We start from the raw sequence: 71,658 nt of genomic DNA, 5'->3' as shown, positions 1-71,658 counted from the left end.
AGTTAGGCTACAAATCCAGTTGGTTAAAATACTGTGATCTGACACTGCCGGATCGACGAGAAAGAGGTGATTGTACGTTGTCAGAAGGTTTGAGTAAGTGCAAAAGAAAGAAACTGCAATGTTGATACTGGATTTTTGGTGCAAGGTCAGCCATGTTTGAACTTGAAAGCCAGTGAGAAGTACAGAAAGACTGTGTAAGGTAGGGAAATGAGAGGGATAGGGAAAGGTATTCTGCTGATGAGATGGATAGCGGTTACTAAGTGTTAAGGCAGAGGTTGTATTTTGTTTCTCTTTTTCTCTTTTTTTATTTATTGTATTTTATCTTTACCTTTTCTTTTACTGTTTCCCCCTGCTTTTATATTCATTCTATGCTATGTTTTATTATATTCACTTCATGTTCTTAGTCCTGTTGTAAAGCACTTTGAGCTGCATTTCTTGTATGAAAGGTGCTATATAAATAAAGCTTTACTTACTTACTTACTTACCGTAAGGCAAACAACATGGGTCTTGAACTGCCTCCAGACTTGGCTAAGCCTTAAACATATAGACATCAACATTCAGTCCATTGAGAAGGCAGAGCTAAATACAGTCCTGAGGCAGTTTTCTGGGTCCATCCGGACAACTAAAGGGGAGCACTACAGCATCAGCAGCTACCTTGGGCTTCGTGCTGGTCTAGTTGAACAGTCCCGTTGCGGAACAATTTTTTCTTGACGGAGCCAAAATAAATGATTAAATAAACAAACAAATAATAATCTGTTGTCACTTATTACTGTTAATTAATAAATTGCGCTGTAGAACTGTTGTATAAAAGCAATATCACACTCGAGGTCGTGTGTTATACTGAATATCAGCACGGCTGTGATTGTCTTCGGTACTCGGCCTGCGGCCTCGTACCTATGACCGAATCACAGCCGTGCTGATATTCAGTATAACACACTCCCTCTTGTGTGATATTGCTTAAATATTGTTATAACTGTTATAGACTTGATAACACTGATTATGTGTAATCTATCAGTCACCTAAGAACCAGAATCCGAATTATTTTAGCGATGGTCTCCCAGAGTCAGTGAGAGGCAGGGGGTTTGTTTGTGAGCCCCTCTACCATGGGGACGAAACTGTTCAGGTGGCACGAGGTTTTGTTCTTTGATAGGTTAGAACTTTTTTCCGGATGGAAGTCTTTGGAAGAGGTGGTGATTGGGATGTGAAGGATCAGCGATGATCTTTCCTGCTCTCTTATTGGTCCTGGAGCGTAACAGGTCCAGGAGGGACTGCAGGGTGCAGCCGATGACACCTTCTCACCTAAGGTTAAAGTATGTGCTAAATGACCATGTCACACTATGATCATCTGTTCAACAGAGGGCTTGTGATGTAGAAGAGACATTAGACATGGCTCAGACAGATCTTATTTGAGGGGTAGACTTGGTTTCCTGTGACAGATTCTGAAAGCTTGCAATAAGTTCCTCTTCCGAGAAATCATGCTGAAGGGTACAATTGATCACACATTACAATATTGTTTATACAGGGTCACTGTACTCGAAGAAATGTGACTCATCTTTGGGTTGAAGGGATCTTGTGATTGTAAGTGAAATTTTTTTTTTTTTTTCGTAGGTTGTCATAGAATCTCCACCCCCCCAGCCCCTTGCCCACAGTGACCTGATCATTCAAATACCCACAGGAATAGTAAGGGGAACTGAGAGTAATGTTTGTGTATATGTGTGTGTGTGTGTGTGTGTGTGTGTGTGTGTGTGTGTGTGTGTGTTTGCGTGTGTGTATGTATGTGCATTCATCACTTGTAAACATTTGTCATGTTAAAGTCATGGCAGCATGTCAGACACATCAGATCAGGGCAGCTCCAACAGCTGTTAGAGAGGAGCGTAGTGAATGTTCGTGAGAAAAGCGTCTTCTCTTTAGGAGAAGTTGAGAATGCTCCTGTACTGTGTGTGAGACGATGTTATCCCTGAGTGGAAAGAAGAGGGGTAATAATAATAATAATAATAATAATAATAATGCATTTTATTTATAGGCACCTTTCAGAGCACTCAAGGACACCTTACAGAGCATCATTTCAAAACAAGCAACAGATTCAAACAGGTTCAAACCGTGATTCAAACAAACAAAACCAACCAAAACAAGACAAAACAAAAGACTTAAAAACAACCATCAATTAAAAATACGCCAGTTTAAAAAGGTGGGTTTTCAGGCAGGATTTGAAGGTGGAAAGAGAATCAGTGTTGCGGGCGGATATCTTGTGGGAGAGAGTTCCTGAGACAGGGGGCAGAGTGACTGAAGGCTCTTAGACCCCATAGTGGTCAGGCGGGCAGAAGGTATAGTGAGTTGATAGGCAGTGGAGGATCGGAGAGTGCGAGAGGGAGTGTAGGTGTGAAGGAGTTCAGAGAGATATGGGGTTGATGTGACGAGGGCGTGGACGAGAATAGCAGTGCTTTTGGGTGTGAGTGACGGGCGGAGACGGTTAATATTGCGGAGGTGGAAGTAGGCAGACCGAGTAATGTTGTTGATGTGAGCTTCAATAGATAGGGTGCTGTCGAGGATGACACCCAGACTCTTAACTTGGGAGGAGGGGGGGCCCTATTCTCTTTCTCCTTTCTCTTCTTCTTATCGGCCTTGTCTTACTCATAGGGGATATCCCCCCCCCACACACACACACTCTCCTCTTGATATCATTTTTACTATCTTAACAAAGGGTTTATTCTCACTCAAGTCACTCTGTCATTCTGATGCCTTCACCTGTGGGATAAGTTCCTCATCCTCTCATAACGAGTGATACTGCCATCATGGAATAGAGAGGTAGCGGAGGTTGGAGTTCTCTGGAAAACATGTCTACCTGCTTTGTGGCCTCTGTCCTCTGAGTAATTAATGAAACTAACTTTCCAAAATGTGTAATCTAGAAATCACCTCATCTTCTTGATTTGAGTTTTTTTCTGGTTGTGTTGTTTCAACTATGGTGTCAAACTTTCTTGACATTGTGATTACGTGAAACTTTTTTCCAAATTTCAGTTTTTCAGTGAGCAATGTGACATTTTTGTAGATTTTATTCAATGTTGATTAGGATCCCCATTAGCTGATGCAAAAAAACATCCGCTACACTTCCTGGGGTCCACACAAAACATAAAGAAGCAACCATTACAAAACATATAACAAAGAAGAAACCATCAACACACAAAACAATAAAAATCTCAGCAATGTCAGCAATGCGCACTAAGATCTAATGTGAACAAACACTTGTTGCTTCAGTCTTTCTTTGAAACTAGCTTTATTTATTGAGTTTTAGAGATATGACCTGGAAGGGAGTTATATTAAATTAATGCTCTATACAGCACTGCACGTTGTTTTGGTCTTTGGAATCGTGTAGTTACCACTGGTGGCATGTCTGATGGGGTATGTGTGTGCATTAGAGCTAAGTGTCAGCTGCCTATGGTAACAGTCAGGGATTTTCAGCACATTCATATTTTAAAAATGTACAAACGAAAGAAGTGATGTTTTTAACCTCTCCTCATCTGCATACATATTTATTTTTTACTTTTTTACAAGCAAGTGGGAGATCATTAGTAAAAATTGAGAAGAGCGGTGGTCCAAGTGAAGGGCCCTGTGGAATCCCACACTGTGTATGTCTTGTATTTAAGAGGCTTCTGTTAAAGAGAACCTTCTGTGTTCTATTAGTCAGGTAGCTTTCTATCCATGCTAAGGCAGATGGAGTAAAACCATAACACTTAAGTTTTCTCAATAGCAAGTTATGATCAATGACATCAAAGGCAGCACTGAACTAGTAGAACTGCTCCTACAATATTGTGTTGGGCAACATTTTTAGCCAATCATCTGTCATTTGAGTGAGGGCAGTGGAGGTTGAGTGTCATTCCTTATAAGCGTGCTGGTAGTTGCTTGTTAAGTTGTTCATGGAGAAATAGCATTGTATCTGGCCAAATAAAGGCAGCACTTTAAGCATTTGTAGGTAGAAGTAGCCTCTTTCCAGGTTTGGGGCACACATTACTGTCAAGACTAAGATTGAAGATGTAGCATATGGGAGTGGCAAATGTAGACATTACACCCTCTGTGACCTAAGGTCACCAATATTATTCAATGGAAAATGATGGAGTCATTGGATGGAAAGCTAAAATATTTATTTCAAAGTTCCTACAATGACAAGAACAATTCACAAAGAGTAAAACAGCCAGAAGCAATCCCAGATAGTAAAACCTATCTATAGAAAATAATCCAAGCAATCATTTTGGCTTTTCATTTCTTATAAGGATACTATAAGCACAGTATTTACAATACTGCATAGAAAAATAAAACTGTTTACAGCATGTCATATGTATCAAAATGTGATGCTTAACTAATGTAGGCTACATGTTGTAATTAAGTAAATATAGCTATAATTCACAAATATTCTTATTCCTATTACATCTACATTACACAGTTGTTCATAAAGTAAAAAAAGTAAATAATACATCCCAATTAAGATCTCTTTATACCTTCATATGTTTTTGTAACATATTGTGTATGGAATATTGGATTGAATATCAATCCATTGTTTAACATTGAAACATGTATTATAAAGGCAGTACAGTAAATCTCACCAAGAAAAAAAGTTTGATATAACACAAAAACACAATCATCAATAGACATAACATTCAAATTTTGGGTGGTATTCATTAAATGTTAGCAAGTTCACCATCTGTTGTTTGAGAACTACGTCAAATATCTATAGTCATACAATTGGTATGTGCTTTATACTTTATATATAATACAGTATAAAACAGTATAAAGCACATACCAATTGTATGACTATATATTAAGACGATAAAACATAAACCATTTTTTCAGAGAAGAGTGTGTGTTTACTGAGATGCTACATTTAATGAATACCCCCTGTGAAACCTTTAGCATCATTTCTATTACCGCTATAAAACCTGTTCCTCTCCTGGCACACGTCTGTCAACAGGCATGCTGAAGACCACCCTGCTGCATCGCTTTGGTTCCTCTCTGTCTCACACTTTGACATGCTCAAGGAGAAGTTGCCCCTATAGACACAGATCTGGGATCAGTTTTACCCCTACCATGCAATCTCCCTACTGTAACTTTAACCTTAAAACATGAGCCTGACCCTATATCAGTTTACTACGGTCAACTTCTAACCCTGCGATGCTCTTACGTGGCCGGTGCTCAGGCGGTGATGGGCATGTTGTCCCTGTAGCAGGCTGTCCTCTGGGGGGCGCTGTAGCCACACAGGTCCTGGTAGATACGGGCCACCTGATCGCTGGCCAGCTCCTCTGACATCTCCAGGGGGGGGCTGGCGTACGGGGAGCGGCGGGTGTTCACTGCCTCCAGCAGCTGGTGACAGTTCATGGCAGTGATCTGAGAGGGAGAGAGGGACATAGTTAGCTTAGCACGTATGCATCAGTCGAGTGGTTGTGTGGATTCGTTTTTTATGCTGTTTTCTTATGCCCATCATTTATGGTGAATGGTAATGAGGGAATGAACTGGATTGTGGTGTGGGAAAAACACAATTGTCAGTGGTACAGGGATTTAAAAAAGAAAGAAACAAACAAACAAAAAAAACTTGTTCTTACCTGGACAATGATGAGTTTGCTCTTGGCAGTACTGAGGTCAGTGAGCTCCTCTCCGAAACACAAGGTCACGGTGGGGTCAGGGGCGGGGAACTGGCCCTCCTGGTACAGCTGGAGAGCTGGGACAAACAGAGCAAACAAACAGGGGTTTACGTTACAGACCTAGGACACTTCACGATCACTTTGATGAAGAGAGTACTCGTTTAACACGACAGGTCTGTACTCCATTTGTTGGTTGGTTTTAGTGTTGTTAGTCTGCCAATATAGATATTAAAGGAAGAGTGACTGGCTTTGATAAAACGTTGGCCTTTTGGACAACCTATGAGAGCTTTATTAGACTTCTCTCTTGATAGCATAGTTTAAAAAAGCTAAAATGATGCCCCTCTCACCTTGGAAGAACCTGGCCGTGTCGAAGATCTTGACCACCGCGTCCCTCTCCAGTTTGGAGGGCCCGGGGCTGTACTGGGGACCCGTCCCCCCTAGCCCGCTCCAGAACACGCGGCTCTGGCACAGCCTCTTGATGAAGACGCCCTCCCGGTTGGCGTGGACCAGCACGCCCCTCTCCAGGTGGCCCAGGAGCTTCCGCGTGACGTGGCGCTGGCGGTCCAGCTCGATGTGCTCGGAGGGGGGGAAGCGGATGGTCGGCAGGCTGTCCGACGAGGCGTAGAGGGCGCTGTGAGCCAGGGCCGGCTGGCCCGGGGAGATGCGGCAGCCCCCGGGGTGAGAGGTCACGACGGTGTTCATCAGCTTCCCGCCGTAGTAGAAGCTGACGATCATCTGTGAGAAGGCTGGGGGCCAGAGGGGAGAGAAGGCACTGGGTTAGCTACTGGTAGTGGATTAGGTGACTTTCCCCCATATAATGTAAACACTGAGACGTTGGAAAGGGGCTACAACAGTCCAATGATCATACTGGATCGTCTCCTATTCAAGCCTACATCTTTAGAAAGGCTGGCAAATATACAATAGTTACTCCTTATGAACATGAATTAAAAGAAAGAAACGAAACATACCTGCACTGAAAGAACCCATTGGTGAGGGGTCTTGATGCACTGGAAAGGCTGTAGAAGAGGGTAGAAACAGATAAGCAAACAAAAAGATGCAGTGACCATGTTTTGAGCTCACTGGTGTTACGTTACGTGACATATTTTTTACAGAGGTCAACAATCAGAATGCTGACAAATCTCATCGTGGGCTCTCATAAAGACTCCATGAACCTAAATGACAGATAAAAAGGTCTCTGACCGAGCGACAATGTCATTATTTGTCATTTGTCATCAGAAAAAAAAAACTCCTCTTTTACCACAGCTGCCTGACCAAGAAAGAATCTCTTTAGTCAGCAAAGTGCTAAAGGAAATTAACCAATCCTCCTCCCTCCCCCAAATCATGAATCAAGTAAACAACCTCCTTTTAGCATCCATAAAGACAGGGTCATGTGAACACTGTGAACACTGAACACAACAATGTGAACACTTTGCACTACTGCTGTTTACAATACTACCTTTTTCTTTGCGCATTGCACATACCTCCTTTGATACAGCCACTACTTATACAGCTGTACATACCATACTGTACATAGCTATCTTAACTGTACATAGCTTATAACTGTATATACCTCTAACTACCGTCTTGCCATAGTGTACCTATCATGTTTTTATATCATGTTTTATATCACTATTTGCACTTCTGGTTAAATGCTAAACTGCATTTTGTTGCCTGGTACTTGTACTCTGCAATGACAACAAAGAATGTAATGTAATCATTACATGAGTCATGTCACAGTGTTTTGCATTGGCGTAGTTACGCAGTTATTTTAAAACAACAATGCTCAGCTCTCACCAAGGAGGAACTTTTGGAACAGTCGCTCAAAACAGATACCCCGATACAGAAGGCACAAACAATACACACAGATTATTATGACCTCTGAAAAAACATGGCACAACTATCGATGCCCTTTGGATGAGAAACAGGCAGGCAGGCAGACAGACAGACAGACAGACAGGCAGGCAGACAGGCAGACAGGCAGGCAGGCAGGCAGGCTGGCAGACAGACAGACAGACACAGACACAGACAGACAGACAGACAGGCAGGCAGGCAGACAGGCAGGCAGGCTCTCTTACCACTAACACTGCCCTGGGTCCAGTATTCTGGACTGGGCTGCATCCTGCTGTCCTCCTGGGGCGAGTGGCTCCTCTTTATGACGGCCAGGTAGTCGTCACTGGAGGACTGCACACACACAGAGAGAGGACAACAGCATCAGCCTCCCAACAACCACACACTGTCCATGCTTTAGATTAGAAAACACAGAGAGAGAGAGAGAGAGAGAGAGAGAGAGAGAGAGAGAGAGAGAGAGAGAGATAGATAGAAGGTTGTGAGAGAGGACCAGCGCCTCACCTCCATGATGAGCTCCTCCAGGTCTGCGGAGCTGCAGTCCATGTCGATCATGTCCCCGGAGGTCCCTGTCATGACCGCTGGGCTGCCCTTACAGACTGGCCAGGGGAAGGAGGACACTGCTGTTAGACCAACATCATTTGTATGGCTAAACACTGGTCATTATTCACTATACGCTGGGATGTCATTTCAAGGTTTACACTGTTGAAGAGAGGCTTTACAGCCCAAAACATTGACTTGTGAGCCAACATTTGCGTCTGCGCATCCGGCGATGTTCTTTCCTACGCTTTTAGAATGTTCTGCCAGTCTGCCACGTCATTCTAGAACCTTGAAATCTGTCAGGGAGGGTCAGGGGTCGGACTCACTCTTCTGTTCCTCCTCGGGGATGATGCGGTACACCTTGTAGGGCTCTGAGATGTCCAGCTGAGACCTGTCTGATACCTCCTCAAAGTCAGGGCTCTTGTTGAGGGCACAGCGCAGCCTGGTCTTCCATGTGGCCGGCTCGGCCTTCTCTCCCTCCTTAAACTTGCCCTTAAACACAGCCCATGCCTGCCAGGAGAGTGAGCACACACACAGAGAACATCAGACCTGCTGTTTCTGTCTGTCAGCGGGGTTGAGGAGATTTCAGAAAAAAGATTGGAAACAACTCTATTCAGGAACCAAAGCTCTGCTTTGAAGGAGATTTTAAAACTGATTTATGGTCAAAACGTGACACTGTCATTACATTAATTTGACCTCATGCTCATATGCCATACACAGCTTAATATAAAAATTGTAGTGAGACAATTTCATCTTATCTATGTTATTGTTGCACCAATACATTTGGTTGCCTAGGCCTACCCACTTGGGCAAATATAAAAAGCCTATGACTTCATTCATGTTATTCACTTTATTAATAAATAAATATATATATATATATATATATATATATATATATATATATATATCTTTGTTGGCCTTGAAGAAGGTGGAGATATCTACTTATGATATTAACACAGACCGCAGGCCTCTACTCTAACTGTAAGTTACTGTACACCCGTTCTATTTGTAGGTTTGCAGCCTATTGCGACGCGGTCTCGCGTATAATTGTAGTATTTTGGCACCTGCCTGTCTCTGTGTGTGTGCTACATGAACCTACAGGAGACACACCTGCCTGCGTCTCTGTGTGTGTGCGTCTCTGTGTGTGCGTCTCTGTGTGTGCGCGTCTCTGTGTGTGTGCGTCTCTGTGTGTGCGCGTCTCTGTGTGTGTGCGTCTCTGTGTGTGTGCGCGTCTCTGTGTGTGTACGTCTCTGTGTGTGTGCGTCTCTGTGTGTGTGCCATATGAAACTACAGTAGACATACCTTGAAAATAGATGCGTCTCTCTCCTGGTCGTAATCCTGCTTTCCAGCGTGTTTCCAGGGGATGCGGAACATGGTGCGGTTGGTCTCGTCCTCCCACAGGAGCCCGGGGTACCCCGCACTGTTGATCTGCTCGATCAGCCACTGCCTCAGCCTCCGACCGCTCGGGTTGACCGCCATCTGGAGAGAGAGAGAGAGAGAGAGAGAGAGAGAGAGAGAGAGAGAGAGAGAGAGAGAGAGAGAGAGAGAGAGAGAGAGAGAGAGAGAGAGAGAGAGAGAGAGAGAGAGAGAGAGAGAGAGAGTGGTCATTAAAAATGTAAGCTACAGGTGCTCTAGACAGACATTAGGGCATCTAGGTGTATTCTCAGACATTCAGATTGGATTTCAAATGTACATCGTTCAGTTGCAGTTAACATCAATGAAACAATTGCTGATTGTTATAAATATCAATATAACAACATATCAACTTTTCATATGTTGCCATATATATAGGCTAATATGGCTATTGCCTATTATATTTTGCGTTTTACGAAAGCTTACCTTTTATGATATAATTGCTAATATCCAATATTGTCCCTCAGATATCCTATAATTGTTCGGACTCGATAAAATGCATCGGCGTCAATAACCTCTCCTCACCCGTGTAACAGTTTATTATCTCTCTTTACGTGAATAAACTCATTGACTGCAATCCGATTGGACGAATGTATTTACTCTGATCCAATCAGCTTGGGGAGGTTTTATTACGCCGGCCAATCCGGGAGTGTTGTTCTTCTAAGCATGGGCATTTACAAGAAATCGTCTTGGAAAAAGAAAAGAAAAAAAAAAGTTTGCCTGTGCTATAGTAGGCTGCACTTTGTACGATGTGAATGACAGAGTAATAAATAGTCGTGGAAGGGTGAATGAAGGGGAATTTTAAACAACGTCATAAAATGACATTTTATTTTAAAGGCCCGCCTAACAGCCAGAAAGATGTTATCATAGGCTACTTACACAGGGTGATGCAGGCTCTACCCTGCCAGACAAATTACCATAATAAATGGTCAAAGCTCTATTCTAATTTAATCTGTATTACATTCTATTCCATTTTATTGTACTCTGTTATGATCTGTGGATGTACAATCTTCCAGGTTATCTAACTTCTTTCTCCATACAGTATTGTCCTGTGTGAGTCCCATGTGTGGCTGTACCGTTTCCTCTTTTCTGACTGAACCCTCTAAACTCTGGACCCGCTAGGTTTTAACCAGAGCGCTCCCCATCTGTTCAGAGGCCTTGTACCTACTACAAGTTAATTTGAGTATGATGAAAGACCCCCCAAAAAGAACATTTGATACAAAATAAATATATATGTTAATTGTGTTTGGGACAAATAAAAAAAAAAACGAATCATTTGATACAAAAGAAATACATAATTTTTTGTGGAATCTAGTAACGCTGCATTTCTTTTTAAAATCCTGACAACCTTCCCCAAGTTCACTTTCATAACTGTACTTGAAACACTTTATGGTCATGGTCCCTGTAGATGGTTAATGCCATTGATAAATGATTATTGCAACTGATCTCAATCTCAAGAGATTAGAGTAGTGAGCTGAAGACACTCCTCCAGTTGGTCCTTAGACTTTTTCGTGTCAGAGGGACAAACATTTCATATAGAAACTGGGATAAGCGGATCGTGCGGTGAAGGTCAGGTCACATGTCCTGGTCTGTTTAGAGGATTTGAGATGGTGCTGTGGTTTAGCTCACCAGCGGTGTGTAGGTGGAGTTAGAACAGGGGTCTGTTTAGAGGATTTGAGATGGTGTAGGTGGAGTTAGAACAGGGGTCTGTTTAGGGTAAACTGGGGTTGGGTGTGCCATTGACTGGTTCAGAGTGAGTTCTTACTGCAGAGACAGAAGGCTTACCTACAACCTAACCCTAACCCAAGAACGACTATCGCTCCATGTATTTTGCTCCCAGGTACAGGACGGACACACACACACACACACACACACACACACACACACACACACACACACACACACACACACACACACACACTTTCACAAGTTTGGTTATAATTGTAATTTCATTTGATGCTAGATGTACAGTACATCTATTAATAGCCATAATAGCCACAACAGAATACTGCATTGGATTCATAAATAGTATTTAATAGCAGTTATATTATTTGGCAAACAATGAAAGTGAAAATCTTTATTTAAAAAATGGGCAGATAAATACACTATGATACAACTGAATTTGTACCGCTAAACATTTGAACAGATATCTGAAAACCATTACTAAAAATAACTTCTCCCTTATTCATTGGCATAATTACAAAGCTCATAATTACTAGTAAACGGCTAACATAATATGTTGATGTTATGATAAAAACTAAAGTTCTCATATAATAATTACGGTAAATGTAGGAAGACCCCATACGGCTTTGGACTGTAGTGATCGTTCAGTTGACTGACTTGGGGTGGGGTGAGGCAGTCGTCTTATGGCTGTTATTTGAAAGCTTTAGCACATGCAGATACATTTGGATCAGCTAAAATGTGGAGAGAGGGCATTGCTTTAGGCCATCATGTTCGGTCTATCCACTCAACATCATTCAAGTCCTGCACCTAACCAGCTACATGTACCTGTGCTCAAGCCTAACATGTTACCATGTTATAACATACAGTATATTAATAACCAACATCCTTATGCACATCTCTCCATGTTCTGGTTAGTCTTAAATGGATGGTCCATCTGATTTTCATGTTTAGCTAAACATCATGTTTAGCTATATATATATATGTGTATATATTATAATTTAGTATGATCTTACCCCAAGTTGTCACTTGTAGTGAAAGCTTCTGCAGTTGCTACTACAGCACAGGCTAACAGTTAGCAGCGCCCTCTCCAATAGACAGGATTTCAACAGACCCAGTGCAGCATCATTTCAACTACATGCCAAAATCTCCTCAGAAAAAAACATCAAACAAATAACAAGTAACCGATGTTTACTGAGGGTAGGGACCCTGTCATGTTTACTGAGGGTAGGGACCCTGTCATGTTTACTGAGGGTAGAGACCCTGTCATGTTTACTGAGGGTAGAGACCCTGTCATGTTTACTGAGGGTAGAGACCCTGTCATGTTTACTGAGGGTAGAGACCCTGTCATGTTTACTGAGGGTAGAGACCCTGTCATGTTCACTGAGGGTAGAGACCCTGTCATGTTCACTGAGGGTAGAGACCCTGTCATGTTTACTGAGGGTAGGGACCCTGTCATGTTTACTGAGGGTAGAGACCCTGTCATGTTTACTGAGGGTAGAGACCCTGTCATGTTTACTGAGGGTAGAGACCCTGTCATGTTCACTGAGGGTAGAGACCCTGTCATGTTTACTGAGGGTAGAGACCCTGTCATGTTCACTGAGGGTAGAGACCCTGTCATGTTCACTGAGGGTAGAGACCCTGTCATGTTTACTGAGGGTAGAGACCCTGTCATGTTCACTGAGGGTAGAGACCCTGTCATGTTCACTGAGGGTAGAGACCCTGTCATGTTTACTGAGGGTAGAGACCCTGTCATGTTTACTGAGGGTAGAGACCCTGTCATGTTCACTGAGGGTAGAGACCCTGTCATGTTTACTGAGGGTAGGGACCCTGTCATGTTCACTGAGGGTAGAGACCCTGTCATGTTTACTGAGGGTAGAGACCCTGTCATGTTTACTGAGGGTAGAGACCCTGTCATGTTCACTGAGGGTAGAGACCCTGTCATGTTCACTGAGGGTAGAGACCCTGTCATGTTCACTGAGGGTAGAGACCCTGTCATGTTCACTGAGGGTAGAGACCCTGTCATGTTTACTGAGGGTAGAGACCCTGTCATGTTTACTGAGGGTAGAGACCCTGTCATGTTCACTGAGGGTAGAGACCCTGTCATGTTCACTGAGGGTAGAGACCCTGTCATGTTCACTGAGGGTAGAGACCCTGTCATGTTCACTGAGGGTAGAGACCCTGTCATGTTTACTGAGGGTAGGGACCCTGTCATGTTCACTGAGGGTAGAGACCCTGTCATGTTTACTGAGGGTAGAGACCCTGTCATGTTTACTGAGGGTAGAGACCCTGTCATGTTCACTGAGGGTAGAGACCCTGTCAGTTGGAGAAGACACCGCTAACGGTTAGCCTGTGCTGCTAACGGTTAGCCTGTGCTGCTAACGGTTAGCCTGTGCTGCAGTAGCGAGCAGGACAACTCAGGCTAACATGATATTCACCTACGCATGAAAACAAGCTGACACATCCCTTTTAATGGTCATCTATTTGGGTATTCAGTATTGAGGAGGGGTAAGGTGGTGAGGTGTGAGGTGGTACAGATGGGCTTGTAAGGTGTTCAGGTGTTCAGAGTAAGGCTTCAGGGAGAATCAGTGCTCCTGATGTGGCTGTACTTAGATCCGTTTAGTGAGGTTGTGTTTGGGGAACAGGAGAGGTAGAGTAGTAGTGGGAGAGTCTATTGCCCATATCCAAAACTACCACTAGCCCTTACCCCCTATGTACCCCTATGTACCCCTATGCCCTTACCCCCTATGTACTTCTGTGGATTGGACAGGTGGAAGCGACATGGCAGGAATTCCACCAAGCCTTTTTTTAGAGAGCAAGTTGGAGCTTCTTCTACCTATTGCATAGACATATACATATCGCTTTTGTCTATCCAACCCTCTCAGATCTATTCAGGTGCTTTGGGGTTGGGGGGGGGGGGGGAGGTACGGGCTACAGGTTGATACAGGACTGGGTTTGGATGTCACTCCTGGCAGGCCAGAGCTGGAGGGCGGTGGGACCCGGGGACGCACGGCTTCATCTGTTGCCCCCGGATCCGTACGCGTTGTAGGGCAGAGGGTAGACGCCGGAGGCCACCAGGGAGTCCTGGTGCTGCTGATGCTGCTCCGTGAACTGGCTCAGCAGGGCGCCCACCTGCTCCTGGTCCTTAAAGGGGCTGGGACGGAAACTGGCCCGCAGCCACGCCCGGTACTGGGGGTAGAGGACGGACAGACAGACAGAGAGAGGGTCAGTCTTGTTAGCTTTGGAGGATATGTCAATTCAGTTCATTTCAGTATGATGTTTAATGGTCATTACAGGGTCAGCTGAGAGGGCAGTTGTGTGGTAAGAAGGCTTTATCTTGTCCTCTGTTACTCCCAGTAGAAGGTGAAAGGTTTACAGAATGAATCTACAGTATATGTGTGCTTCTAAACAGACTGCTGTGTGAGATGTGATCTATCTGGACTACGCTCCAAGAATCACATCCGAGCATAAAATGGGGAAACGTGTGTAAAAACAGCACTTAACACAACACAAACAACTACTTTCTGAGCAAAAGCTTTAATAGCTTGTTCCTACTTACTACTAACTACTTAATACCTACTACGAGGCTTTCATTGGCCCATTTTCCACGGTTTTTAGGGGGGATACATGCCCAATTCCAAATTGAGAACTAGCTTCTACCCCCTAGGTACCTATTGAGAGAGAGAGAGAGATCTGAAAGGATTGCATAGGTCTAAAACAAGATGGCTAACGTTCCACCTAACTCACCAGAGGAAAAGGTATTATGATATTATCATACCCTTGATGTCTATCTGATATTTTCAGATCTACTTGAATTGCCTTGCAGGGGTAAGGAACTAGCAGTTTGATATGAAACAAGGCCTTCTCCTGGTTGGAGAATGGGATTGGGAAACCCCTGGCAGGGGTCCAGCTCTAGTGTTAGTGGGGCCCCATGGGGACAGGAGCTGGTGGGGGGGGCTGGCTGGGAAAAAGAGCTCTACCAGGAACCTGGCTCTACTTCCAGCATCCCACTGATATTCCAGCTAACTCAACAGTCATCTCTCAGGCCTCCCTCTGACACCTAATGGAACTAACTTGGACCACTGTGAGTGAAAATTAACCAGCACCAATTGAAATATAGTTAACATATTTACAGTTAGGTTCATATTCCTTACTTAACGGCTTTTAGGGGTTGACTACACATATTGTAATAGGTACCATCTCTTTTTTTTTTTTTTTTTTTACATATCTGAAACTCAGCCTGTGTGACTTGCTGTGTCTTGCCTTTCCAGTAAATCTGTAACCACAAAGGTAAACAAGACCAACGGGCCACAGATTTGCGGTTTTTCCAAGAAAGAATCCAGGAAGTAAATGTAATAAAAAAGAAATTATGCAATATACCTTCTACTTTGATTGCGAAATTGGAAGAACTGAAAGTATCTCTAAGTAATACTCAAAATGTCCCTATATATCAGCTTTTTTTAATGGATATTTAGTAAGGATACATATGAACATGTCCTGGTGCCCTGGTGGGGGAATGAGCTTCCCACTGCTGTCAGAACTACAGAGTCACTACCTATCTCCTGCTGTAGAATGAAGACCCATCTCTTCAGGCTACATCTTGATTGTCCCTCCTAAAGACCTCTTCATCCCCACTACCCCCCTGTACAGTTTCTCTACCGTATGTATAAAACAAATCCTTCCTTTTCTATTTTCTAGCATTGTGACTGGCCCCTGGTCCTAGCAGAAGTTTGTTCTTCTTATGATGACTGACGTGTAGATGATTTACTTTGGACAAATGTACTTGTAAGTCGCTTTGGATAAAGGCTTCAGCTAAATGTCTAAAATGTAAACGTGAACATGGATAATGAGATTGGTGCATGGCAGAGGAGAGTGGCCTATCGTAGGACAATAAGACTGGATCCAATAAGAAAACACTAGAATTCATAGAATAATTACTGGTTTGTGAAAACAAGACTCTCAAATACACCTCAGTCTGAACTCAAATCTAGCGGTGTCTTATCATCCCTTTCATCTCACTCCTTCGCCTGACACCTTTCCTGTAGTCAAATGGAGATCGTAGAAATGCAGTTTGTGATGAAAGCAAACACAGTGCAACTCCTTACTGTCCTGATGAGAATGACACTACCCATAACACCACACATGGGTCCCCTCTGAAGTCCACAACACACAGATGGAGGTGTGCACTTGTAGTTGTTTTGGGGCAGATTGACACACAAGGCATGGTGATGGAGGTGTGCTATTGTCATGCTACCAGCTGACTGGGGAGACATGGGCTGACATTTACCCCACAGGGGTAGTGGTGGTCTAGTGGATAGTGAGTTGGACTTGTGATCGGAAGGTTGTCGGAAGGTTGTGAGTTCAAATCCCGCCTGAAGCCACACCACTACTAGTGTGCCCTTGGGTTAGGCACTTAGCCCTCAGTTACTCCAGGGGGAATGTCCCTGTAATTCGTAATTGTAAGTCGCTTTGGATAAAAGCGTCTGCTAAATGGCAAAATTAATTAATTATTATTATTTAGAACAATAGAAGAAGACACCACATTCCAGGTCCACTAGTCAGGCATACAGGCTACATATCCGTGTATAGCCACTATTGTTATACGGGCTATTTAGTATGGTAACACTGTAGAGTGCCTACTGTATTAGATGTCGCTATACAGGATAGAAATGTACGTTTCAAATTGGTGTACACTTGTCATTAATCTTGCTTTCTTGATACTTCAATAAATCCAAATAAAAAATCTTAGTAATTCCTCTGGACGTGGGAAAATCATGAAGAAATAAGCACATTTCCCCTTTGATCCACGAAAGCAGTGCCAGACCAACCAAACAATGAAAGCATAACAATATTATTTTCTGTAAGCTCATGTTGCAAGCTGCTGACAGTAAAGATAGCCACGTGATGAGCTCTACCCAGGCTAATGCAACTTCAGCAAACCCCTTCAGTTCCCCTTCTGGAGATGTCACTATAGCTACAGGCCATCCCCTCCACACACAACAGCTCTTTCTCACCCTTCATGTTGAATGTGTGAATATGCCCAAGGACCTAAAAATGAAGTCATATCTAATGTAGCACATGCACACATGCATGCACACACACACACACACACACACACACACACACACACACACACTTACTTTGAAACTAGTGTAAACTACAGTGTAAGGATAGTAGTGAATGAACGCCCACCAGGGCGTGAAATCAAACATCGAGGTGTCATAGACATTGCTAAGAATATTTACAACCACGGTGGTGTGTGAAGTCTTGACTGATCCATTTCTTATAAACCAAGAAGAGATAAGGAACCAGGAAGTAGGTGGTCCTGATTTACTATCAGTGACGATCATGGAGAAACACTCCTCCTCACTAAAGTGAAAGTAACCTACAGAAGAAGAGGCGGCAGGGCTTTCTACAAACATCTGACTGTGTGTGTAAGGGGGCTGACTGTGTGTGTGAGTGGGAGTTGACAGTTTGCCTTCTGAGTGGGTGTTTAGAATTTTTTTGGCGGCTGTGGCGCAGGAGGTAGAGCCGGCGTCTAATGATCGCAAAGTCGGCAGATCGGCATTGACACTTGACATTTTCACGCCAAGTTTGATTTTTAGAAATCCCAAAGTGGTGTACGCCTTCTTTTTTTGTGTACGCAATGTTTATAAATGACCCCCCCAGTTTAACGTGAGTGAGGTTGTGGAGGCGTCTCATAACGGTAACGAGTGTTTACCTCTGAGACCTGGGTCATCTGGTACTCTTACCTCTGAGACCTGGGTCATCTGGTACTCCTGCAGCTGCCGCTGGAAGCCGTAGTTTGGGCCTACGAAGGAACGCACGGCCTTGACCGCAGACAGACACTCCTCCCAGCTGTAGGTGGTGATGGTCATCAGGTAGGCTACCACCATGGTAGTGCTACGGGACACACCTGCCAGGCTGCAGAAAGTAGGGGGGGGTCACAGCATGGTCAGGTGTGGACATTGGACAGACATAGTCAGGGACAGGGAGCTAGCAGGTGTGGTCAGTAGCCAGGTATGTTACACAGCCAGGCACTAGCAATGTTCCAAATGTGGTCGCTGGTGTGCTTAACACTATAACAGCCGTGCCTATTTTACCTACTAGTAGAGCCGCCTTGGGGGTTTAATAGACCCCCTTTTTAGAATGTAAATCTGCTACTTACACATAACGACCACTAGTTGGCCGTCTTGTTTTTTAGCCTGCCTCCTACACAGAAACTACAAAATAACTTTATATTAGCTTATCCTGATGTGATATTGAAAATGTAAGGATACTGGATTGTAAGAACCTACATATCTAGGAAAAGTCATGAAAGGAGGGTCCTGAAATTTGATCCGAGTGCAAAGATAGACATTTTTTTTTACACATTTTTTTTACTTTGCTCTTCTAGTGTTAACAGTCATAGTTGACATAAGTCAGGGAATTACTGTAATGTTAGGGGTTAATGTTACTGTCCACCAGTAAGACAGTGTGGTGTCGTGGACTCCTGGGGAGCGTGGTACGTACCAGTGCACCAGGCAGGCTCCCCCGTTCAGACGACTCTCGTGGATAAAGGTGATGCACTCTCTGAAATGCTGCGACCTGCCGAGACAGAACAGCACCCTGGGACATGAGTGACCATAGGAAACAATCTGTCGTGTTTTTTTCCATTATGCACTACTTTTCACTGCTGTATACCCATTTAGTGTGCCTTTTACAAACTGTTAGTAAGTAAGTAAGTCTTGAGAACCGATGGTTCTCGAGCCTAATGGCCCTTAGGCCCTTAGGCTATCTCCTGTTTCTGTAGCGTGAGGCGGCTTGATGTACAAGTACACCCCCTGGACATGACGCTGGTATGTCGCAGGGTCGTACACCTCCAATCCAACCCTTAATGCTGAGTGCCAAGCAGGGTAGGCATCGGGTACCATTCTTTAATAGTCTTTGGTATGACTTGGCCAGGGATCGAACTCACAACCTCCCAATCTCTCTCAGGGCGGACACTCTAACCACAAGGCCACTGAGCTGTTTTTTTGTTTTGTTTTTACAAACTGTGTTCAATATGAATATATATTGCTCCAGGGGTGCTGACGATGGCTGACCCTGTGCCTAGAGCATAAAATAAATGTTGTACTCTATCAACGAATAGACTCATATTCATCTAATCTAATATTGGTGAAGGGAGAGGTTGTAGAGTACTGCCACTGTGAATGCGGTAAACGAACGCAGGGTGAACGGAATGCGAGGCGTCAGAGGGGTTAACAGCAGAGCGTGTTCACGTTGGTTCATGTCAGGAGGTGGGTTTTCTTGTTAAAGGTGAGGTAAGGGCCCATAAATAGATTTCATGTTAGGTAAGTATGGGATATGAAAACTCCTCAGAGAGAACTGAAATTTTCAAATGGTGTAAAAACCCTCTGGAATCGGTCACCGCTCCTCGCCCCCACACAGTGTGTTTGTCTCCTATCGGTTTCATCTCAGGTCACTGTACATGTCTGATGCTACAGAGATACCAATAATAATTTAAAAAAGACTCCACAGGTATCTGCTACCTGTATCCAAAACACACAACAGCGGTGTTTGTCCCAGAGGCAGACAGCGTCGAGAGGAGGAGGAGAAGGAAGGTGGAGGGTGGGAAAGGAGCGGTAGTGGTAGTGGTGGTGGATACAGTAACAGCTCTGTTTCTCCTGGTCTACAGGCCCTGAGGGGTGTTCAGAGAAGTCATGGGTACTGTACTACACTCGGATGTCCTTCCTGTCACATGGTTCACCGGCTGCTTGCCTTCTGATGACATTCCGATGTAGAGTAATGGTCTGTGTAGAACCGGTAGAACTGGACTATGGCGAAGGGAAAAACTTGACTGAGGCCCACCCACGGTTCTCTCATTTGTTTAGGTGTTGTCTGGTTTGGGGTTACCATGACCATGTGCTGCCTTGATCCCATTCTAGGATATAGTGGGAAAAAAATCCTCTAACAATATATAATAAAAAAAAAAGGTTCTCAATGAATCATGTGATTAGTGCCTAATTCTAGTGAAAGGGTTCATACCCTTCTGCATGGTGTACACTAGTATAGCCTTCTGCATGGTGTACACTAGTACTGTAACTAAAGCCTGGTACACACATTAAGATAATCTGGCCCGTTGTCCCCCCTTCCGACCAAGGACAGCAAACGCCCGATTATCGGATGGCTCTAAAGATGATCCTACAAGATTATCCTGTGGTGTGAGGTGTGTTAAGAGTCCATTTCTACCAACAATCAGCTCGGAAAATGGTCGGGCCGATGATTGTAAATATTAAACGTGTTCAGTATTTACGATCAAAAGTCCTCTTGTGTGTGGGCGAAATTGACAACTTCCGAGTCCGATTGTGACGTGGAATGGAATGTAACCAATCAAGAAGCGAGCTGACTGACACCTCTTCTTCTTTTTGTTCTTCGGCACTTTATTTGCCCTGTCGCACATGGCTGCCTCGTACAGATCAGTCAGGGTACTACTACCCTGATCACGCAAGATTTCTGGCTTGGGGGACGAGACTCTAGACCAGTGGTTCTCAACCTTTTTTGGGCCAGCGCCCCCCTGTCCATTATCCAGGCCTCTTACCGCCCCCCCCCATCAAAAAAAGTAGGCTTATTTTCTTCCCTAAATATTAATGTTGACTAATATTCTGTGTTATATAATTTAAAAAGCATGTCACTGAATGCCAAATAATAGATTGGATTTAACTGGGCAGTTGGAATACCATTAACATTAGTTTACCAGAGAGCAGAAAAGCCATGTGAATGTGAATAAAAATGCTGTTTCTGAGTGTTAAACAAACTCAGACAACATCAGAGAATACAAACAGACTGCTACGGAACAGCAGCAATTTCACACATGTCCGATGCAGAACAAACAGTAGGCTGCAGAACTGTACATTACAACTAACATTGTTCGTTTTTTTTAAGTGTGCTGGTGTTGCATTTCTCCAAATTGCTGTTTTATGATGCTAATATTTGTGTGGTGGCCTGGGGAAACCCTTCACATGGTGGCATTTTGACATTTTCATTTTTTTATATTTCCATAAATTAGAAGTTATCAGCTATTCATAACTGGTTGAATGACTGAGATAGCCCTTTATTTTAAAAAGTTATGAGCATTTTAATGTATCATGTCAAAAAAAGTGAAAGGTGCCCCCGACTTCTTTCTCCTCCGGGTCGGGGGAGGAGCCTAGATGCAGATCGGCCGGTCTCGTTTGTCTGCTTGTGATGCGGTGTTAGTCTGCTCGCCTCGTCGGTATGCGAGGGACAGATCCATTTGTGTGTCTTCTAGTTAAGATTGTATTACTTTATGCTTATATTGTGAGCATCAGTAAACTGGCAATAACACAGGTGGAAGTATCGTCTCTCCTTTCGCTCATGTGTGCGTGCGTTGCTTAACTGAGAATGAGGAAATGAGAATGACGTTGTTTCGCTAGCAAACTACCCACCACAAAAACATAAAAATAAGTACTTTCTCTTTTGTTTTCTTAAAATGTTTATTCACCATAATGTAGTATGGAGTTCAAAGTACTAGAATACCACATAATATCAAAATCGCCAAAATCGCGATTTCCATCTATTTTTGCTCTTTGCCACAAACGAACGCCAGCGACATCCGACGGGTTTTCCCAGGCCACCACACATTTATTCATTTTTGATTAGACTTTGGGGGGGGGGGGGGGTGGTGTCACAATATGGCGGCAAACGATAGGGGGCTATTATTTTAATATTTTATTTAGTATTCTATGGTATTATTTTCATAAACTGACCACTTCGAATTTCTCATATCAAAACATAACAAAGTTCAGAGCTCTGCGCTCTGGGAGCGCTCAGAGATGGGCGCTCTGACTGAAAACACGGTTTTGCCAGAGCGAACTGACCGTTCGTGCATTTACGAACGTACCCGTAATAACACTGATGACAGCTGATCAATACAAAAGACGCTGCAGCTGATGCGTTCGTTTCCAGGACATCACAAGAGGAGCAACATATCACAAAAAAGCGATCGTATTTTAGTTTGCAAACACATCGCAATGCTAACCTCAGAATGGCACTAGGGATAACATCCACAACAACACTTAACAGTAATACATTTATGTAATATACTGTGATGAACCTGCGAGGGGAGGGGACATTCGTAGCTGATTTCTCTAGGTTCGATTATTGGTAAGCGACAGAGAACTTTCAGGACTGGTTTATTACGATCGCTTTTTTGATATAGGTTGTTCCTGCTGTGATGTTCTGGTATGGTGGTATGGTATTAGCACTCATTTTAACTAAATTAAATAAGCTGTATTGAAAGGAAGCGAACGAAGCGAACGCAACAATTACAATGAGCCCACAAACTGAAACATATGTCACTCAAGCATAGCCTACAAGGAAAACACTCATAGAAGTTGGGCATTGGTCAACATGATGTTACAGATGGGATGAACCGGGTTCTTTCTATCGTAGCATAGTATTGCAATTTCTGCACTGTACATGAACTGTCAAGATTCTTCTACAATGCAGCTTACCCAGACACATTGGAAACTATCAAAAGCTCTGCCTTTGCTAGCTGAGTTTTTAGCTTCTCCATCTTCTTGATGACACTCACTTTTATTTTTTTGGGCGCTGCGCTACGTGTGTCTGCGTCACAGAGCCCGGCCAAGTTCAGAGCGCTCAGGGGTGGGCGCTCTGACTGAAAAGACGGTTTGTCCGAGCGAACTGACCGTTCGTGCATTTACGAATGTGCCCGTAATAACACAGCTGTTTTTCATGATGAAATGCGTGAACGCCCCCCAAGAACACCTCAACGCCCCCCTTTAAAAAAGATTTGTTCCAGCGCCCCCCGATGTTGTCTGAACGCCCCCGTTGAGAAACGATGCTCTAGTCTAGACTGTCGTAGGACAGATCTTTATGTACTGTATGTGGTGTGCTGTATTGGGAATATCGGAGCACACCCCACACAATACGATCAAAACTGTTCAATCCATGATTTTTTTGTCTTCATGTGTGGGGTCTCTCTCAGATAAAAAATCTGTTAAGATTTAGAAAATCTTTATGTGTGTACCAGGCTTTAGTATACCCTAACCACTGGATCGGTATTTTTGGGTGTTACACTATGAACCTATCACCCCCAATCCAATATGAGGAAATACTGCTGGTGAATTGCACAATAGGAGAACCATATGGTTGGGTTAGCACGGTCCTATGAGAGCAGAGGCCGGTTACCCAACGCCTCAACAGACTGGGGCAAAAATAGATGGATCACCACTTTTTTTTTTTCTTTCTTTCTTTCTTTCTTTTTTTTTTTTCTTCTTCTCCTCACTGGGATCCACCTCAGCACTTTTCTCTGTCTCTCTGGTCCACAGGTTTCCGGCTATCTTGTTCAATGTGCAGAAATTCATCATGTGGTTTTTGAAACCGGCTGATCTCGAAGGAAACAAGAATAAGAAGAATCTTATTCACGGAGCAGGCAAGAATGTGTATGTTTAGTACATTCAAATTAAAGTCCATAGCTTTTAAAGCCCTCAGCTGAGGATGGAGACCGCATTAGGGAACAGATAGATCGGGGGGGCTAATTCTATAAGCGCTACATCAGGTATATTTTAAGGAAGTAGAGTTGAGGGTCAGTTTCCTACCGAAGCACCTGGACACACAGAGAGAGAGAGATAAAGAGAGGCTCCAGACCCCCCCAACCACAACCACCCCCCCCCCCCAATCAATGGCATGCTGATCTGGCCTGAGAGCGGGGGGAGACGGGGATGGAGAGACGTGATGAAACCAGCATGGAGACCGTTGGCCCTGGGAGCCCCCCCCCCAGCAAGGGATTGTGACAGAGAGGGATTATTATAGGCCTGGGTGACCGAGGCCCGGGCAGATGTCACAGCTCAGCTTCCTTCCTCTGCTGCCTGCCTGCCTGCCTGTAGGCCAGTTGATTGCGACAGTGGGGGGGTCCAACAACAGCCCTCCTTACCCCCCCATCCGTAACCTCCAACCAAACCCCCCACCCTCTTTCCTACCCCAACCCTCTCCTCCCCTCCCCTTCCCTTCTCCTCTCCTCTCCTCTCCTCTCCTCTCCTCTCCTCTCCTCTCCTCTCCTCTCCCCTCCCCTCCCCTCTTCTCCTCTCCTCCCCTCCCCAGCCAATGAGCCTGTCCTCATGGATAGTTGCAGGGACACTCTTACATACAATGACTCAATTCCACACAAACCTAATTTTCTGAACTCAAAAATCCAATGAAGTGTCCAATGAATCCAATTCACAAATTAGTATTTAGTGATCCTAAAACTGTTGTTTGTTATATTGAGTGGGCTCTTCAACGCTTAAACTTTCGTTATATTTCGTAATATAAAAAAATTAAAAAATAAAAACATGGGAAAACACATTTAAAAAAAGAAAGAAGCTTTTTGGTCTTTTGTGCGACTTGAGAATTGCAGACATGGAGTACTTTTCACCAGACTGTGTCACACATGTTATGACTAATGCCTTCAGTTGATGGTCATCATGCGGGGGGGGGGGGGGATGGACTTTGATCTGCCCTCTTATTAACAGACATGATAACACACACACACACACACACACACACACACACACACACACACACGTAACCGAGTTGAAGTGGTAAACTCACTCTTGTTATGACAAGTTATGGGTTTGTTTCCAGCCGAGGACATAGTCTATTGCATATCACACACAAACACACACACATGCTGAGGGAAACCCACTCGAGTGCTGCAGGGACTCTACCCTCTGCTGTAAAATGAAGACCGGGACAAATCATGTGATGCTAGGGGGAACCACTTTCCTTCACATCTGACCTCTGTGTACAGTCAAGTGTACCAGGAGACCTGCTTTCAATTACAGTCTGAGACCCTTGCCTTTACACTCTTTTTTGTCTCCTGTTGATTCAACAACAAAGTTAGAGGCTTTATACATTTAGCCCAGTATGTTTGCTGCCTGCGGTAACCACTGTTGACCGGTGCTATTTAGAGAGGGAGACATGTTTTGGTGTTCTGTAACGACACAGAAGGGTTTGGGATCTCTCTTGTGAGGCGGCCTCTGGTTGTGAGATCATCTGACTGGTGGTGGGGCTAAATTAAAAAAGAGCCATTTCAAAATATGTGATGATCCTTCTGCTCACCATTTACTGATACGAGAGCCAGACAAGCTGACTCTTTTATCCAAAGCGACCTGCAGTGTATGTGGTACCAACTGAGCCACAGAGGACCACAGAGTAAGAGACTCCTTTACTGCTCTGGCCTTAGATTATATTTAATGTCAGCTCCTTTGGTGTTGTAGACTGTTTTGGGTCTCTGTGTCAATCTTTTGAGCTGACGTTATTTAGAACACCCAATAGAACAATAGGTACAATAGAACCCTTCAAGGCCCATCTCGGTTATTGTGCCTCCAAGTGGAAATGCGCTCAGACAACACAAGACTAATGACTAATGGTCTTTTCCTGCTTGTGTGTCACGCCCTGGAGCCACAAACTGGAGAATAACGTTAGACCGGTGTTGCTGAAACATGACATGAGTCATGTCTTGTTCACAGAAACGTGTCCTCCTTTTGAGGAGTGCCCGGTTGGGTATATGTACATTGGCATCTTTGGCATTTTATCCAAAGCGACTTAGAACAAATACATTTGTCTAAGTGAGTGAATCATCTATCCATCAGTCATCTCAAGAAAAAGTAATCTAGCCTAGGACCAGGTGGTAGTCATAATGCCTGAAGAAGGGAGAATTAGTATTTTTATTTATGGATTTATTTTATTTACAGTAGAGAAACTGTACAGGGGGGGTACTCAGAAAGGCTCAGAAAGGCTCAGAAAGGCTGAAAATTTTAAAATAAAAGTGGGTAACATTAATATCACAAGAAAAGAGGATATTACATACCTGGGCTCCATCTTAGAGGCAAATCTTTCCGGAGATAAAATGGCAGCAAAAGTAATCAAAAAAGTGAACCATAGAACTAGATTCTTGTACAGGATATCCTCACTTGTCAGTAAAAACACACTGAGGACCCTATCAGGAGCTCTCATTCAATGTCACTTCGACTATGCCGTAACATCATGGTACTATAGAACCACAAAGGCCCATAAAACAAGACTCCAGACAGCCCAAAATAAACTGGTTAGGCTTCTGCTAGGCCTCAACCCTAGGACACATCTAACCGCTGCTCATTTTTTGAGCCTTGATTGGCTACGAGTAGTTGACAGAGTGCAGCAGCTTGCACTGGGCCTGGTCTTCAAGATACGCTACACCACAAAGACACCCAAGTACCTGTCAACATACTTCCAAAAAGTGAACAACGTCCACACATACAACACCAGAGGAAGCTCCACGAACCACGTTCAACCGCGTTGCACCACAAACAAGGGGTTAAACTCGTTTGCAAACTATGCAGTAAAAATGTGGAACGCCCTTCCTATAATCTTAAAGGAGTGCAAAACACTGCCCACCTTCAAAACCACTCTCAAAAAACATTTACAGGAGGCTGCAATCCGTAACTGGACCCTCTAAATCAAAAATCAGATTAAAAGACCCGAACTACCCACTGTACATACTTTGTGTTTTGTCCCCCGCCCCCACCTGTGGTGTATGTCCCCACCTGTCCTACCCGCTGTACATACCTTATGTTTTGTTGTATTGTTCTTCCCATGATGGATGTATGTTTATCTTGTAGATAGTAATAGTTATTTGTCTGTATTATCTTGTAGATAGTACTAGTTTTTTGTCTGTCTTACATGTAACGATGAATTGAGAATCAAGGACCCCAATTGAAATAAGCCAGTGGCTTTCTTGGGTTTTTATCCTGTTAGTTGACCTTGTATGTAATATGTACTTTCATGTACCTACTTCTGCAAATCTCCTAATAAAGTTTTCAATCAATCAAAAAAGAGGGGATGAAGAGGTCTTAGGTGGGACAGTTCAGGTGGGTTAAATGGCACTGGTGTTTTATGGATGTGTGTGTGTGTGTGTGTGTGTGTGTGTGTGTGTGTGTGTGTGTGTGTGTGTGTGTGTGTAGGTACAACTCACAGGTTTTGACTGGATGCGTCAGCTGCATGGATACACAGGTAGGTCATGTCCTGTGAGAGGTAAACAGAGAAACGCACAGATCTGAGATGATGCAGAAACACAGAACAGGGCTCAGACCTAGAGTCTATAAACACAGCACATACCGTCTCTTCAACCAGCCTGACAGAGTACAGAGTATGTAGGTCCTTCACATGATACCCAGAAATGTATTGTGCATTTTACCACCGTTTGCAGTACATGTATACCACAGTTACCACATACACATTACAATAAATTCCTTCTCAATATTGTACGCCTGAGCATAACTAATACATAATAGGTTGCACTAAAGTGCCATTTTGTGGGGCTAAAGCTTTGTTTAATAATATTATTGTCTAGTAACCAACCGGTGTTAACAGCCTGATTTTCACAGTTGCCTAATTGAACTGTTTGACATTGCTACCCCCAGGTGGCTACAGGGGTGCATTACAAAATCAATGTTCTATCACAAAACCAATTATCTCGCCCACCAGACTTGCACAGCAATTAGCCTGGGAGCGAGGTTAAATATAGCTGTGAACAAAATCAGGAAACTGCACTGACAAAAGAGTCTGCATGTATTGAATCTGTTTCTTCTAAGCAGGTCGTGCGTCTTTCTATGGCTGCTCCACTCACCTCCAACACGGGCTTGGCATCGTTATACACGGACAGGATGTGGGTGATGCCATTCTGAGACAGACTCTCTCTGTTCTCTGCGTCTGGAGAGGGAGAGGGAGGAAGAGATGGAAGTAGAGAGAGAGAGAGAGAGGGAGGGAGGGAGGGAGGGAGAGAGAGAGAGAGAGAGACAATCTTTCCTATTCTTCTCAATGAATTTCAATGACACCCACAGTGGTGGTGACAAAAATACCATGGTGTTTGAATGGTGTTTGGAGTTTGGCCTGATGTGTGTGTTAGTAATTATTGGGTTCAGCTCGGATGAGTCAAAAGACAAGATCGGACCACCACAGTCTTTTCAATCATTTACACACATTGTGTGCGGAAGGGAGAGACACAGCACACTGCAAAGCAGGAAGTTATCTCTGAGGAGCTGAATGTCGGTCTTCTGTTTTAAGCTAAACTACAAGCAGTGGAAAAGTACCAGAGAGAGACAGCCAACCTAATGACCTGGCTCAGCCCCCCCTCTGGCTGGTCTCATCCTATGGGCTGCCGGTGGCCTCCCAAGGTGAAAGTGCTTACCGTGCGTTATGAGTTATGGGAATAACATCAGCATAAGCTTAAGCCAAAGCAAATCCTTCTGAGGATAGAGACGAGAGGCCCGGCTCCAGCAGCCTCACACTGATCTGTAATACTAATGCATCGTGTAACCTAATAGTCAACCGGAATCACTATTCCTGTGTGTGTGTGTGTGTGTGTGTGTGTGTGTGTGTGTGTGTGTGTGTGCGTGCGTGCCTGCGTGTGTGTGCGCGGGTGTGCATGTGTGGTGTGTATACCAATTATTCAGCTGTGTCACTTGGAGCTATTTTCAATCTTTGAGCAGTGATTGGACCATCTTGTGATGCCATCATCAGAGTAGCTAATATTAGAGCAGGGCAGATGTCACATTAAGCTGGTAGGAGAGCTGGGCTGAGGAGCCGACATATTGCACAACACTGTAAATAATGCATGGCCTGCTTGTGTTGGACTCAACCCAGCTGTGGTCGAGCTAATGTTGTACATAGTATAGTATGATATATTATCTTTTATTTTTTTTCACTTTTATTTTTTTCCCCTTAGTATGATAATAATATATAATACTATACTATATCATACAAGGGAAAAAAAGGAAAAAATATATAATATGTTTTTCCTTTATTGTATAAAGCACATTTATAATATGATATAGTATAGTATGATATATTATGATGTAGTATAGTAAGCGTCACAAAAAAGACCATAATATAGTAGGATATAATTTTTAGTTTTTTTGTGACGCTTACGATATTACATCATAATATATCATACTATATTACATCATATGATATCATATGTTACGTCCGTAGTGGGTTTGTGTGTGTTCTGTTTGTTTCCTGTGTTTCTCCCAGGTGATTGTCCTTCCTCCCTGCCCATTGCCATGGTGACGGCCTGATTGGGCACACCTGTGCTCAATCCTCAATCAAGGTGGAGGTGGAAGATAAAAGCCTGGGAGAGACACTCAGATGGTGCCATTGGGCCATTCCATAACTTGAGAGTTGTGTGTGCGCGAGTTGTGTGTTATCATAAAACTTTAGTCTGTTACTATGGTCTGTCACTGTTTGTTCTACTATAGTATCTTTCTGTGTGTTTGTTAAGCGGGGTACACACATAAGGATTTTCGGATGGCTGAAAACGACAGAAAACGCCTGATTATCAGATGGCTCTTAACATTTTCCTATAACAAAATCCTGTGGTGTGAGGTGTGTTAAGAGTCAATCAATTATCAATTGTCAATTGTCTCTCCCGACAACCTGCTCGAAAAATGGGCGTGGCCGGCAATCTTAAATGTGAAATGTGTTCAATACTTAAGACCAGAAATCATAGGGTTGCCAGATTTTTGGGTGGAATTAGCGGTTTTAGACTGTGGTTAGGGTGGAAAATGTCATTTCCATCTGGCAACCCTGCTCCCGAGTCCAACTATAACGTAGCCGCCAATCAAGAAGCGAGCTGACTTCTTCTTTTCGTTATTCGGCACTTTATTTGCCCTGTCGCACATGGTTGTCTCGTACAGGTCAGTCAGGGTACTACGTTAGATAATAATAATAATAACTTTATTTGTATAGCGCTTTTCCTGCAAACGTTGCGGCTCAAAGTGCTTTAATCATTATATAATCTTAATTTAATTATTTTGTAGTTTAGTTTATTTATTTAGCACACAAGAGATTGTGCAAGGAGGGAACGAAGCCCAGAAGGCTTGTACATAGTTCCACTCCTGTCAATATCTATGTTTCAAATAAACATCAAGGAACACTTAATGTATGTCAATAAGAGAAAAGAAACCACAAACAAAATCATATCCATAAAGGCAATATTAAAAGGATGGGTTCACGCGAGATTTCTGGCTTGGGGAACGAGACTCTAGAGCAGGGGTGCCCAATACGTCGATCGCGATCGACCGGTCGATCGCAAAGGTAGTATGGGTAGATCACATGGCATTGAACAAACCCCCCCCACCCCCCCCAAAAAAAGTTCGCCTATCATCCATCCTCACTATGGCTTTTGCCACTTGATTGATGTACAGGTAAGCCAGTCTGAGATCTGATCTTTTCACCTAACACACGGTTCACCACGCATGCGCAGTCAACAGCGGCAACTACAAAATACAAAATACCGGCGAGACTAATTAACTAGTTAGCCTTCCAATTTCTACTATTTACTATTTAGTACTAAAGAAAGGGTATACAAATGAGTGGGGAAGCTGGACCAAGTAAGAAACCAATAACGTACAACTTCCATCCAGAATGGGAGGAGGACTTTTTTTACACGATATGATATTGGAAGTGCGTCTGTCTGATCTGCAGATCTATGATGGCTATTTCGAAGAAGGGAAATGTGGCAAAAGAGCGAAAACGTACGGCTGTAACGATAGCTTCTTATCACGTCAGTCACGTTCTTGTTAAACACAAGAAGTCATTCAAAGACGGCGAAATTGTGAAAAAAGCGTTTCTCGAGGCTGCAGATTGCCTTTTCGATGACAGATCCACAGTGGCTGATGACACCTTGCAAGCCTGCCTACACCTTGCAACCAGCTCCTACAGCCCTGACTACTAGCTGCCTCCTCCCAGTGCCAGGTCTCTGCGGGGTACACACATAAGGATTTTTCGGGCAGTTTTGGCCCGATTTTCGGATGTCTGAAAACGACAGAAAACGCCCGGTTATCAGATGGATCTTAACATTTTCCAATAACAGAATCCTGGGGTGTGAGGTGTGTTAAGAGTCACTTCTCTTCAATTGTGCAATCAACTCTCCCGGCAACCTGCTCGGAAAATGGGCGTGGCCGGCAATCGTAAATGTGAAATGCGTTCAATACTTCCGACCAGAAACCATAGGGTTGCCAGATTGTTTGGTGAAATTAGCGGTTTTAGAGAGAAATCTCGCGTGAACCCATCCTTTTTAATATTACCTTTATGGATATGATTTTGTTTGTGGTTTATTTTCTCTTATTGACATGGCTTGGGGAACGAGACTAGAGAGTTTGGAGTCTGTCTGTAACGAAAATCTTTATGTCTGTGGGGTGCTGAAATGGGGAAATTCGCGCACACCACACACAACACGATCAAGGCTGTTCAAATCCAAGATTTTGTTTCTTCATGTGTGGGGTCTGTCTCAGCTAAGAATTCTGTTAAGATTTTGAAATTCCTTATGTGTGTACCCCGCTTAACGTAGAGAAATGCATTTATTTCCTCCTTTCAAACTAGGGAACTACCTGTTTTGTATCTGGTTTACTTTTCTGTTTGTTGGATCAGTAGTTGGCTATGGTACTGCAGACTGGCTGTCAGTGTGTGAGTGAGCGAAATTGAGGTGTGTGTGTGTGTGTGTAAGAGAGAGAGAGAGGGGGGGAGAGAGAGAGGGAGGGTTTGTGCTATGGCTCCCTATGCAGACTGGCAAATGTGTGTGTGTGTGTGTGTGTGTGTGTGTTTGTGTGTGTGTGTTTGTGTGTGTGTGAATGTGTGTGTGTGTCTGTGTGTCTGTGTGTCTGTGTGTGTGTGTGTGTGTGTGTGTGTGTGTGTGTGTGTGTGTGTGTGTGTGTGTGTGTGTGTGTGAGTGAGAATAGCAAAGAGGGAGGGTTTGTGATGGTCTTCTCCTGTGTGGCTGTGTGACAGAGAGAGAGAAAGTGTATTGTGAGTTTACTATGCAGGCTTGGAACTGTGTGTGTGTGTGTGTGTGTGTGTGTGTGTGTGTGTGTGTGTGTGTTTGTAGTACGTGCGTGCGTGCGTGTACGTTTGCGATGTTGAAACTAGACTGGTAGATCTTGGCAGACTGGCTACTTGAAAAGTAGATCTTGGTTAAAAAAAGTGTGGGCACCCCTGCTCTAGAGAGTCTGGAGTCTGTCGTAACGAAAATCTTTGTCTGTGGGGTGCTGAAATGGGAAAGTCGGCGCACACCACACACAATACGATCAAGGCTGTTCAATCCAAGATGTTGTATCTTCATGTGTGGGGTCTGTCTCAGATAAGATTTCGGTTAAGATTTTGAAAATCCTTATGTGTGTACCCCGCTTTAGTGTGTATGATGTTGTCTCCTCCTTGCAGAGGGAGTGTGTTTGTTAGCCTTGTTTCTCTCTATATCCTAGGTTTCCCTATCCCAGGTTTCTCTCTATATCCTAGGTTTCCCTATCCTAGGTTTCCCTATCCTAGGTTTCTCTCTATATCCTAGGTTTCCCTATCCTAGGTTTGCCTTTCTATCCTAGGTTTCCCCTTTCTATCCTAGGTTTCCCTATCCTATGTTTCTCTTTATATCCTAGGTTTCTCTTTATATCCTAGGTTTCCCCTTTCTATCCTAGGTTTTCCCTCTATATCCTAGTTTTCCCTTTCTATCCTAGGTTTCCCTTTCTATCCTAGGTTTCCCCTTTCTATCCTAGGTTTCCCTTTACATCCTAGGTTTCCCCTTTATATCCTTGGTTTCCCAATATAAAGGGGAAACCTAGGATATTATGGCATATCCTATGATATGATAAACACCAGTCCCCTATACTATACTACAACTATACTAAATCATACTACAACATATTATACTACTATATACGATACTACATCATACTATATCATATTATAAATGTGTGTGCCCATGTTGCTCTTCCATTTCACTGCTTTTGTATTACAATAAAGGAAAAAATATATAAAGTGAAAAAAGAACATAGTAGGCTATAGTACATATATTATAATAATATATAGTAATATATTATCATACTACGGAAAACATTTATAAAGTGAAAAAAAAAAGATGTTCTTTTTTTTATTTTTTTATTCATCACTTCATAATTTCCTTATTATTGTGGAATCAGCTTGTCGGTAAAACGATGGAATGGATCAATCTATTGAGGATTGTGATCTTAAATGTGTTGTGTCATCTCAGGATAGATTAGGTGCGCAGCATACACGATTTGACAAGAAAATAGAATGTTCAACACAGGTCGGAATCTCTGTACTTGATTTATTAAGACAGTCAGCGAATGGTTCATCAGCACGGTAACCAGCATCCGGCATTCCACGACATTCAACGACCATTCAACGACCATTCAACGACATCATTATGACATACAGACAGGCTTAAATACTCTCTCGACCACCCTCTGTCTGTGCCCTGGCGCCTAACCCCCAAGGTCTTTAAGATAACAACCTCTCGAGTCTGCATATTGTGGCGTTATTGCTACCCCTGAAGAGCAGGCTGACCTGAAAGGAACAGAATGTGTGTGTAAGTGTGTGGGTATGTGTTATGTGTGTGTCTGAGTGACATGAGAATAGAGTGTGTGTGTGTGTGTGTGTGTGTGTATGTCTGAGTGACATAAGCATATATGTTTCTAGAAAACCCCATAAGATCTAACAGTATGATAAACATACTGTATATCATACTATACTATATCATACTATCATACTAAGGAAAACAATAATAAAGTGAAGAAAAAAAGATATCATGTTAATTATTAATTTTGGAATCAATATCTTTGTTTTTATAGGGCCTCTGATTTGCATAGGAATCAATTACACACTGTGCAGATTAGGATGTCACTACCAACTCTCAAATTGTATAATTTTCTCTTGATCCTGACAAACTCCTCAGTCCCTGCCAATGACAAATATACCCATAAATTGATACAGCTACCACAATTCTTCACACAAGAGATTTTTGGGGGGCCACTTGGTTATAGAGCAATTTTGTAGAGTGACTGAGATGATGTTGTCCCATCGACTGTGCTTTTTCCTCTCCACCATTCAACTTTGTACATTTTTGTCTCCCCAGGCCTCAGGGTCACATTCCTGAGCAGTTTTGTTCCTCTCCATTTGCTCAATTTATAATGACAACCTGATCATTGATTCCTATGCAAATCAGAGACCCTATAAAAGACATTGATTCCAAAATTATATTAACTATTATCCTTGCATTAAGATGGACTCAATGGACCATCCAACATCAGTCCTCTTTTTCTTTTTTTTAAAGTGTGGCCCCCTCTAGTGGTTGTGGCCCTAAGCGACCGCTTAGACCGTTTATGCCTTGGGCCGGCCCTGCAGTGAGGCCTTAGCTGAGGTAGAGGTGTGCAGCGAGGCCTTAGCTGAGGTAGAGGTGTGCAGCGAGGCCTTAGCTGAGGTAGAGGTGTGCAGCGAGGCCTTAGCGTAATGATAATGAGTTTAAAGTCAATCTGGTTCTCACCTCGTATGTTCCCCAGGTAGAGCCCATCCACGACCTGTGAGGAGGTAGACATGTTTCAGAGGGAGAGACAATCGCCACACAGAGCACAACAGCCTACTATACTGGACAACCTCAGTCCTGCTCCTCTCTGCTCCTCTCGGCCCTGGGAAGCATGGCGGCCTGGTGTCATTTGGGAACAGATGGGAGGGGAACCGCTCATAACTGAAGCCATATAAGGCCTATCAGCAGCCAGGCAGACCAGGACCTGCACTGAGGCGCACTGAACCAACTAAGATGGCTGAGGCCTACAACTGTGTACTCCAAATAGGATCTTGTCTTGGCCATGACAAACTTACTCTGTGTTGATTTCCATCTAAACTTAAACACCATTAGTGGTTCAGCTGGTGCTGACTCAGCACTGATTTTCTATTGCTTGAGTAACAGTGCACCTCTTGTATACCGGCTATACAGTATATTAAGGCTACAGTATCTAATTGAGTAGCAGCACCTTTTCACACACTGTGTGCCTGTGCCATCACTATAGGACATCATTCAGATGAGAACCTAAAGCTCATCTCATAACACTGGTGCACCTTGCAAGACTTCAAGAACAATTTAAACAGAACAGCTTTAAATTAGACAAGAATAATGTGCATAACAAAAACGCTAAACTCAAATTTTTTTAAAATATCTAAATTTGGTGCTACAAGATGTATCAGTAAAAAAAATGTCCATATGTGAATATGCATGTGAAATAGGAAGGTCATTGGGCAGCATCTTTAAGTGTGTATTTATCTCCAGTGATGTCTATGAAACAATCCGCCCCGCTGTGGAAGCTTGTTCACTTTCGCTACAACATAACATAACAACATAACAGACATCTCAACAGATACATTAGGAACATCAGAACATACCTTGTTCATTCCATTTCCCATGATTTGAAGACGACAAGATTACGATGTGAACGCTCCGTTGTCCAATGTGTTATTCCATAAAGTTCACTATGATATCTGTAACAAAGAACATGACTACCAGGACGGACAACAACAACAACAACAACAGACGATCAAAGGTGCGACTGGTTGCGAAATAGTCGGTGGTCACTGGTCAGGAGACCACTTGATTCAATCAATGAGAACAACACAGTGGACTTCTGTTGATATTCCTACATCGCTTTAAAAATCGAACGCCATGATGATGCGCTGTCCTCTGTTCTCTAGTTATTCTCTTCCGGATTCTCTTTTGTTTTTTTTTCTTCTTTTTTTGAATTTGATTGCAGTCAAACAGTCTGGGTCTGGGACGCAGAGCTCGTCAACGTGACATCAGAATGTAAAGATTAACCCGTAGAGTCCAACTACAACAACAGACTCTGAACGGTCTAGATTACGGAGGAGCTGGCAGCAACGCGGTCAATGAAAGGGACGACAACAGGGAGTGATTTGTTCACGGAGGTAAATGAATGCTTGGACAAGCTGGGACTGAAATGGGACAAACTGGCAGGTGTTACAACAGACGTGTCCAAATCTGACGGGGAAAGATGTTGGACTTTTGAAGCGAATGCAAGACAAAGTGAGTTAAATGGACCCTGAACAGAAATGTGTATTTTTACAGTGCTAAAAATTAACCATGTTATTGATGTTGTAACTAAAATAGTTAACTTTATCAGGGCAAGGGCATTGAATCACAGACAGTTTGTTGCACTTTTGGAGGAGCATGAGACTGAACATCGTGACATAGGCTACCACACAGCTGTCAGATGGCTCAGCCTGGGAAAAGTGCTTAAAAGAGTATGGGACCTCAGAGCAGAGATTCAAGCGTTCTGTGAGAAGAAAGGGAAGGACATCCCAGAGCTCTCAGATGCAGACTGGATGGCAGATTTGGGATTTGCTGTAGATGTGACTGCAGTCACTGCACTAATGAATGAACTAAATACCAAACTTCAATGCAAGGGCCTTTTTGTACATGAAATGTACAGCTTGGTGAAGGCTTTCATGAGTTGCAGTTTCTCTCCAGCCAAATTGAGAACAACATTCTCACCCACTTGCCAACACTAAAGCAAGTGGGTGAAAGATCACCCTCAGCTGATCACCTCTGCAGGTACATGTTATGAGCTCTGCATGCTGAGTTTTCAAGGCGATTTCAAGACTTCAAAACAGTTGAGAATGAAATGAACATGATTTGTTCTCCCTTAACCTGCAGTGTGGATAATACACCCAGCGACGTTCAGCTCGAACTCATTGACCTGCAGTCTGATACACTACTGGCAGAGCACTTTAAGTCAGTATCACTGCTGGACTTTTACTCTTCTCTCAAAGAGGAGAACTATCCACACATGAGGAGGCATGCTCAGAGGATGCTAGTTCTCTTTGGATCTACCTGTTACGTCTGTGTTTACGACAGTTTGGGCTTTACGACATGTGCCGTATTACGTTTTGTGTTACACGTGTGTTTGATTAAATGGAGTTGCAAGCTCCGACTACAAGCTCTGAGTTCGACTCCGTTATTAAACATAACATTGGCGACGAGCGATGGCTGATTGTTCTCTACCAACACCCCCTCCTTTCCTAGCAGTCCCGGCAGAACCACCGATTCCGTGGGGCCGCTGGATTTCCTCTTTCGAAACATACATCCTAGCTGCCGGTTTGGAGGATGTATCAGACAAGAGGAAATATGCGTTGTTGCGGCACTGCCTGGGAGCGGAGGGTCAGCGCGTGTTTGAAACTCTTGGCCCTGCGGCGAGATACACAGACGCTGTGGAACTATTGAAGCAACACTTTGCCCCTCCACAAAGCGCTCTTCTCCGCCGCGTCATATTCGGACGAAGACACCAACGAACAGGTGAGACAGTGACACAGTATGTGGCTGATCTGCGGGGTTTGGCGAGCGTATGCAAGTTCGGGACATTACAGAACGAAATGATAAGAGACCAACTCATCTTACACACAAACTGTGACAAGATTAGGGAAAAACTGTTACTGGAAAATGATGAACTTACATTATCAGCAGCTCTGAACATGGCGGTCCAGGTTGAAACAGCTTTAGAATGTGCAGTTAGTTTTTCAGCCTCTCCCAGCTCACCGGCAGAGGGCGCGCACAGCCTACAGGTGCCCCTCCTCCACGTGAGTGCAACCAGCGGCGGGGAGAGCATTTTACTGGCCTCTCGGTCACGCGACCAGCCACACCAGCCGTGTGGGAATTGCGGCTCTTCTGCACACAATTCAAGAGCTCAGACATGCCCAGCCCGTGGTAAAACCTGCTCCAACTGCGGGAGACTAAACCACTTTCACAAGGTCTGCAGGTCTGCCCCAGCTAGAGCTTCCCAGTCACCTACCACAGTCATCCATAATGTCAGCTCAGGACGAGCGCCATTCAAAACATGCTCGTTGATGGTTGGTGATGTCACTCTGCCGCTCCTCCTAGACACTGGAGCCACAGTGTCCCTTGTGAACTTGACGACCTATACACAGTTCTTCTCCCATGTGCCCCTGGGGTTGCCCTCCACCACCCTGCGTGGCTATGCCAACTCTAAGATTGACATTGTGGGCTCTTTTCAGCTGCCTGTGAAGTACGGGGAGAGGACACTGCCGGCTTTCAGGTTCAACGTTGCACGCCACGGGACCAACTTGTTAGGCCTCGACCTGTTCAACGCCCTCGGTTTCACCCTGCTAGACACAGCTGGCTCAGAGATTCACACCGTTTCCATCCCCTGGCAGCAACAGTGGCCTGCGCTGTTCAGCGGTGTAGGCTGCCTCGACACTTTTGCCCACCAGCCTCTGTTAGATCCTACAGTGATGCCTGTTATACAGCCCCTCCGCCGCTCCCCCCTGGCTCTCCGCGATGACATCTCCTCTCAACTACAGAGCATGCTCGATAGCGACATAATTGAGCAGGTGAATGCATCGCCTTGGATCTCCAACCTGGTGGTGGCGAAGAAGAAGTCTGGGGGGCTGCGCATCTGCGTGGATCTGAGAGCGGTAAACAAGGCCATCATCCCTGACAAATACCCCTTGCCAACGATAGAGGAGCTCACCGCCCAGTTCTACGGGTCCAGCGTGTTCTCTAAACTGGACCTCCGTCAGGGTTACCTCCAAGTGCCACTACACCCCGAGAGCCGCAACCTCACAGCGTTCATCACTCACAGAGGGGTTTTCCGCTACAAACGCATGGCTTTCGGTTTAAGCTCCGCCCCCAGCTGCTTCCAAAAGATCATGGCCTCCATCTTCGCTGGGATCCCAGGTGTGGCCATCTATCTTGATGACATCGTGGTTCACGGGGCCACCGTCGAGAGCCACAACGAGCGTCTCCACAGTGTGTTCAGTGCATTGGCCAAGCATCACCTCACACTCAATGGTGAGAAGTGTGTATTCGCCGCCCCAGCCATTGACTTTGTGGGGTTCCGCCTCTCAGCTGATGGCACGTACCCGCTGCACTCGAACACCGAGGCCATCCATCATGTCCCGGAGCCCACCACAGCCGCTCAGGTGGCCTCCTTTCTAGGCATGACGGCGTACTACCTCCGTTTCCTGCCACAGTACTCGGCCACAACCACACCGCTGCGGAAGCTGTTGAAGCATGACGAGCCCTGGCTCTGGACGTCTGCCTGCTCAGACGCCGTACGCCTCCTGAAGGCCCAACTCACCTCACCACCGGTCCTGGCGCATTTCGACCCGGCCAGCCCCACTCTTGTCACGTGCGACGCCTCTGCCACAGCCATTGGTGCGGTGATGTCCCAGCTGCAAGGGGGGGTGGAGAGACCGATCGCCTTCGCCTCCCGTGCTCTCAGCCCCACGGAACAGAAGTACTCGGTGGGGGAGCGGGAGGCCCTAGCATGCCTCTGGGCATGTGAGCGCTGGCACATGTACCTCTATGGACGGCTATTCACACTGAGGACAGACCACCAGGCCCTCATCACCCTCCTGGCCACGTCTGGCACCGGTCACAAGCCACTCCGCCTCCACCGCTGGGCCGACCGCCTGCAACAGTACAACTATCGGCTACAGTTCACGCCAGGACGAGACAACGTGGTAGCCGACTTGCTATCACGCGCAATCCCCAGCCCACCCACAGCCCCAACCTTGACCCCCGGACTGGACCAGGCTGAGCATGACCTCGTCCAGCTCCTCCACACACCCCTTCAGGAGACGGTGTCGCTGAAGGAGCTCCGGGATGCCTCAGCCGATGACCCCACCCTCTCTACACTCTCAACCTACATCACGCAGGGGTGGCCGGTAAGAGTACCTGACGAGCTACTCACTTACTCCAGGATCAGGGAGGAGTTGTCGGTTTGGAATGACACCTGTGTCGCTCGCGGGTTCTGCACTGTGGTCCCAGGTGTCCTTCGGGCGCGTATCCTTGCTATGGCGCACGAGGGTCACCTGGGCATAGTCAGGCTCAAACAGCGCTGTCGTGAGGTTGTGTGGTGGCCAGGCATCGACAGGGAACTCGAAACCCTGGTCAAGGATTGCACTGCCTGTCTCCTTAGTGGTAAGACCAGGGCTCCAGCTCCACCCCCGCCCATGCAGCCGTTGGACTGGCCATCTCAACCCTGGGAGCACCTGCAACTGGATATCTGCGGCGAGCTGCATGGGGTACCACATCACCAGCGTTTTCTCGTTGTGACCTACGACCTCCACTCTAAGTGGCCAGAGGTGACACCTGTGGGCTCGGTCACAGCAAAGGTGCTGATCGGCATTCTCGACGCTCTGTTTGCGCGTTGGGGCCTGCCCAAGAGGATCACGACTGACAACGGTCCTCAAATGGTTTCCCATGAACTGTCCTCCTATCTAGTGGGTAAAGGGATCCACCACATCCGCACAGCGTTCTACCACCCTGCTGCGAACGGGGGGGTGGAACGGCTGAACCAAACACTGAAGAATGGCATCAGGGCCCACCTGGCACAAGGGTGCACGCTCACCACCAGCCTCCTCCAGACGCTGTTGCATTATCGGGCCACGCGACACGCCACTACAGGAGTCTCCCCAGCCTCCCTCATGCTGGGGCGGGAGCTCCAGCTGCCTCTCGATAGGCTCCGCCCTACACTAGCTCAGCTCCCGGTCCATCCAGTTCAAGCCACAGTCACCAAACACCAGCGCTTGATGAAGGATCGTTTCGACAGGGCCAGACGTGCTAGGCCACCTGTCATCGCTGTGTCGGACTGGGTCAGGATCCGACGACCTCATCGGGACAACAAACTCCAGTCGTTTTGGTCTGACCCTGTCCAGGTCAGCAAACAGCTTGGCCCGGCCTCGTTTAGGCTCGCCGACGGCACTCGCTGGCATGCTACCCGCCTGCGTAAGGTGCAGCCTCCCCCTGGCCCAGCGCTGAGTGTGGCCTCTTCCACAGTCTTGCCAGCCGCACGGTTGGATGAAGCAGCAACCCCGGCCTACCAGGCTCAGCCCCAAGGCGTGGAGCCGCCACCAGTGGCTGTGGCTGCACCAGAGCCACGTCTGGTTCGAGCACGCAACAGGCCCGAGCACTTGCGTGATTACATGACTGAGTATCACACCTAGGTTGTGTGAGGGGGGGGGAAATGTTACGTCTGTGTTTACGACAGTTTGGGCTTTACGACATGTGCCGTATTACGTTTTGTGTTACACGTGTGTTTGATTAAATGGAGTTGCAAGCTCCGACTACAAGCTCTGAGTTCGACTCCGTTATTAAACATAACACTACCTACACATGTGAACAAACAGTCTCAGTGATGAAGTTCAACAAATCCAGATACAGATCCTCTCTCATTGATGATCACATGTCAGCTGTCCTTCGCATCTCCACCTCAGACATTCAACCAGACTTCAGTGCACTTGTTCAAGCTTAAGGCAGACTTTTCTCACTGAACACAAAAAATAACTGAAAAATATCAAAAGCACTGCTTTTTCTACTCAGATGCTTAGCTCTGTGTGTTGTAACTTTATAGTTAGTTAGACAGTTAAAATAGATTGATTAATGTGTTACATGATTGATTCACAGTTAAAATAGATTGATTAATGTGTTACATGATTGATTCACAGTTAAAATAGATTGATTAATGTGTTACATGATTGATTCACAGTTAAAATAGATTGATTAATGTTACATGATTGATTCACAGTTAAAATAGATTGATTAATATGTTACATGAGTGATTCACAGTTAAAAGAGATTGATTAATATGTTACATGATTGATTCACAGTTAAGAGATTGATAAATATGTTACATGATTGATTGACAGAAGTACATTTCTGTTGTATTAGCTAAGAAGAAGAAGAACTATAGGTTCCAGAATGTCTTGTAGAAAGACGTCATATAAGTTGACAGTTTGTTGTTTTTGAGAAATGTGAATTGTACATTGAATTGAAAGTGAATATCTAATAGCTCGTTTTATTGAAAAAGAAAGTGATCACAAGTGTATGTCAGCAGATTTGTATATAAAGAACCCTTCGCTTGATATCACCAGTCCTAGCCATCATTTCAGAAGGTAGAAATACTACACTGTGACTCGTAATGTTGGATGTATGTAATGTTAATAAATAATAGGCACAAACTGATGTTGCAAAAGGTCAAAACTATAGCTGCATTTACTTCCCTGTGTTTAAATGAGTCCTCTTGCTCTTCTATATTTGACCTACTCCACATTTTCATAGCCTTATCATAACATGTATTCTTACCAGTAGCAGCTAGTCAAAACCATATAATTTACTGCTTTTTATAAAGCGATAAAAGTAATATTGAGCAGAATTAAGTTCAGCCTACTGGTCCGGCCCTCCACAATAGTCCCGGTTTCTCATGTGGCCCATTGTGAAAATGAATTGCCCACCCCTGCCCTAATGAGACCTGGATTCATACATGTTGAAAAATTGAGTGCTAGATGGATTGAATTTGATTTTATTTATTTTTAAGAAGAAGAAAAAAAAAAATCCATATTAAAATGTATTTTTCACAAGTTGCCTACATGCAACATTCTGTCTTTACTATTTTCACATGAAATGACACACTGATTAAATCTAGGAGTTTGGATTACGGTTGGTTTACTGTGGGAATACAGCCATTCAAACATGTTATCGTTTGAAGCGATTAGAGAAATGTGAATCAACAGAGAGACATAGAACAGATTGTTTTAAGCAGCACATTTATGGGGCTTTTCCACTAGAGGGCTGACCCGGGTCAGCCCGGGCTGGCCTGCTTCTTTGGCGCTTTTCCATTTGTCGGCCTGGGTCGGTTCGGGTCGGTTCGGGTCGCTTCTTTAGCTACCCTTCGATACCAGGAACCAAATTGAGACCCGGAACCTTTTTGCCAGGCTGCGTGTGACATGTGACGCTGCACACCGTTGATTGGTCAATGGAAATCGTCACAACATCGTCATCGTTTGTGTTCGCTGTACACCTCTAACCGCCATCTTTAAATACCACATTCGCTCTTGGAAAATGTCACTACAGTTTCTGTAATAGCTTATTAATAAAGATTCGAAAAATTATGCTGACCATCGTATTATCTTAGTTTAATGTCATTTCAATGCATCATAGAACTTTTATTTACAACAAGCATAACAGAAAAATCGCTATTATGTGTTCCTCAGTCCAGCGCACTTCATCATCCCCCTTCTAAAACGGCCATCCCCCCTTTTCATCCTGTATGTCATTCTATCAATGAACATGGTATTACTGTTATTTCAACCCTTAAGACTCTTTCACATATAGTTCCCTATAATTTCCATGGAATCCCAAGGTGTGCCGACCAGGCGTTTTGTTCACTCATGAGCCAAATGCCGGTAGATTCGTGTCTTGCTCCCTTTAACACATGTCGGCGTTTCCCTGGTTGCGCGATCTACTAGAACTACTAGATCTACTAGAACTGAAAGCGGCAAGTAACAGGCAAGTAACATCTATATGCTGTATAAATAAATATATTTGACTACCAGCAAGACACCGGAGCACTCGTATCTATAACAAACGCAGAGATTGTATGAGCCCCGCCGTCAGTCCAATGGGAGCGTCGCTAATAGTACGCTAGTACTACATCGTAGTACTACATCGTAGTAATACATCGCTCCCTGTCTAACGTTATATATCTAACGTTACATGTTTTAAGGCTGATCTGTGCATGATAGTGCTGCATTTTGACATAATTCTTATCGCATTTCCCCCCGTTGAGCTGTATACCGGCACTTATTAAAGTGAAGTGCTCTTATGACACTTAACTCCTCCTACTGTCACCGCTCGTTCCTGGTCTGTTGTGTATAATGGAGAACGTATCTTACCCGTACCATACCAAACTTTTCAAATGCGTGCCGTGCTGAGCCGTACCGGTCTGGTCAATGGAAAAGCGCCATATGGCTCTGGAGAGAAACTCAGAACTACACAGATAAGTTAATTAGACAGATAAGATTGCCAGACTGTGTTTACCACCTCAAATTAATAAATTTATGCCCAGCCAAATCCATGTTTAGAGGTAGCTAACTAACATTACATTGTTCATACATCATACTGGTTCAGACTTTTATTCTGAAAAAAAAGGTTAAGACTTTTATTCTGAAAAAAAGGTTCAGACTTTTAGTCGGATTTTTTTTTTTTCAGACTTTTATTCAGATTTTTTTTCCAGACTTTTATTCAGATTTCTTTTTTCAGACTTTTATTCAGACATTTTTTAAGACTTTTATTCAGATGTTTTTTTCAGACTTTTATTCAGAACATTTTTTTTCAGACTTTTTTTCAGATGTTTTTTTCTGACTTTTATTCTTACATTTTTTTTTAAAGACTTTTATTCTGAAAACATTTTTTGCCACATTGTTTTTCTGGTTACGGGTGAACTCTGAACATGGGATGACGATGTTGTGACTATTTCCATTGACCAATCAATGGTCTGCAGCGTCACATGTCACACACAGCCTGGCAAAAAGTACCTCTCGCTACCCCTCTGAAACGAGAACGGCCCGGCTCGGTTGGCAGTGGAGAAAGCAAAAAAAACCGGGCTCACGCAGTACGGCACGGGTCGGCACGGTAGTGGAAAAGCGAAATTGAAAATAAAATTGTTGCCTTCAAAATAAAAGCAATGCAATTGTACTGGACGCATTGCCTACACTTATTTACATGTTATTTCTATTATTATGAAAAAACATTTTATTTTTATTGACCTCACACAGGGCCGGCCAGGGACAGTCATATGCACAATGCCCAGTTCTGGTCTAGGGTTAGGGTTAAAAACACTTCAGGTGCGCATTAGATTCGGATTCAGTTTAATTGTCATTATGGCATACAAGTAGGCTACAAAGACAACAAAACGCATTCGGCATCTAGCCAGATAGTCCAAAAGCCAAAAATGTGTGGACAGAGATATGTAGTGTACAGAGCATGGGCAAAGGTTGAGTTTAAGTCCTGAGTGGTATATGGGGGTGGGGGTGCAATGTTCATCCTGTTGGGGGCTGGCTTGGGAGGAGGGGATAGGGGTGGAACATGGAGTATAAATTATAAAGGGTTCACATTCTATTGTATAACTAGTTTATACATTTTAGCTTTTAGTTGTTTATTAAATATGTAAGTAACAGCCTATGTAAATATGTATGTAATATGTAAAGTGTTCTCTCAACCCTCTTAGAACTGGGCATCTCTGGCTCTGCACTATCCTGGTTTGCATCCTACCTGGACGATCGCTCTTCCTAGGTGACGTGGACCGATGTCCTCTCCACCAGCCCTCACCATTGGGGCCCCCCAGAGTTCTGTCCTAGGGCCCTTACGGTCTCTCTCTATACCAAATCTCTTAGCTCTGTAATTTCCTCAGTTTCTCCTACACTGGGCCCTTACCGTTCTCTCTCTATACCAAATCTCTTAGCTCTGTAATTTCCTCAGTTTCTCCTACACTGCTACGCAGATGACACTAAAATGATGACACTTCTCAGTGTGCGTGTCTTGCAGACATTTCGACATCAGCCCTACACCTCAAGCTCAATCTTAATAAGACTGAGCTGCTCTTCCTCTCTCAAAAGGAACAGCCTCTCCCTACTTGCAAGCAATGGTCAGCCCCCAAACCCCTGCACGATCACTCTGCTCTGCTCTTCCACCTCTGCTGACCGCCTGGCACCGCCGCCTCTACGTGGATACAGCAGTCACGCTACTCGGTCACAGCTTTTCACGGTACTGGCTTCCCACTGCTGGTGAGGCTGACTGATGGACAGATGATTCATTTACCTAGTCAAATGTCGTTTTTTGTCACTTTGGATACAGGCGTCTGCTAAATGGCAAAAAATGTGACACACAGTATTGGGTAAACATAGGAACTTTTATTCTTGTCTATAATACACGATAACCTTAAGAGGAAGGGGGTCTTCCAAAACGCAGCAACTGAGGTAATATGGACAATTGATAAATACAGACGTATTGGTATGTTTGTTTGTGAATGAGTGAGTCTGGTGGTCCTCTGGATGGGTTTACTTCTTCCACTTCTTGTTCTCGTAGTCCCAGTTGGAGGAGAAGCCCTCCACAGGGTTGATCCTCATGTCCAGCATCCTCTGCAGCTCCTTCTCTTTATACTCGGCCTCGAAGGTGTGGGGAACGGCACCGTACACTGCAAGAGGACAGAGACCGGGGGGGTTAGCCTCTGACTCAGATTCCTTTTTACCAACGAGTGTCTATTATGGCATAGCATGATGAATTAGCTATTCATTGTCATGGGCAATACAGTAGTAGGCCTAGTAATTGCAATGTGTCTTTTCATGTAAATGATGGTGACTTACACCACTGACAGGCAGGAGGACAGAGAGGGCAGACGTGCGCTGTGTGTAATGGACTACTGATTTCACTTATATTCAGGCCCTATCTTTTCTAATACCCTTGTTCATATCTCATATTGTACCTCATATGTTCATATTAGAAGACTTACCGAACTTCCTCTGCCATAAGACAACCAAGCCAGTTATGCCAAAGAAGAAGAGCATCCCTGCAACAACAGATTTCCACTCCGCTGATCCTTGGTTCATCTCAGCAAAGCTCTGTTTGAAGCTGATGCGGTACACTGAAAACACATTAAAAAAATGCATGGCATTAGATGATGTCATACAACAGCATTATGAAACAGGCTGGATTGCTTACCATATCACATCATTTAAGACATCGGTTTTCATTAACATGCTATTGTGCTGGACAGGCTCATTGAAATGCATGGAATGGTATCCTCTCATCTTTATTTTATTTTTTTGCGCTAAATCAACGAGAAAGGGTTAAATCACACACATCCAATCTTCTCGTCATTGGAGAGTGTGGCCCAGGATCCCTTCTCCTTCTCCTTGAGGGACGCCTGCTCTGGGCTCAGTTCTTGCACATACTGGATATCGGGCAGTGGGTTCTCCCGCCTGTCAAAGTAGGCCGGAAGAGCGTAGTCCTCCACCTTGGCAACCCCTGCATGGCAACACGCGTGGAACAAAACATGAATACATCTGGCAGTCCTACAGAGTAACCATTCTTTACGAGGGGGAAACTAATATTTCAATACATTCAGCAAATAATTGGGTGCATATTATATGATATATATATATATATATATATATATATATATATATATATATGGTGGTGGTGGTTTAACTAGTCAAGCTCCTCTGATATATCACTTACACTTATATCGCTATATCACTTACCATGTCCCCCACGTAGACACACAGATGTGGAGATGGCACGTTTGCCAACAAGGCTCAGGGTTCTGGCTGCCAGCATTCTGGTGGGAAACATTTGAAAAAGAAATGTCAAATCAAAACAATAAAACACAGGACAAAACATCTGTCAACTTAACCTCTCTAACAGTTTTGACTCCTCTTCATGATCATCTGAAATATCTGCATGTCCGTCAAGTAGCTACTAGGGATTGTAACAACTAGTCCTTTCAACGAATCCGAATTAGTTAATGAGTTAGTTGACCAGATAACAATGTTTCTGTGTGGACATGGCAGCAGGTCATCTGTAAGTCTAGCCATAACGCTTAACTCATCGATGCCTGCTGCACAAGGTCATTCCGGGACAAATAGCTAGCTGTAATACACACCCGGGGTTCTTTTTTTGCGCATCCGTACTGTTTTGATCTTAATTCAAAAGAGAAAATCGAAATAGTCACAAACAACAAAATAAGTCCCAAGATGTATAGTGCCTACAGGAAAGGGTCTCAGCCGGCTGGGTTAGCTAGGCTGGCTAGCATAGCACCAGTCTGCCTCGGCTCAATGTCACCTCTCTGTACTCGGTTCTATCAAACAACTCGACCACTACATGTGGACTGACATGAGGGCATGTAGAACATGAATAGCCCTAAATCCATACAGCGATATTATCATAGGACAACCCCAAACCAACCACCTTATAATCAAATAGAATAAACGTCTCGTACCTGATCTTCGTCTGCCGACGCTCCGAGACGCATAAAGGAAGTAGGACCGAGCGGAAACGCGTAGGCGGGGATGAGGGAACCAGGAAGGTCACTCGGTCATCCACCTCAAATGTTTTTAAACGATACGCTTTTTTTTTGCCGCAGTATTATATTCAGATTATAATGTTATTGGATAACAATAGTAGTACCAATAAGACATTTGGACTCAAAATAGAAAATAGAATGTCGACTTTTACGACAGTGTTGTGTGTGACGAAACTACCGTACATGTGCCACCATTTTGGCGCAGCACTGTCATTATTTGCAATCACAGATTGAATCCTGAGATGAACCAAAATGGTGTGAGATGCCTCCAATGTCACAAAACCTACCGCGTCCGTGTGCGCGCTTTACGGTACCGGTGCGAACTCTCATCAGCAGAAGAGAAGCAGCGTGAATGTCTGTTGTAGTGTCGTGGATACGGTACAGAATTACTGCTCGTGAAGAATCACGGTTCAATTATTTGTTTTCCAGAAATCTGAATATAGAGCATAGACCGTAGCTAAATAGAGTCTGTCAGCTGTTGCTGTACTACTAGTGTAGTTTAGCTCGCTAGCTAGTTTATCAATCAATTTGGCAATAAACATGCCTATTAAATTGACAACTCAGGCTTATTGCAAGATGCTTTTGCATGCTGCTAAATATCCTCACAGCGCCGTGAATGGATTACTAGTTGCTGAGAAGCAGAAAGAAAAGAAGAAAGAGGGCCACTCTGGTCCCATCCTCTGCGTGGACTGTGTCCCCCTCTTCCACGGTACACTTGCTTTAGCGCCGATGTTGGAGGTGGCTCTTACCCTGGTGAGTGGATGGACCACATTTATCTTTATTCACATTCGATGGGTTTTCTCTCTCATTCTGTCTTACCTGTCAGGCCATGACAGGTCCATGTGGGACTCAATTGTGTTCATCTTTCAGATTGATACGTGGTGCAAAGAGAACAAATACGTGATAGCTGGGTATTACCAAGCCAACGAGCGTACAAAGGACTTCAGGTAAACCTCGGGGTTTCAGGATGTTGATGCAGCAGCGTGCCATCTGTTTGATGGTCCCTGGACTCTGTGATGACTTGACACACATTGTGTTTTGTGTTGACCCCCCCCCCCCCACAGACCCAACCAGGTTGCTGAGAAAGTTGCGGCTAGGATTTCAGAGAACTTCAGTGAAGCAGCAATGATAATGGTACGTCTCTCACCTTGGACCCGTGTTTAATGAAGCAAAAACTGCATGAATGTCACTCACAGGACGAGCCCCTTGTGACCACTGTGCCTCAGGTCTGTCTGTGTGTGTGTTCCTCAGGTGGACAACAGCAGGTTGACCATGAGCTGCTATGAACCCATCGTAGCCATCTATGACCACCACGAAAACAAGTGGAGATGCAGGGATGTAAATGCGTAAGTGTTCCTGAGCAGTTAACCCTGTTATGACAGGTCTCCAATGTTACACATTGGCTAGCCATATCATGTCCAGCACAAGAGAATACAACTTTTGGGCTTATCAACAGCTAAACTGCATATATTGATGTTAATAATCAACACTGCACTGTTAGTCTAGTGTATTGCAACACTTCTGCGGTCTTATACTTGTGCAATCATCATTTCCCCATTGGTGTCCTGTTCTCACATGCTGATTCACATTGAAGATATGCTATGCTAAATATCAATGCGAGTGAAAAAGAACTCGGTGTGAAAGGGCACATGCAGTCTTATTCTGTGGTTGTAGGTCTGCGATTTGAGGCCTTGAGCTGAAGAGGTGAAATGCTGGTTTGTATTCTAGGGACTGCTTCGAGGACTGGTGTGAGGCCCAGAAGATCACATCTGCTCTGCTGGAGGGCAGGAACTATGAGAGCTTGATTGACTTCGACAATCACCTGGACGACCTCAGGAACGACTGGACCAACCCTGAGATCAACAAGTCTGTGTTGCATCTGTGCTAAAGACCCCCCAGCCCCCCCCCCCCCCCCCCCATCCCAGGAGTGACTGCACTCAACAAAGACATTGCTGCCAATACAGCATGCATCATGCTGCTACTACTACTGTAGCACCAGAATGCTGAATACCTAGTCTTTGTTCCCAGTGAAATGCTCTCAAAGTGAAGAGAGAGCATGGAGCACGGACTACAGTAGTACACCTTTAAGGGCAAACGGGAAACCGGCTCCATTGGGATCGTCCTACCCACTGTAGACGGGAATTGAGGTTATCGAGACCTCTGTGTCATAAAATGCAACTTCTGACTACTTTTCTTCTTTTTATTCAGGCAACGGTTTGTGTATGCTCATAGATATTGAAGATGTGCTGTACGTGTAATTTTAAATGATAGAATGACATAAATGTTATTTCTTTTTAATATTTTAGATTTTTCAGAATTGCTAGCCTTACAGAAATGAGTTAATGCTAAGTTATTGTTCAGACATTGGACTTGTTTAAATATTGTGCTACTTAATAATATGTCATTTATTTCACATACTAAGTCTTAATGTTTATTCTCAAAGAAAAACGTATTTTCTCTGTTTTTCTTTCGAGTTAACTTTAGTATTTATTTGTTAGAAGATAATTGGATTATTCCTTCCTTTATTTAATTGCTGAGTTATATCTTGCTATGGCACAGGTAATAAACTGTTTGGATATAAATATCTCCGCAATGACCATATGATTAATGATAATAACTAAATATATGAGGTTTTAAATAAATAAATGAGTTAAATACCTGTAGAACCATTTTTGAGGTCTTGATATAACATTTTGTACAAAAATTGTTTGAACTGAATGTACAAATAAAACATAACTTTTGACATAAACTTTGTCTCTTTTTTCCTGGACATGCATCCCCACCACCTCTAGACTTGATGATATAATAATATTTTTAAAAAAAACTATTTGTATAGCACTTTTCCTGCAAACGTTGCAGCTACCTTGTATACATACAATGGACACCAATCTTGATACAGACCTTGCCTGCATGAACTTTACTGGATGGGTGTAAGCATGTTACATTTAATACAGTTCCATCACCATGGGTTAAGCTGATTATCACCGGAACACATTCAGGGGGCAGTTCTCAGTAACCTGCAACCCCCCCCCCCCCCCCCCCCCCTCATTTTCACCAGCAGACCACCTGTCCTGTCTAATCTGAGGGGGATGGGGCGACCAAGGCTTCTCTGTGTTCTGGAGGTAAATAACGCCCTCTGGTGGCGACTGTGGTATATCCTTTTTTAGCAGAGAGGAGGAGGGACTTCCGCGGTCCCGTGACACGTCTCTGATGAATACTACGCGGGAAGTGTTTGTCCTAGCGCTGCAGACACAATCGTTTAAAATAAGGATACAATGGATCCTTCTGAAGTCGAATTCCTTGCAGAGAAGGAGAAGGTGAAGATTATCCCGAATTTTAGTCTCGACAAAATCTACTTGATCGGGGTGAGTTGGCATGCTAAACTTGACGTGTGTGTCTGTGTTACCAACTTTCCCACCAGCGTTAGCAGGCATGAATACAACACAACACATTTCACGAGATATCTAGACAGAGAAGTCGAATTAAGACATGGATTTGTTGTTCATCATCAGGGCGACCTCGGTCCGTTTAACCCCGGGTTACCTGTGGACGTGCCCGTATGGTTGGCCCTCAACCTGAAACAGAGACAGAAATGCAGGATTGTCCCTCCGGAGTGGATGGATGTGGGTGAGTAAAGGGAATCTAGCCATCTGTCTCAATGAGGATTTATCTGTTTCATACTGTCTCATTAAAAATACCTTTTATATGGAAGAGTGATTGCTTCATACGGCAACGGCACATTTCTGGTCTGGCTTGATCAGATTTAGCGCCAGCTGCAACAAGCAATGCTATGTAGGTGATAAGACGAATTGAACGGCACAAACCTGATCTCTAACTAGGACGGTGGGAACTTTTCAATTGTGTCCAGATAAACTGGAGGAGATCAGAGAGCTGGAGCGTAAGGAAGACACGTTCACTCCTGCTCCCAGTCCTTACTACATGGAGCTGACCAAGCTGCTGCTGAACCAGTGAGTATCAACACCTCCACCAACTCTACCATGTACAATAGCACAGCCCAGGGAGAGGGTGTGTAGACTCAGGGTTAGATTAGCCACTTCAGACTGTTTTAGATGTAGCCTTGATCTGAACACCAGACATTCTACACGTGGGGAGATGTTGTTTACATGTCATGCCTGTGCCTCTGCAGCGCGTCTGATAACATTCCTAAGGCGGATGAGATCCGGACGCTGGTGAAGGACATCTGGGACACGCGCATCGCCAAGTTGCGCCTCTCCGCAGACAGCTTCATCAGCCAGCAAGAGGCTCACGCTAAGGTTACTATACATCAACACTACTGCTTGGCCGCACACACCCCTGGGGGGTATTCCATCAATGTCGCTAAAGGACAATCCAGGCTTATTTTGAGTCTCTTTTTAAAGAAATATAAATATTGCGGGATTTATAAAAATAAGCCTGGATTTTCCTGTAGCGATGTTGATGGAATTACCCCCACTGGTCAATGTGAACTCTCAATTACCCTTTGTACGACTGTTGTTTACAACCACTGCCTTTGCGCATACTTTATCTCTACACATTGCACATACCTCTTTATAATTTAACCTCTATTTATACATCTGTATGTACCATACTGTACATAGCTACCTTACCCTATTTGCATTTCTGGTTAGATGCTAAACTGCATTTCGTTGTCTGGTACTTGTACTCTGCAATGACAACAAAATTGAATCTAATCTAATCGGGGTGTGGCAGGGGGTGCACAATCGATTTTATTTAGTAAGGGTGTGGTCCTAAAGCAATTATGGTCCTAAGAGAGTGGCTGGTTTATTCGTTGTCAATATACATTATTCTGATAAAATACGATTGTAAAATACGATTGTGGAAGTGACATTGTGACTGAAGACAATTATTTCTTGACAGATTACTAAATTCACAGTTTGGACTTGTTTATATGGATGCATCCTGTGTAGGACAGCTCTTTTGCGTTCTCACAGGATGACGTATGGATCTTTTTCCATTGACTCTCTCTATCTTCTCCTCTTTTTTTTTCTTTTTTTTTTCACTCTAGCTGGACAACCTGACTCTGATGGAGATTAACACTACGCGTGCGTTCCTGCTCAACTCTCTCAACTGCATGTACAAGCTGCGCTCCAACCTACAGCCAGGCTCCAGCAGGGGCAAGGCCCAAGACTACTGACCCCCCCCCCCCGCCCTCCATCTATATGGCCCAGATCAGGGCCCAAGATTTCCCCTTTCCCCTGCTGTCCCCAAGCTGGAGCAGGATGAGAACCAGATATACTGACCAAATGTTAGCACATATTAGGCTGGTTTCATGGACGCAAGTTAAGACTAATCCTAGACTAAAAAGCATCCTCAATGGAGATTTTCCATTGCGAGTGTGATTTAATCCTGGATTAGGCTTAAGCCTGGTCTGTGAAACCAGCCCATAATGTGTTGTCCTGTTAAACATCAGACCGGTTATCCCCAATTCACACTAGATGTACTGGGCACGCCGGGGGTGGCTGTGGCGCAGGAGGTAGAGCCGCCGTCTAATCATCGCAAGGTTGGCAGATCGGCAGTTCGAGCCCCGGCTGGCCACATGTTGAAGTGTCCTTGGGCAAGACACTGAACCCCAAATTGCTCCCAGTGAGCGGGCCGGCGCCTTGCATGGTAGCTTACCGCCATTGGTGTGTGAATGTGTGTGTGAATGGGTGAATGAGAGGCCGTTGTAAAGCGCTTTGGATAAAGGCGCTATATAAGTCAGTCCATTTACCTGGTTACATATCTAGCGTAGTTGCTTTAATGGTGCTGGATAAGGAGAGCTACACGTAGACAATGCTGGGCAGTGTTCAGTTTCCTTTTCCGTTGACACACACGCACGCACACCAAACTGATTGAGAGAATGTCAAGAGTGTGCAAAGTTGTCACCAAAGCTAAAGGTGGCTATATTTTTATAATAAAACATATTCTGGTTGCTTTGGAAGGTTGTAACATTGTCATATTTTACAATATGTGTTTCTCAATAAAACAATTGATCTATTTTCTAAAGATTTGACAGGCCTGGCAGAACATCACCAGAGAAGATACCTGAGGGGTATTCCATCAACGTCGCTAAAGGAAAATCTAGACTTATTTATTTATTTTGTTCTCGCCACCCTGAAATAGGGGGACTATGCATAAAAAGTGATTTAATTTGTTTGATTTAAAATCCAAACGTTTGGTGTGTAGAGCTGAAAAAAAACAACAACTTTATTCTCCCATTATTTACAGTGTGTATAAGAAGATTGATTTTATAACAGGCTTCTGGATATGAATGAATACATTCTAAAGAAACGTGTTGAACCAGGAAGAGGACTTTATCAGGGAACTTATGATTATAACAGGTTTGACTGTCATTGGGTGTGGTCCCATTGTGCTTTAAAGAGACCATTGCCAAGAAAACACTTGTCTCATGCCTAAATGATTACCCACTTGTTGCTCTGACCTCTGTCATGAAATGCCTGGAAAAACTGGTTATATTATTAATAAAACGTAACATCCCTGCTACCACGGACCCATTACAGTTTGCACACTGTTCAAATAGATCTGTTGACGATGCCATCTCACTTGCTCTGCATACTGCCCTAGTACACCTTGATAAGAAAAATTCATATGTCAGATTGTTGTTATTGCTATTGATTATAGCTCTGCCTTCAATACGATTGTACCATCTAAACTGGTGTTGAAAATCAGGGGTCTTGGTCAGGGCAATTCCATCTGCAACTGGCTATTTGATTTTCTAACAGGCAGGGCAGGCCCCAGTCTGTGCGTATAGGAGAAACACTCATCCAAATTAACCACCAGGACTGGCACGCCCCATGCCCTCAGTCCTCTATTGTCCAGTTTGTTCACTTATGACTGTACTGCCAAACATGAAAATAACGTAATCTTAACATTTGCTGATGACACCACAGTGATTGGACTTATAAGCGACGAGAGGGCCTATAGGACAGAAATTTAAGATCTAACCCTATGGTGCCAAAATAACAACCTCTCTCTAAACACCAGAAGAAGTCATTGTTGATTTTAGAAAGTCCAGCACCAATCACATTCCCATTTCCATCAATGGGTCTTATGTAGCTATTGTAAATCGTTTCAAATTCCTGGGCATACACATCACAGACACACTCTCATGGTCCCTGAACACCAAACATATCCTCAAGAAAGCTCAGCAGAGATTGTACTTTCTGAGGCACCTCAAGAGATTTGGCCTGGGCACCAAATCTCTTGTGAACTTCTATCGCAGCACCATAGAAGCTGTTCTGACAGGATGCATCACAGAGTGGTTCGGCAACCTGACCGCCCAGGACTGTCGACGCTTACAGAGGACAGTGAAGACTGCAGACAAAATAATCAACACAGAACTGCCACAACTCAATAACATCTACAACACCCGCTGTATAAAGAAAGCTCAAAACATAATTAAAGACACCAGCCACCCTGCCTATGCACTATTCACACTCCTCCCATCCTGAAAACGCTATAGAAGTATCAATTCACACACCACCCGCCTCAGAAATAGTTTCTTCCCACAAGGAAGTTAGGCTGTTAGGTTGCTGAACAGCTGAACCATGCGCACTGCACTTGGCACTTTACACTTTAGAACTCTGGTTCTTTGTTATGACAATAGAGATCTTTATTCCTCTGACAACCTTGGCCTCCTGAGAACTAATTCCACTACAACCTCACAGGGGCTAACAGGAGTCGACAGAGATCACCACCTAGTCCTAGTCCTCGATCAAGCAGCTCCATTGCACTGTTCTACTGCTGCTGAACCAGTCAAAGACCCAGGAAATCATCGTGGACTTCAGGAGGAAAAAATCTGAGGTCCAGCCCCTGCTCGTCGATGGAGGGAGCGTGGAGAGAGTCTCAACCCTCCGATTCCTGGGGGTGCACATACAGGATGACCTGTCCTGGAAGACCAACACAGCAGCCATCATCAAGAAGGCACAACAGCGGCTCTACTTCCTGAGAGTCCTCAGGAAATACCACCTCAAACAGGAGCTGCTTGTGACCTTCTACCGCTGCACAGTGGAGAGCATCCTCACCTACTGCATCTGCGTGTGGTTCTCCAGCTGCACAGCCGCAGAGAGGAAAGCGCTACAGAGAGTCGTGAGATCGGCCCAGAAGATCATCGGCGCCCCCCTCCCCTCTCTGGAAGAGCTGTACAACACACGCTGCCTCAGGAAGGCCTCCAAGATCTCCAGAGACCCATCCCACCCTGGGAACGAACACTTTGTTCGGCTGCCCTCGGGCAGGCGGTTCAGGACCATGTCCGCAAGGACAAATAGACTAAAGCTCAGCTTCTACCCTAGGGCCATTCAGGCCCTGAACACAGCAAAGACCTAGGTTCTAGGCCCTGGACAATCTAGACAATTTGATGGCAGCTACTAGATTGTAATCAAGTGCAATACTGAAACACAACTGTGAACATTTCAAACCTGCAAACTGCGACACTTTAAATGAATGTGCAATAATACTATGTGCAATATGACAACCCTCGGGTACATAAGGTTCGGAGATAGGGAATGTTAGGATATTTTATAGCATAGCATAGAGTACAGCACAGTGTTTTTATTTGTATAGTATAGTATAGTGGATAGTGTATATAGCCTTTATTTATGTAAACCAGCTCTTTTTCCCTTCTTGTTTTTAGTTTTTTTTCCTAGCACCAGGGGAGCCCCCCCTCCCAAATTTCGTTGTATGGTACCTGTACTATATAAATGACAATAAAGACCATTCATTCATTCATACTGTTTGAGGGGAGAGGCTGATGATTGTGTGGACCACAGAACAGGTAGAAATGTACTGACGACAGGTGAGAAAACTGCAGAGAATAACTAATGTAACAACACTAAAGAGTCTTGAATTTGAATTGATTTATTTGGACAGTGTAAGACAATAATATCAACTTAATTTCTAACCAGTCCCTGCAAATATTATCTTTGTCTTAAGAACCTGTTTGTCTCCTCAGAGACCCAGACCCAGCAGCCTTCCAGAACACCATTGGATAACAATCTAGATGACATCGAACCCATAACAAGGTGGGTAGATTAGTCATAATGGAGACACTAGATAGGTAAATAGGGTTATGTGTAAAGTCAAGCAAGAGTTTGGAGCGTGAAATGGGATGAGGATGGTGTACTGTTACAACAAACAACCTGATGAAATGGGTGAAAATAAAGTCATTTATTAACTTTAGATATTAAATTGTCAATAATAACCTCAACAACAAGAGGCAATACTAACTATGGGCGCGAGGCTGGATGTCTTTGCTGTGCTGGTACTCACTCATTGGAGGAGTGCAAACAGTTCACTGGAAGGCAGCACAAAGACAAAATAAACTTTTTGAGAGACAATGGAGTGTGCTTTGCATGCTTATGTGTGGGTCACATGAGCCTGGATTGTGAAAGGCGCTTAAGATGCAAAGTGTGTGGTCAAACGCATCCCACTGTTTTGCACATCAGAAGGCAAGCAGTAGCTCTGGAGCAGTCAAAGAACATGTCTAGGAACCAGCCAACCTCTCCAAAAACGTGTGGACATGGGCCGGTAAGGACCACTGTGGGTTGTCTATTGTCCCTGTAAAGGTGAAAGTGGCAAAGGGAAATCACACCATAACAACATATGCCTTCCTGGATCCTGGTAGTTCAGCCACATTCTGCTCAGAAGAGCTAATACAGAAGCTGAATGTTACAGGCTTTAGCCTATTCTTTGACTGGCTTGCAGGTAGCTGGTTTGGTCAGCAATGATTTTCATGCTCTCCCAGAGGTTCTCACACAGAGAAGGATGCCAGTCACTCATGACCATTTATGGCGCTTTTCCACTACAGGGCCGACCCTGGTCTTTAGCCTTTCTCCACTGCCAAAAGTACCCATGCCATTTCTTGTACCCGTGCCATTTCTGGTACCCGTGCCGGTTTTAGTTCTTGTTCGGGATGGGTAGCGAAAGGTACCAAAGGTACTTTTTTGCCAGGCTGCGTGTGACGTGTGACGCTGCACACCGTTGATTGGTCAATGGAAATCGTCATCCCATGTTCATAGATTTCATCACTAACCGCCATTTTTAAATACCACAACAGATTTCGCTCTAGGAAAATGTCACTTACTGTTTCTGTAATAACGTATTAATAAAGATTTGAAAAAATATGATAACCATCGTATTATCTTAGTTTAATGTCATTTCAATGCATCATAGAACTTTTATTTACAACAAGCATAACCCAAAAAATCGCTATTATGGCGATGTGCTGTGCCTATGCTGTTCCTCAGTCCAGAGCTTCATCATCCCCCTTCTAAAACTGCCATCTCCCCTTTCCATCCCTTATGTCATTTTATCAATGAACATTGTATTAATGTTATTTCAACATTTAAGCCTCTTTCACACATAGTTCCCTGTAACTTCAATGGAATCCCAAGCTGTGCCGTCCAGGCATTTTCGCCGTTCACTCATGAGTCAAATGCCGGTAGATTCGCGTCTTGTTGGCGTTTCCCTGGTTGCGAGATCTAAACTACTAGAACTGAAAGCGGCAGGTAACAGGCACGTAACATCCATATGCTGTATATATAAATAAATATATTTGACTACCAGCAAGACACCGGAGCACTCTATAAACGCGGAGATGGTATGAGCCCCGCGTCAGTCAGCCTTTTCGTAGAAATACGTCGCTTCCCAATCCCTGGTGCTGTGCTGTGCCGTTCCATAGTTCAGCGCTTCATCATCCCCCTTCTAAAACTGCCATCACCCCTTTCCATCCCTGGCGTCATTTTATCAATGAACGTGGTATTATACATATTTACATATTACATATTTGTTGTTATTTATGGAAGTGTCCGGTTGCTGGAGGAACCAGGACGCCGGCTACACTGCACAGTTTAGCCCGAAATAGAGAGAATGCTTTACACCCCGAGAAGTTATGCTTTTAACCGTAAACTCAATGAACCGGGAGTTCACCCGCTGCTGCTCGCAGCACCGCTTGCTGCTGGTTGAAACTCCCTTTGACAGCGGGGGGGGAGAAAAGTTTTAACAGGGAATTCGCTCCGCGCTGTGTCGACCGTGATAGGAGTGTAGTATCGACACCATTCAAATGGTTTTGGATTCCCTGTCCTCTCCCCTATCCGGACACGTTTGAATTGTTATCCTAACCCACGGTAAATCACAGTTATTAACCCGCAAAGGATGCCTCCGGGCACCGTCTTTGCCCGTGAATAACACCGGCTATGAAGGTGGTACAAACACAATACTCCTTTGCTAACTTCACCATCGGTATACGGTCATTTTGAGCCCTTAACCACCGCAATGACACCCCGAGAAGATATGCTTTTAACCGTAAACTCAATGAACCGGGAGTTCACCCGCTGCTCTAAGCAGCAGCACGTCATGGAGGATATCAGCGGGGGGACAGACAATTTCTACCCGGGAATTCGCTCCGCGCTGTGTCGACCGTGATAAGAGTGTAGGATCGACACCATTCAAATGGTTTTGGATTCCCTGTCCTCTCCCCTATCCGGACACGTTTGAATTGTTATCCTAACCCACGGTAAATCAAAGTTATTAACCCGCAAAGGGTGCCTCCGGGCACCGTGTTTGTCCGTGAATAACACGGCACACAATGATACTACAGTTCATAAAGCAGACAAGTGAAGGCAGTGGTTTTAAGGGTTCAAAAACATGACTTTATTATGTGTACATAGCTTCCTCTCTCTCTTTCTCTTTCTCTCCAAAAAACCACGGTTAATAATATACCACATGCCGAGGAAAAAGTATACGATAGCTTCAAGTTCCTCCATGTTGCTATTGTTGTGGCTGTGTTGTGTCTCGTGAAAATATACGTCACCACCATGGCGCGCTTTTATGACGCGTAACTCCGCCTACTATCGCCTACTCCTCCTACTCATTCCTGGTCTCTTGTGTACAGTGGAAAACCAGAACTGTTCAAAAGCGTGCCGAAGCGAGCCGACCCGAGCCGAGCCGGGCCGATAGTGGAAAAGCGCCATACGTACCTGACCTGTGTTTTGTCTCTCTCCTCCGAGTGCACCGCTAGAGACGGAGAGCTACGCCGGAGGAGAGGTCTTCGTGACGCCGGGTCCGACACCGCACGCTGACGGTGACAGGACCGGATCACCTCGCTGACCTGCGCTGGACGCTATTATCGAAACGCCAGACACACGAGACCCTCTCGTTGTGGATTATATGGTTGGAGTATAACGGAGGACTTGGAGAACCACTGAGACTGATCAAAACAAGCCAGTTGAGAGTATCCTTGCTCCCCCAGTACTGTGTTGGATTTTCCGGTCCCCCCCTGAGTGAGAGGGAGGACGCTCCCTGGGGGGGGAGCTGGACGTACGAACTAAATACTTCTCTCAAAACCTTTAGTTCATTTGTATAGTGTGTGTACTGCCATTTGTATATATTTAGTATTTATTGGGGACTGTTGGGGAACGGGGGGGACTATAGGGGGGCTGGTAACTGGCATTTGGCTTAGCCCTGAGGCTGGAACCCCCATGCTGTCCTGTGGATGCCACCAGTATCCTCCATCACGTGTGCAACCTACATTTGCTGAGTGCAATCGTGTGTGTGCTTTTCGGTTTGCCCTACTGTGTGGAAGGGGTATTTCTGCTGTGGAGTGATCTTATGATTCAGCTTGAGTGTGTGAGTTTGATCTCTTAGTTCACGTTTTGCAGTGCGGCTGAGTGTGTCTATTTATAATTGGAGAGACTGGGGTCCGAGTGGACGATAGTGGCGGGTTGGTTGTGTGGGACAAAAGTCAAGGTAGTTGCTGAAGCCCTGTATTACCCCTGCCTTCTCATCAGTGCCCCCTTACATGAATTTCGGATTTTAGAACATTTAATAAAGATTGTTTTTAAAGGTATTCTTTGTCTTGTGTCTTGTCTGTGAACGTGGGGGATCTCGAACCTGGAGGGGGACGGAAGAGGGAGACAGAGCCGTGTTTTCGGTGTCTAGAACTAGTCCTGTCTGTTCCCTCTCTCGCCCCCCCCCCCCTTACTGGTGACAATAAGACTTTTTAAATACTTATTAAGGGTCTTGATTTTCCCAAAATGTATTTATCAACTTTTAATACTTTTCAAGACACCGCGGATACCCTGTTATAACTAGATTATTTAGGCCCTTAACCCAGGGGAGGCTGGTTCATTAGGGGCAATTGGACAATGCCCCACCAAAGGGAGAAGAGAGAGATTTTTTTTCTATGACTTCTAGACAGTGTTGCTTCTGAATATCATAGTCCAATCAGCTAGTGTTCTGTGGAGTATATCATAGTCCAATCAGCTAGTGTTCTGTGGAGTATGTTCCAATCAGCTTCAAGTCCCGCCCCTTTCGGGGCAACTTTCAGTCTACTCGAAGTTGCACTAGGCTGTTCTCGTAGACTTGCATGTAAAATCTATTTTGGTAACTTCAGGCCATTCGGTCATTTGTCTATGGGGTTTTGGGACATGCACAAAGAATCGTACGTGCTTACGTCATGTCCGGCGTAGCTTTAGACGAGCTAGCCAATTAACCTTCATTTCAGATCACGTTCGTTCACCATGGCAAAACCGTCGTTCACCATGGCAAAACCGTCGTAGCAACCAGGAGAAATTAACAGTAAAGGAATTAGGACCACCCAGACCAAATTTTATTATAAAGCAAGTTTATACAAAGGCAGGGAAAATTGGAAAATCGTATAACCGAGGATTTACGAGGGGTTGACATTGACGCAGTCTTCCTAAAACATGCCGTCCACAAGCAGCATGCAGGCCATAAAGTAAGATCAAAAAATATAGTTTGTACCTTCTCCGTAATATAGAACTTTGTAATAATCAAATGTATGCATGCTATGATGAATGGGAAAGGCGCCGGTAAAACTAGTAGGCTTATATAACAATGAGTTGAATTAAAATTAGGGCTTGCCCGAGTAATTGGAGTAGGATATTCCACTATTCATTTGGTAGGTTGCTATGCGAAGCTTCTTTTTTGCAACAAAACTTTGCATTTAATGTATTATGTTACATTATATTAATATGTAGTTACTTAATGTAATGTAGTATATTACATGTATCAAACAATACATTTTGTCAGCGAATTACAACTAAGCATTTTTTTTGATATATGTATTAGGCTAATATATAGAACATGTCTTAACATGTCTGAGGTTTAATTTGTGAATAGATAGACCTACATATTTATATTCAAGAATAAGCATATCTACCTAAATAGCTCCAAGATATCTAAGTGGTCAGGAGTGACTCATGTGCACAGCCTGTTAAAGCTAAAGTCAACTGTTATACTTAAAACAGATCCGTCTCTCCTGGAGACCTTAAATCATCGTTAGACTACATTTCAGAAATTACTGTAGATACAATTACAACTACAAGACAGCAGATTGTTCAGCTACATTTTCTTATTTGAAATCTTAACACTGTTGGTCTGTCTGCCTTCAGGGACCAAAGCTCATCTCAAGAGCAGCAGCAAGAAGCCACAGGAACCAGAACATCAAGGAGGGTCTTGGGAGAAGAAGAGAAGCAGAGGCTGTCTAAAGAGGTAGGTCCAAGTTTTGAAACACAGTGTTGGAAAATCACCACCAATCAGAGTTACATTCAGGGATGGGATGGTAGCAGTCTTTATTCAGTGTTGTACTTCCAAAGTGCTTATTTCCACATTTTCTTTCACACCCCATACTTTTGACAGATCTGCGACACAATCCTGGCCCACTCCAAAGAAAGGTTTTCTTTCACCAACCACCTTGTGAGTGCCACGCTGCTCCAAGGAGAGATGTTCCAACAGCACTGCCATGCATTCCCTGTTGAGGCTCTGAACACCACTGTCAAGGCATACCCCATGCTGAACCAGGTGAAGCTCAAGACTGAGCTGTCCCTTGTCTATGAGTGTGCTGAGTTCAAGGGCTGCTCTGGTGCACTGGCACTGTACCAGGTTCTACACAGTTACAACCTCCAGGAGACTTTCTCTGAGACTGTAGCTCTGTTGAACATCCTAATTACTACTCCCATGACAACAGCTGAAGCTGAGAGGTGTTTCTCGACCCTTAAGAGAATCAAGAACTTCCTGCGAAACACAATGGGCCAGGAGCGCCTGAATGCACTGGCCATGCTTTCAATGGAGAGGGAACTAGTCAGGAAGATGCCTGATTTTAATGAGAGGGTCATTGATTGTTTTGCTGCTTTGAAAGAGAGACGAGCTAAATTTCAATACAAGTGAGCAGTATGTATGCCGTCCATATTTTGTATTTTGTAGTATGTAAATAGTTTTATCCATCCATTGCACATTATCAGCCCCTGTGCCACTGCCCTTTATCCTGGATTTGCTGCACCTAAAATAAAATATGTGATAACTGAATACCAATGGCTGTGAGAGTCAATTTATTTAAGCCCGCTGATTTAGGTGAATTTACCCTTGAACGTGTCACCTTAACCATCAACGCAACAATTGCCCCCCCTGAGAGATTTGGCAGGAGCCGCCACTGCCTTAACCTCATCTTATCCACCTCATTTTTCAGGTTTTCTGCTCGAAATGACATGCCCACAGTGAATATAGAATATCTCCACAATCACAAGGGCCTTCATAATGATATTGTTATCAAATGAAAGCTAACACCTGTGGGGTGGCTGTAGAAGTGTCAGAATCAAAATCTATGTTACTGTGTCAGAGCAAATAGAGCTAGAACATTATAAAACATCTCAAATTCAGTCTCCGCCTAAAAAAACAACAGCTTTTACAGTGAATATCACCTTGGAAACCTGATGAATAAGCCCAAATCATCTAGGAATCAGTACTCCAGGGTCTTATTAGTACTTGTGCCAAAGTCGATGCTAGTAATGTGAGCAAATGCAACTTTGTACCTGTTTTAGTACAGGTATGTTTAGGCGGACACCTATATGTTTAGGTTATTTGGAGATATGTTGGCACCATCTTTGACCTTTGACCTTTCTCATGTATCAGATTTCTTTTTTTTCTTTCTTTTTTTGGGGGGGATTTTTTTGGGTTGGCCGACCAATGGTATGGACATTCGGCGTTGAAACCGGACATGACACATTCTCCAGTTGGAGAAAACTGGATGTGACTTAGGCCGTGTTTACCGTCTCTGGGGGGGGGGAAATGGTGGCATCGTATAGCATGCAAAGTTGTGAAAAAAAATGTGATATCGATGAAGAGAATTGATCGAGGTAAACTCTTTATATCACTTCGGATGCCCATGGGGGTCCGTTGGCTCCTATGAGGTTAATCGCGATTTGGACCACATGTTTTCTCCACCAAAAATAAGGCACGGATAGCAAAATAAGTTTGTTCCTACCTTTTTCTTCTCAATTTTGACTCAAGGGAAAGTGCTGAATCAAACGATGATTAAATTCTTCATTCATTCATGATGACCGGTGATATCTGTGGTTGTGATGTTTTATGTATTAATTTGTTTATTTTTGAATGCTGTCTTTCTCAGGTTGTAGCACTTTTTTTTAACAACTAGGGATGGGGCTGGTGGAATCATATCACTTGAGCTTGAGGCTTACTTTGAGCATGGAAAGAAAAAGTGCTTGGAGTTTAACAGTAGCACTGAGCCATCCAGCTGCGAACAACTGCAGATTTCACGAATTTCAGAGATTCCATACTAAAGGGGAAAAAAACTAAACCATACATGGATATGTTTCATTAACCAAAGATTGAATAAATGTATTCTATTTGCTAACAGTAGGACACGGAGATACAATTATATGACAGGGTGATGCCTAATTCTTGCAACACCGCCATCTGCTGGTGGGGCCGGCATATCAAGAGTAATCGGTAACACTTTACCTAATTGGTACAAAGTTAAACATGACACCTTTCATCACATTTTAAAGCAAGATTATATATATATTTTTAACTTTTTACAGTTTCAAAATAATAAAACAAGGAAAAAGTCCAAGTCCAGAAATTCCCTTTAATTTCCATCGTGTGGAGTGTGTCTAAAATATAAGTACAGTGGAGAGTTGTTGAACAGCAGTAAAAATAATAATAAAGAAATGTATGTATTGCATATTTGACAGCAAGCACTGGTATTTTGTTTTAACAGGAATTCAATTCATACACCATCACTCCCCTCTACCCTTTTTGGGTAATGTTCTTAAATTGAATTCATAAAGTTATAGACCACTTTATTGTTAGTGGTTTTATGCAGAAGTGTGGATAATTATCTTTCCTCCATCTTGCATGAATGAATGAATGAAATCTTGCTAATGATGAATCGATTTATTTCCAAAACGATGTATTCACTGTGCTGTCAATCAAAACAATGACAAGAACAGTACTTGTGTACTCATGCCATCTTTGAATTATTAGCATGAGTGTCTTGTGGCGAAAACATCATGTTGGATCAGAGAGACTGTTGCAAGCTCTCAGCTTTGGTTCTACCAGATGGTTGTTGCTGCTGCAGGCAGGGGTGCTGTAGCTCAGGTAGGAGTCCATGTCGGGGTCTGCGGTCCAGCCAGGCACAGCTGAGAACTGGTCACAGTGACAGGGGCAGCCCGGTGGGTCATACCACAGGAACTGGACCTCCTATAGGGGAATGGGACACACACACACACAGATATAGAATAGAACGTTTGGATAAAGAGGGAATGGTGCAAAAGTAGTTACCGTATTGACATTTTCCCGGCAACTAAATGGGCATTTCAAATGCAATGAATTCAATATATCTTTTTGATAAATAAGAAAAAGCTGATCTCAGGGTGCATATTGTGTAGTTGTGGTTAGGAAATTCATAACACATGGTCTAAATTAGAATCAGCAATAGCATTTACTCTTTGAAGGTGGTATGACGACCATACTGTAGACTTGTGTTGGAAAACTTTAAAATGTAAAAAAAAAAAAAATAATCTAATTCCCCATCCTTACCTCCAAGCCTTCACAATCACAGCCTGCCTGCTGTACATGCTCACTGGGCTCTGCCAGGACCTGAAGGGTGGTGGTGGACGTAGTGGTCGTGGTGGCGGTGGTGGGGAAGCCCCCAGGTGATGGACTCTGGAAGTCTTGGGGCTCCCCTGCTCTGGCCACCTGGATCCCAGTGGTGTGGCCCAGACCGTGGGTGGGATCAGACCTGGACGACCTAGCCACCGGCTGCCCCAGGCGCTGCCTCTCACACAGCCTGGTGAAGCTGGACAACATGGAGCCGCTCTGGGGGTCCTCCCTGCTGGCGGGGCGAAGGCCAGGAGGACAGTCTGGGTCTGGTGCTGTCTCCTGGAGGAAAGCACTCTCGCTGTGCTGGAGGCTCTCTTGGAGATCCGAGGAGACTGCCCACCCCTCCATGGTGTCCTCCAGGCCATCCTCGGCCACTATGCACAGGCCGTCCATCAGCTCTGTGGGCGTCTGGACTTGGTCTGGGAGGGTGGCGTGCTGGGGGTGGGAGTGGTGGTGCATCTCGCTGTTACTCTGGAAGCCCTCCAAGGACGGCGAGTAGCCCCCCTCGCTGTGGTTGTCATAGTGATGTGGATCATAGTGATGTGGATTCTCGGGGCATAGTTGCCAGACCTCCTTCTCCCTCAGAAACGGAAAACGCTGAGACCCCTCTGCTTTCGAGGGGTGCAACCCGGTGCCGTCGCCCGCGAGAACTTTGTCATCCTCAATCAGGGCCTCTTGGAACGCTAGCGCGGACGCCCGGAGGTAGTGGCCGTACTCTGGGGCCATGTGTAAGTGGTGCATGGTGATGAATGGGTGGTGGAGGGCAGCAGTGGGGAGGATCCTCTGCTGAGAGTCCAGAGTCATCATCCGCTTGAGGAGCTCCACCATGCTGCGGCGGTCCACGACCTCTGCCGCCAAGTCTTCGTTGCGGAACCTCGGGTCGTGCTCCACGAGCTCCATGGTCTCCAGCTGGTCCAGGGAGGAGAGGATGTACTTCCTCCGCTCTGTCGAGCGACCCGTAGCCGGGCACGTCTTTTTGGGCTTGAGCTGCCACCGGCTCTCCCCTCTGCTGTCTGTCGTGAGCCTGAAGAAATGGTGAGTCTTGCTGGCGGTGTTGAGCAGGTGGGCTCGGGGGAGTCCTTGGGTCTCACAGATGTAACGCACTTGGTCGTACTCAGACTCCCCGGGATACAGGGGCCAGCCTAGGGTCAGCTCTGACATCACACAACCCAGAGACCACATGTCCATTTTCTCTGAGAATGGGAGGCCCAGGAGAATCTCAGGAGACCTGTAGAACCTGTGCAAGTCATTTGAAAGAAATTGTAGGTAAGAAGGTTTCATTCTTTTCTGGTGCAATATGACAACCCTCATGCACATAAGGTTCAGAGACAGGAAATGTTAGGATATTTATAGCATAGCATAGAGTACAGCACAGTGTTTTATTTGTATAGTATAGTATAGTGGATAGTGTATATAGCCTTTATTTATGTAAACCAGCTCTTTTCCCTTCTTGTTTTTAGTATTTTTTTCCTAGCACCAGGGGAGCCCCCCCTCCCAAATTTCGTTGTATGGTACCTGTACTATATTAATGACAATAAAGACCATTCATTCATTCATTCCTAAAATTATTGATTGAATAAGTGTAGGCTACAATCCATTTGAGAGTAATCCAATACAGACTACACATCCAGGAAATGTTAACATTTAAAACATTCAGACAAAACATAACAGAACAGATTGGTGCAGATATCTACCTGGATTGGATGTATGGATCCTTTACACGACAAACTTGACTGAAAATACTGGCGGAGCCAAAGTCGATCAGCTTTACGTGGAAAGGATGACGACATTGATCCACCAGCATTACATTCTCAGGTTTCAGATCTGCGTGTATGATTGTCAGTTCTTTCAACTTGGCGAGTGCTTTTAACATCTGACATGTGATGGTTCGGATGTTGCGGACCGGCAGCGGACGGAAACCATTCTCTTTCTGTAGCTGATACAAGTTTTTCTCCAAAAGCTCAAATACCAGATAATGATGAGCTTGACCTCGGAAAGTCTCGTAAAATTGAACGATGTTACTTTTTTCTAAATTTGCCCGGGAAAGGGCATCTATGAGTTTCAATTCATTTTTTATCACTCTATTTCTGTGAATACCAATTTTCATTATTTTTACCGCCACTAATTCTCCGTCACTCCCTCTCCAGCATTTCGCCACCTTTCCGAAGGTGCCCTGCCCAACAACTTCCAAAGTGTGGTAAACCTCCGTTTCAGAATAGAGATCTTTCATTCTCACAGCTCGCGACGCTTCCTATGCATTTGTTGTCACCTAACCTCATTTCAATAATAAATAAAAATGTAAATAATTCTAAATTCACGGTCTCTAGGTGATGTAACAATTCTAAGCATTCTATATGGGATAATTCTATATTGCCTTCACTTCAATTGTTCCATTTATTTTCCATTTTCTGATGTTTCTGACAGTGCAAGTGGGTAGTTTGAAACGTTGCGAGAGTTTTTTGTAGCCTTCTCATTGATGGTGGAAGTGAAATATCTTGATTCTGACATCCTTGGACAACTGTCTAGACTAGATCATACAGTTGATAATGTGTTCATTATATTCATTCATAGGCTAACAGTACTGGTATTCGATTGTACATGTGGAAAACCCTCTCCCTCTCAGAGCATGTTGCGAAAAATAAAAACTAATGCAATGAATCTGAATCAACAATAACAAATTAACATTTGCAAGTGCATTTTTGAAATATTTTATTTTATTTTTTGTCTGAAATTACAGCAATATATTCATAAATACCTAATTACTACATTCAACAAAGAATATATTACATTACAATGAATTCAAACAAGTACATTAAAAACAGGATTTCACAGCATCTAGACATCCTCCATTGAGTAAGGGGGCTATTGCGTGTGCGTGCGTGAGTTGGTGGTAGGGAGGCTGGGGGAGGGGCTTATTTTTCCTCCCACTAGCTCATTGGCTGCTAAACTCAGTGGTAGTGCTTCCTGTATCTGACTGACAGGCTGTGCTCCTAGCTCTACTCTGGTCTGTAAACATGACTCCCTCCTCAACTAGGTGTTCGTCTTCCTCTGACACCAGGTGGTGTGGAGTGAAGGGGGGTGTAGAGGCCAGACCTGCAGCCACCTCACCCCTCCCCCAAACCCACTCCCCCATCCCACATTTGACTACATCTTCAGTGGAGTTCAAACATGCTCTCTTTCAAACACAAAATCAAAGACCTATAAAATCGGAGTGACAGCACTACAATACCCACACTGCATTGCGATCTATGCTACCAGAGATGCAAGCATAAGGCTAAAGGTAGAGCTCAGCGCAGAGCTACAGCCTGAGACTAAAGGCTGAGACACTATCAGAGAACAGGCAGGGGGACAGGGAGACTGGCAGGGAGACTGGGGGACAGGGAGACAGGATAGGGAGACTGAGGGACAGGGAGACTGGGGGACAGGGAGACAGGATAGGGAGACTGGGGGACAGGGAGACAGGATAGGGAGACTGGGGGACAGGGAGACTGGGGGACAGGGAGACTGAGGGACAGGGAGACTGGGGGACAGGGAGACTGGGGGACAGGGAGACTGGGGGACAGGGAGACTGGGGGACAGGGAGACAGGATAAGGAGACTGAGGGACAGGGAGACTGGGGGACAGGGAGACAGGATAGGGAGACTGAGGGACAGGGAGACTGGGGGACAGGGAGACAGGATAGGGAGACTGAGGGACAGGGAGACTGGCAGGGAGACTGGGGGACAGGGAGACTGGCAGGGAGACTGGGGGACAGGGAGACTGGGACAGGTTAGGGAGACTGGGGCACAAGGAGACGAGATAGGAAGACTGGGGGACAGGGAGACAGGTTAGGGAGACAAGGAGACTGGCAGGGGGACAGGGAGACGTGATAGGGAAACTGAGGGATGGTAGACAGGATAGGGAGACTGGGGGACAGGGCTATGGCCAGCATTGAGGTGGAGGCGGATGCAGGCGTGCACACAGACACACACAGTACAAATAGGAGATGCACAGTGCAGGGCAGGGCAGGCTGCTCGAGTGTTCTTGACAGAGGTCGGTGTTTTTGAGCGACACAAACGTGATTCGAAACTTGGCAAACGAGAACCTCTCATTGACTTTGGATTTTGAGGTCCTTCAAGTGAAAAAAAAAGAAAACTCAAGAGGAAAAGAACCTCCATGGATTTGACACAGAAAGTGAACTCGGTCGACCTACGAAGACGTCGAGGTCGGGAGGGAGGGTTGGCGATTTCGATTCGCTTACATTGATTATCTGTAAAGAAGATCTGGTAACGAGGAGAAGGGTCATTTTGGCACTGTTTCCTTTTATGGCAACCACAAAGGAGAGGACCCTCGCCTGATATCCAATTCCAAGTGCGTTGTCACATCGTCCACGAGTCTGCATGTGAGATGTGTGCACAGCAAATGTCATGTGTGTGTGTGTGTGTGTGTGTGGGGGGGGGGGGGTCAGGGTTAGCGTCCCTCATGCTCCAGGCCTGGTTATCAGCGTCTACAGCTGGCTGCTCACGTCACACCACCCCTGCCCATAGGGTGAGCCCCCAAACCCCCCCCCCCGCCCCGCTCCCAGCATTCAGCTGTGACAGGAAAGCAAGCAAATAACAGCTCTACTGAACTCCCATCCCACCTGGACTAAGGGGAGGGGAGGGGGGGGGAGGGGAGGGGAGGGGGGGGGGGGGGGGTAGAGAGAGAGAGAACTCAATCATTTGATATCAACCTAAAGGATGTCTTTGTAGCTGTCACTCACTGTTCGCTCCCCATGCCATAGCTGGGGTCACTACTGACACAGGGTGGGGGGAAACATGCTGTTCTTGACCAACATGGACAACAAAAAGACAGAGAGAGAGAGAGAGAGAGAGAGAGAGAGAGAGGGAGGGAGAGAGAGAGAGAGAGAGAGAGAGAGAGAGAGAGAGAGAGAGAGAGAGAGAGAGAGAGAGAGAGAGAGAGAGAGAGAGAGAGAGAGAGAGAGAGAGAGAGAGAGAGCTCTTGTAGGCCTGATGGGAGGGAGGGTCTGTGGTTGATGTTCTGACTGTGGGCTTTTAGGGGCCTGGGGTCACCCCCCCCTCTCTCTCAGTGAACCTAGCTGGGCTTGGAGGCCAGAGGAGGGGGCTGGGTCTCAGGCTGCTGCGACGGCTGCACAGAGGGCCGGGAGAGAGGAGAGGAGAGGAGAGGAGAGAAGAGGAGGGGAGAGGAGGGGAGAGGAGAGAAGAGGAGGGGAGAGGAGAGGAGAGGAGAGGAGGGTAGCCTGTTCTCTCTCTCTCTCTGTGTTCATCTTGGTTCCACACCTCAGAGTAGGGCAGTCCTGGCCAGCAGCAAGGCTTTCTCTTCCCACCCCCAAAAAAGCATTAACATATATAAAATAAAATAAAAATGGCAGGCTTTTCTTTTCTTTTAAAAGAACAATGATTAAAGTAATAAAAACATACAAAATTCTTTTTTAGTCTTCATATTATGTACAATACAAGGCAGAAGCACCTTTTTTTTCTTTTAAATTCTTATTCTCAAATTTTCTATTTTGAAATAAAACATTTCCTTTATTCTTTCCAAAATGTGCATTTTGTAAGTTCTTCCCTAATTTGAACACAGTTCTTTGTTGCAACACAGTACCACCAGGTAGTTCTTCAGGACTTCTTCTTTAAGTGCATTTCCAGTTTGAAAGCTTGTGTGACCGCCAGGAGAGATACTGGGAGAGTCAGTCCGATTGGCCAGAGGTGGGGGGGGGGGGCATTTGATTGGTAGTCGATGGTGCTCTGTCACTTGACCACACCTCTCTAGGGAGGAGCTGCTCCCTCATTCGCAGGATTGTCTGTGTGGGTGTGAGGAGCACAGGGGAGGGGGCTGGG

The 71,658-nt window shown here is 44.6% G+C and overlaps 5 protein-coding genes across 6 annotated transcripts; 2 read left to right on the top strand and 3 right to left on the bottom strand.

The window, feature by feature from the left end:
• Window positions 1-5,181: 5,181 nt before the first annotated feature.
• Window positions 5,182-9,491, bottom strand: irf8 (interferon regulatory factor 8; the record flags this gene model as incomplete). Its single annotated transcript, XM_080525997.1, has 8 exons — window positions 5,182-5,373; window positions 5,589-5,704; window positions 5,975-6,373; window positions 6,596-6,643; window positions 7,703-7,808; window positions 7,977-8,071; window positions 8,339-8,522; window positions 9,315-9,491. The coding sequence occupies 8 exons, from the start codon at window positions 9,489-9,491 to the stop codon at window positions 5,182-5,184; spliced, it is 1,317 nt and encodes a 438-aa protein (XP_080382123.1).
• A 4,629-nt stretch (window positions 9,492-14,120) lies between these two features.
• dusp22a (dual specificity phosphatase 22a) lies at window positions 14,121-42,054 on the bottom strand (the record flags this gene model as incomplete). The annotated part of the gene is made up of 9 exons (XM_080525986.1): window positions 41,131-42,054; window positions 35,628-36,834; window positions 35,373-35,468; window positions 34,480-34,513; window positions 27,775-27,857; window positions 27,121-27,170; window positions 18,618-18,692; window positions 17,858-18,029; window positions 14,121-14,294 (listed from the first exon to the last, which is right to left on the bottom strand). The coding sequence occupies exons 3-9, from the start codon at window positions 35,391-35,393 to the stop codon at window positions 14,121-14,123; spliced, it is 609 nt and encodes a 202-aa protein (XP_080382112.1). The 5' UTR covers window positions 35,394-35,468; window positions 35,628-36,834; window positions 41,131-42,054.
• Window positions 42,055-45,690: 3,636 nt separating this feature from the next.
• Window positions 45,691-47,843, bottom strand: cox4i1 (cytochrome c oxidase subunit 4I1). Of its 2 annotated transcripts, XM_080547058.1 has the most exons (5): window positions 47,798-47,843; window positions 47,061-47,137; window positions 46,660-46,824; window positions 46,310-46,441; window positions 45,691-45,994 (listed from the first exon to the last, which is right to left on the bottom strand). In XM_080547058.1, exons 2-5 carry the CDS (start codon window positions 47,134-47,136, stop codon window positions 45,858-45,860), a joined length of 510 nt encoding a protein of 169 aa, XP_080403184.1. In that variant the 5' UTR covers window position 47,137; window positions 47,798-47,843; the 3' UTR covers window positions 45,691-45,857. The 2 variants fall into 2 exon arrangements, with proteins under 2 accessions (XP_080403184.1, XP_080403183.1); XM_080547057.1 differs by lacking the exon at window positions 47,798-47,843 and having other exon boundaries at window positions 47,061-47,158.
• A 410-nt stretch (window positions 47,844-48,253) lies between these two features.
• On the top strand, window positions 48,254-50,265 carry emc8 (ER membrane protein complex subunit 8). The gene is made up of 5 exons (XM_080532387.1): window positions 48,254-48,634; window positions 48,752-48,828; window positions 48,946-49,015; window positions 49,133-49,227; window positions 49,610-50,265. Exons 1-5 carry the CDS (start codon window positions 48,422-48,424, stop codon window positions 49,767-49,769), a joined length of 615 nt encoding a protein of 204 aa, XP_080388513.1. The 5' UTR covers window positions 48,254-48,421; the 3' UTR covers window positions 49,770-50,265.
• Window positions 50,266-51,156: 891 nt separating this feature from the next.
• Window positions 51,157-53,036, top strand: gins2 (GINS complex subunit 2; the record flags this gene model as incomplete). The annotated part of the gene is made up of 5 exons (XM_080538601.1): window positions 51,157-51,246; window positions 51,394-51,508; window positions 51,750-51,849; window positions 52,029-52,155; window positions 52,908-53,036. The coding sequence occupies 5 exons, from the start codon at window positions 51,157-51,159 to the stop codon at window positions 53,034-53,036; spliced, it is 561 nt and encodes a 186-aa protein (XP_080394727.1).
• Between the last annotated feature and the right edge of the window lie 18,622 nt (window positions 53,037-71,658).

The sequence above is a fragment of the Nansenia antarctica genome (genome assembly GCF_963989245.1).
Source record: "Nansenia antarctica genome assembly, chromosome: 1".
In the NCBI taxonomy this organism is placed as follows: Eukaryota; Metazoa; Chordata; class Actinopteri; order Argentiniformes; family Microstomatidae; genus Nansenia; species Nansenia antarctica.
This window is presented reverse-complemented; position numbering and strand designations above follow the sequence as displayed.

Bases quoted from the DNA above. Each gene is read 5' to 3' on its own strand.
- cox4i1 (XM_080547057.1), bottom strand. From the start codon at position 47,151: ATGTTTCCCACCAGAATGCTGGCAGCCAGAACCCTGAGCCTTGTTGGC. The intron at 46,825-47,060 runs GTAAGTGATATA...GTTGCCATGCAG, and splicing joins GTGTCTACGTGGGGGACATG to GGGTTGCCAAGGTGGAGGAC. The intron at 45,995-46,309 runs GTAAGTCTTCTA...GTCCTCTTGCAG, and splicing joins CTTATGGCAGAGGAAGTTCG to TGTACGGTGCCGTTCCCCAC.
- emc8 (XM_080532387.1), top strand. From the start codon at position 48,422: ATGCCTATTAAATTGACAACTCAGGCTTATTGCAAGATGCTTTTGCAT. The intron at 48,635-48,751 runs GTGAGTGGATGG...TTCATCTTTCAG, and splicing joins TGGAGGTGGCTCTTACCCTG to ATTGATACGTGGTGCAAAGA. The intron at 49,016-49,132 runs GTACGTCTCTCA...TGTGTTCCTCAG, and splicing joins GTGAAGCAGCAATGATAATG to GTGGACAACAGCAGGTTGAC.